We start from the raw sequence: 72,089 nt of genomic DNA, 5'->3' as shown, positions 1-72,089 counted from the left end.
TATAGCACGTTCCATTGTGTTTAGACAACTACTCAGCCTAAAGAAATCGTGTTAATAAAAAATGTATAAACAAATAGCCAACACTGCCTAAACAGCTTTCTCTGCACCTGTGACAATTCATTTTAGGCCCATATTTATATATTTTCTTCCTTGTGGTTGTTAGATTCAGGCAACCGTAGTATCCACAGCTGGACTGAAATAATAGCACATAGCATGACGGTACTTGCCGTTATACAATCTTTGTCCCCTGGTTAACACAAGAAAAAAAGCTATGCAACTCTACCTGGCTCTATGTGAAAAAGTAATTGCCCCCTTAGTTACTAAATCAAATATTTAACCAAAGGTAATTGATAATTGGGTTCCATTTCACACCCAAACATGATTACTGCTAGCCCGGTTGAATCTTAAATCTAATAGAACCTGTCCTGCAAAAGTGTGGCAGGCTAAAAGTTCTCAAAAAGTAGCACATTGTCCCGCGATCTACTCTTCTCTAATGGAGAAAACCTGGAAAAGTGATGAACATTCCTAGGAGTGGAAGACCTACCAAAATTAATCAAAGAGAGCATTGAAGAACCCATGCCAACAAGTAAAGAACTGAAGGTTTGACTTGCTTCGGTTTAGCTCAGTGTTCACGATTCCTCAATGGAAAGCGCAAAATTGGCATCCATGGGAGAGTTGCAAGGCGAAAACCACTAGTGACCAAAAAAGACACAAAGGCTTATGTTTACCAAAACATACTCTGAATAGCAAGGCACATTGGGTGGGGACCTCGTGGAAGGGGTGAAGTCTCTACTGGCTGAATCATGCTTTGCCCCCTCGACCTCTGCGGCTTCTTTAAAGTCTGAGCATTAGATGGCACTGACACATTCAGTGTCTTGCTGTTTGGAGGGCAAAAATTTTACTGACAACCTGACTGGGCACACATATAGCACTAACAAGTTGTTTGGGGACAAATATACACTAACAAGTTGTTTGGGCACAAATATGGCGTTGACAAGCTGTTTGGGCGCCAAGATGTCACTGACAAGCTGTTTGGGCACAAAGATGTAACTGACAAGCTGTTTGGGCACAAAGATGTCACTGACAAGCTGTGGGGAAAAGATGGCACTGTGGGAAGTGGGTGATATGTTACTTGGGGACATTGGGGGGTCAAAATAAGTGAAGTGGTTGTCATAGAAAATGGCTCTGGTTAAAATTCTAGTTTGTTAAGGGGAGGCATTAACAATATAATCACACATACCCATTTGCACCCAGCCTTCAGTGACCCTAGACTGAAAATATTCTTTGCACTGGTGGAGTCAAAAGTGTATCTTTTTGGGCAACATGAGTCCAGTTACATCTGGCATAAAGCTTACACAGCATTCCACAATAAGAACATCATACTAGCAGTCAAACACAAGATGAATTATGTTCTCTATCAGAAAATCCTGAAGGAGAATGTCCAGCCATCAGTTCATAACCTAAAACTCAAGCACAGTTTATGCAGCAGGACAATGATCCAAAGCACACAAGCAGGTCCGCCTCTGAATGGCTGAAAATAAACCAAATGAGTGTTTTGGAGTGACTGAGTCAAAGTCCTGACTTGAATCAGATTGAGATGTTGTGGCATGACCTTAAAAAGGCAGTTAAAGCTTGAAACCCTCAATTTAAAACAACTCTGCCCAAAATTCCTCCACAGCGATGTAAAAGACTCAATGCCGCAAACCTTCGATTTCAGTTGTTGCCACCAAAGGTGGCACAACCAGTTATTAGGCTTAGGGGGCAAAGATCTTCTCTTCTTTGTCTCAGATCCACAGCAGCTCTTATGAGCAGGGAAGACCAGGTTTCCAGTGCTGCCAAGTACCGTATTTGCTCGATTATAAGACGAGGTTTTTTCAGAGCAAATGCTCTGAAAAATACCCCTCGTCTTCTAATCGGGGTCGTCTTCTAATCAGACCTCAAATAGAGGTCTGATTAGGAGACTAAGATCCAGATCCCCCGCACCGCTGCAGGGGACCTGGATCCTCCTGTCTCATCCCCGACCCCCCCCCATCATACACACACTTACCGGTGCTTCCTGCTGTGTTGCCGGGCAGCGGGTTGACGTCTACGCGATCCGCGTAGACAACGTCCGCTGCAGCCGGAAGAAGGTGTGGCTAGCAGCGGGGGGTTGTCTGCGTCCGTCGCATAGACCTTCCCCGACTGTCAGAGATCAGAGTTCCCTCTGATCTCTGACAGCCGGGGAAAGCATACGCGACGGACGCATACAAACCCCCGCTGCTAGCCACACCTCCTTCCGGCTGCAGCAGAAGGCGACGTCAACCCGCTGCCCCGGCTGGAAGCACCGGTAAGAGAGGGGGAGAGCGGGGGAAGGGGGGTGAGAGAGGGGGGGGAGAGAGAGAGAGTGTGTGTGTGTGTGTGTGTTAGTTAAATGGGGGTATAGGGTGTGTGTGTGTGTTAAATGGGGGCATAGGGCATTTCTGGAGTGGCGTTAAGGGGGCATTTAATAGAGCACTCTGCCTCCTGAAATGCCTTATACCTCCCTATATGCCACTCTGCCCCATAATATGCCTTTTAACCCCCTAAATGGCAGAGTGGCATATAGGGGTATAAGGCATTTCTGGAGGCAGAGTGCTCTATACAATGCCTTTTAACTCCCTTAATGCCACTCTGCCTCCTGAAATGCCTTATACCTCCCTATATGCCACTCTGCCCCATAATATGCCTTTTAACCCCCTAAATGCCAGAATGGGATATAGGGGTATAAGGCATTTCTGGAGGCAGAGTGGCACATAGGGGGTCAAAAGGCATACCATGGGGCACAGTGGCATATAGAGGGTTAAAAGGCATATCATGGGCCACAGTGCCATATTGGAGTAGCAAGCCTGGGGCAGATGTGCGTAACTGGGGGACAGGTTGGAAAATACAAGAAATAAAAACAAAAAAAATCTTTTTCTCAATCATAGCTTTTATTAAAAAAAATAGTTTACATGAATTAACATTTACTGGTAAAACTTTTTTCCTTTGGGGTCGTCTTATATTCAGGCTTTTTCTTTTTTTCCTAAGTTAATATTCAGATTTTGGGGGGTCGTCTTATAATCAGGGTCGTCTTATAATCGAGCAAATACGGTATATGGTTTTTGGTACTGTTTGTGTATGAGTAGGAGTGTGTATATGTGAGCATGGATGTGTACCTGTAAGTGTGTGTGAGAGGTTGATGCAGTCGCCCATGTTAATCCAGAGTTCACAAGCAGCACAGTATATGGCAATGGAGCAGCTCAGGCTTCAACAGATCACTTAAATCTACTACAAGATTGGAGGCTTAGGGCCCCCACTACTTCAGAGCCCTGGAGCAATTGCTCTCCGTGCCCCTTGGTTAATCTGGCCCTAGGTGTGCACATTATATTTCTTAAGTACGAGCAAATATATGAGTAGATCACTTTATAATAATGAAATAAATTAACCACCCAAATGTCACCCAAATGTCCTTCTGTAAATCCTCATTTAGATCCTGACCAAAAAAATCACATGAAAATTGTTAGGATAAAGCTGCTAAGCAGGCTAAGCACATACACATGATCACATCAACAAGCCTCATGCACAATGGATTTTGCACAACGTATTTGTAAATGTTGAAGCGGATTTGAATTGTCATGGATCCTAAATTTACTAATGAACAATATATGTTTATAGAAAATGGTACATCTTTACTGCCCTTAATGTAAAAAATATTATCCTTTGTTGTAAGTATCTTTTGTTCTACCCTATGACATATTCACTAGCAAAAGGTGAGTTTAAAAAAAAATAAGTCTTAATCGTTAAAGGACATGAGTACCAGGAAATGACAAGTACAATAGAAGGTATGTGCATTTGTTTGGGGACTGACCGGACACTCTGGAATTAAAAACACCCACCGAAACAATTATTAACAAAATAGATGAGGTAGAGATTATCAAACTGAACAATTTTTTATGTCTTCATGAGTTTCTTTAAGTTTCTTATGTTCAGGGGGGAATGGCCTACCAGGATACCACTCTAGAGGTCAACCACAGCCTTCGTGTAGCCAATACCCTCAGAGATGAATGGCTGGCCCAGAATAGGTAACCATGAATGCTTCGCAGTGGCCTTGGGTAGCATGTATGAGGCACATGGTAAACTGCTTTGCAAGGCTTGAAGTGATCAGTGCGTTTGAGTTTATGTCAGCATGGCTGAGGATGGTCAGTGTGGCAAAATAAGGTCACTAGTGGATGGTGAATGATGGTCTTGCATTTATTTTGGGGCTGGAACCAGTGGTGTATTTAGCTTCAGTGCTGCCCAAGGCCTAACCCAGGGCAGCGCCACTTGCCACCCATCCCCACTGCTGCTCTTTCTACTGGGAGCCAGGATATGGTGTCATATCCCAGCGCTCTGCTGGAAGGAAACTATGGTGGATTTTGCCAACTCTGGTTGGTTGGGGAGATCAGTGATCTCCCTTTTAAGTGGCCCGTTGGGTTGTGGTGATCAGGCTCCCTGTTATGCCACAGAGGGCCTGCACCTGTACCTGCTGACCTAGGCATGGACCTAGTCTAGAATATGCCATGGGCTGGCCCCACAAATGTGTCCTGTACAACATTGGCATTGAAATTTAGGGTTGGTGTTTAATTATTTCCAAAGTTGGATAAGCCAGGCTTTAATGCTACCAATATGAATGGACATAGCATTTGGTCAAACTGACAACTACATACCACTCTCCATTTTGAAACAGTCAAAGGTGGTTTTTGCAGGGAATGACAAGCTGATGATTTCACAAACAATTTGTAACTGGCAAAATTAAGTGAAAAGGACTTAAATATAGAGAAAGGGGAATTTGGGGATTTTGGATTTGGATCCAAAAAATAGGTATGTCTGGAAACTATGAAGCCTCAAATTAAATAGCAAACACTAATTGAGCTCTCTTATTTCTTAAATGGAAATATTTTAATTTAAGTTTCAATTTAAACTTCACTGGGAAAAACATTCCGTGCAACAAGAGATCACAGAAGAGCCCCACGTTCTTTGTGGTCATTTTTCATTTAATATAAATCTGTGACTGTAAAATGCATATTTAAGATCCCAATTTCACTTTTACACAGCTGGAAAACTATTAGCTCGCCATTCCCAAATGATGTTTACATCCATCTGTTTCCTATATAGAATTTCATGGAATGGTTTGTGTTTTCAGTACAGGAGTTTTATGGGCAGACAGTCATAGCGGTACACGTTTACGATACATACCTGGCAAGGGTCCTTCGAATACAAAAACACTGGGTGCTTGCCCAAAACTATTAACACTTTGTACAATGGATTGGTTCATAAACACCAAAATGACACCCACATCCATTATGTTATATCATTATTAATAATAGTTGGTGGTTATACAGTTATATTCATTTCACAGCAGTTGGTATTTATGGTACATATATATATATATATATATATATATGTGTGTGTGTGTGTGTGTGTGTGTGTGTGTGTGTGTGTGTGTGTGTGTGTGTGTGTGTGTGTGTGTGTGTGTGTGATTCCACATACTTACCAATCATTCTGAGCTGCTGTTATTCATCATGGTATATAGAAGGGACACCAGGGAGTTATTTGACAATAAACCACAACTTTGCTTGTCCCTCATATGTTAGGGATGTGTTAAAACATGGTCAATAATTTGTAGGAACTCTAAATGCTCTAAAAATCCCCTGGGCTACAGCTTTTATTTGCAGTCAGATTTGTAGGTCAGCTGACACATTTACTCTGGTACGAAAGAACTGAATGTATATGATGTTATGTAATATGAGGTGCATGCGAGTTCACGTCTGTTTACCTCAGCGCTTGCATTTTCCTTACTTCAACAAAATTTGACAAGTCAATTATGTTGATTGATGTCTTGCTTCGCCTTCATAACAGTGAGATTACTCTATAAAGTGGCAGTGGGCGCCATTGCACCTCTGGCACACACAGTTACGCTAGAGTTAGCGATATACATTTTTATATGAACTCTTAGCGAATCATTTTGAATTGTTTTAATTTTGCAGGCATTTCTAATTACGTTTGCTGTTTAAGCAAGGTTATTTTATGAAGTGTTTTTAACATTTTTAATCTATTTATATGAGATTACACCACTGTGGTACAATCAAATTACACCTGAAGTTGCCCACACCCCACTCAACCACAGGGTTTCACTGAGAGCACAATACATGCTTCTGAACACATACGCACCACCACGCAAGAGAAGCATTGGCCAAATGCATCTACTGCAAGGCATACTAAAAAAAAAAATAAAGATGGCACTCGGCTAACATATGCTTTAAAGTGTATATAGAAGCTAGCACTCCCAAAAATCAGGATATTGCAACTGTTTGTCATTTTGGCCAACATCTTTATTGTTTTGGGAACACCGTGATATACTTAGGCCATCAAACATTGTGAGCATTTTAAAAAGTGTACCATTAGGAGGGGGGAAAAGAGATTTTAATCCAAAAAAAGACTTAGGTGGTATTCTGCATTGTTCTCCTCCATCCTGCCATTATGGCTTTCTCTAATGCCAAACTCTGCTTTCAGCTCCAGGGGAGAGACAGAACGTACTATGAAGGAGTTTGAAATGAATCCTGAAGAGCACAGGCAGCCAGTAAAGAGACTGGCAGAGTGGAAAGGTGTTAGTAAAGCGATAGGAAAGGAAGACAAGTGTTGCAGCAGTGTTCATGGTAGATTGTATAGAGGTGAGATAGGTAAGAGGGAGACCAGCTAAGACAGGGTTACAATAGTCAAGGCGGGAGATAACGAGGGCATGGACAAGAGCCTTGGTGGCATCTTGTGTTAGGAAGGGATGAATGCTTGTGATGTATTTAAGATGGAGACGCCAGGTTTTTTTTTAGATTAATGTGGGGAGTTAACAAGAGCGTCAAGGGTGACACCAAGGCATCAAGTGTCAGAGGATGGGGAGATGAGTACACCATTAACATTAAGAAAAACAAATGAGGGAATGTTAGCATTGGAGGGAGGGGATATGAGGACTTGGTTTTTAGGAGAAGTTTTAGGAAATGTGCAAACATCCAGGTGGAGACAGATGCAAGGCAGTTAGTTATATGATCTAAGACAAAGTGAAAGAGATCGGGAGAGGAGAGGTAGATTTGGGTAGTCTTCAGCATACAGTTGGTATTACTTTGTATTATATTTAATTTTCATTATTGCTTGACTGAATGCAAATAATATTTATCCATCATGTCTAGAACCGATACGATTCTCAACTCTGATATAAAACATTTCGCTAGTTTAAGAGCTTAAAGTGTATGAAATGTTCTTTACAGCCAGATTCAGTATGACAGCTGGTTACAGCTGTATTAGCTTTCCTGCACTGTGTAAATCCAGAAAACAAAAGTGAGTGGTTTACAATTACACTTATGTGGGAATAGAGTAGAGAGACCTTATTTTGTTTATCCAAAGCATTTAGCCTAGGAAGTGTAAATATGTTGGTCATGTCAGATCAAATGTTCTAGAGAAGAGTTTTATTTCTAGAAATCCATTAGCGTCATTGAGGAGTAATGTACTATAAAGAGGATATCAAATAAAATAACTTGTTTCTGAGTGAGAACAGGGTGGTATTTTACAAACCAATTGAACATAGTTATGTGATCGGTTATAATCAAAGAAATATGGAGTGTGATAAAGATAACATCAAGGAACACCAAATGTCCCATGTTACAACAGAAAGGTTAATGCATTGCTTACTTCTTAGTGACATCAGAGGAGGTTAGGATCTTAAGAATCATATGCTGATTACAAAGTTTGTTGTTGTGATGGATGTTCTTTAATATAAGTTGTACTTTTCGCTGGACGTTGACCAACTTGAATGAAGACATGCAAAACATGTATTCATATCTCAATATGTTCAAAACACAAAACAAATACCAATGTTTGTCATTTCAATTTTGTTAACCTTGGCCGAATCAAAAATCAGAATGTCTTGGCATGAAGTTGCATAATGAGGCTGCCACCAAATGACTGAGAGATACCCAAGCCCAACACCATGCTCATTCACACACTTAAAAAATACAACTTAAGTAAGGGTCACCTCTTTCTTTCTTCCTAAATACCTTGATGTAAAGAATATATTAAACTCAGAGACCGTAGGTTTCCCACATCCCATATTTAGTGTAGGAGATATAATCAAATGCCTGGGTAGATTGTCTCTAACTATTTAGAACCTCTCCACAAAATCCATGCTTGACAGGTTTTGGAAGCTGGGTATAAATATGCATATATTATCATTAGGTTGGGAAGGGCTTTTATTTTTTTCAAGTTAATAAGAAACCTTGTGATGTTAAAAAGCAATTATCTTGAGTAATTAGAATTGACCTAGAATAACCCATGTGATAAGTCAGCAGGTCTGCTTGAACATGTATCAGTGGGAGTGTATTTACTTTTACCATCTGCCCAGTGCAGTAACATTTAACTTCTTTTTGCCTTGGAAACAGCAGGGAAAGTTACATTGGGGGGAGGTAGCATTTGCAATTAAAACTGATCTAATTGACAATTTACAGCCATCTGGAAAGTTTGCCTTTAGCTAAACTGCTGAAAAAAGCCTGTTAAACACTTACCTTTTGTTGGGTTGGTGAAAACCCCTGAGGACACCACAGCGATGTCAACAGAAGGCGTTCAACAAACCTTTACAAATGCTATATCATTTTTAGACTGTCATTTACAGGTAATGCATCATAACATTAGATGGTACAATGGATGATATGTTGAATACACAAATAATATATTTAAATGAGACGGATCAGAACAACAGTTACACTGGTGAACGTCTGCAGACTTTGGCTCATGCTAAATACTTTTTAATAGTCATGGATGGATGTTTGAAATGTTTAGACCCCAACAGCCTATAGTGCAAAGTTAATTTGCTGGAGCTATATAACATGTGGGGAGGTGTGTGGTGGTTGAGTTAGTTCGGAGGAGGGCGTTAAGGGAACTCACCTCTGTAATGGGTATTCTGTGTTACTGTTCAGTTACGCCTCTGATGTTGGGTTCCTGGCGCTGCTCCTGGAGCACTGTGACATCCATCTGTGGCAGCATCCCAGTGGGTTATGTTGTCAGGCATCTGGGGCTTTGTTCTATGAATGGTCACCAAGAATTCATGTTTGTGACTGATTCAGTAAAGTTGTTTGCCAACATTGTTACTGACTAATTTGAACCTTAACTAAACCTATGATCGTCTGGTTTGGGCCTGCAGTGGGTTTAAACTTTTTTGCTCTCCTCTTCTGGATTGCTTACTCAGATTGCAGACCATCACTAGGTTTCTGACTGTGTCCAGTTTTAAACACCCTTGGTACCTTGTTTTGGTTTGTTCTACATCTCTCTGCATCTCTGACATCTACTCTGCACCCACACAGGCAGGTAGTTTTGGCTACCTGCTGCTGCCTCAGCCTCTTTCCTTTCCCTTGTGCTTGTCTCCCTCTGAATCTGTATCCTAACCAGCTACCTACCTTTTACCTGTAGCGGGTTCTGTCTATTGCGACCTCCCAGCAGTGGACAGTAGGTTCTCATCAGCCTCCAGTATGGTAGGCTTCACAGAGGGTGAAGTGTTAAGGATAATGGACAAAGATAAGATAAGAAACTGGTAGCATCCAATATGATCCTTACTCTTCCACCAATAATTGGTTCATACCTAAGCTAGCTTTGGGTGAACTTGCAATGTCGCACAAACACGTAATTGTGTGTGCAGGTATATCATCATTGTGTCATGCATGCATGGCATCTGCCTTTGACCTCATTCGTATCTACAGCTGTTCCCTGGCCCATTTAAACCCAAACCTCTACTTTTACTTTACCCTTTGGACATCTTTATCTTATACGAGTATATTTCTCCCACTCTCCTCTATTCTAGCCTGTATCTTAGAAGTCACTTAATTTCAAGGGAATCTAGGTGTCTAGTGCTTCAGAAAAGGAGTAACGATCTATTTCCTTTTTTCTGCTAATCTTCAGTTAGGATGACACTTGTTCAAACAAACAATTACAACATATAACAGGTGTGTCTCCATGCATGAACAAGGCAATACACAAATGCATCTCATTATAAGTAACAACAAATCATATACGGTAAATCAAAAACTACATATTTTGTGTGTTTTATGTATATTTTATAACTGGCAACAATTAGGAAAAGTTCAGTGCTGAGAAGACAACTTCTTTTAAATGGTAAAGTCTTTTATTTCAAAGCATAATTATCTGTATAATTACTGTACTTCACGTTGCCAAGCCCCTGGTTATGATTTTACCGTTTATTAACTTAATATTTTGTGTTAATCAGACAACGGAATTTGCAGTGGGTTTTTTTCTTATTCGTGGAATAATGACATGTAGCCTTGCCAACATTTTTACTCATGACAAAAACAATCTTATAGATAGGAGGGATTCAGGTATTTATGACGATCTGGAAGACTGATTAGACTTCTCTAATAAATAACTAGGGATACAAGTCCATCTAATACAGAAACAGCTACAATCTCTAAGTCTTTGCTTTGGTAAGAACGCTGACTACAGAGAAGGGAGGAGTATATACTAGTAAAGGAAATCCGATCTCTATTCTGATTATGTGGTGTAACTTACATAAATATTAGTGTAACTAACAAGACTTCAATCAGTGACGTAGTCAGGATTCATTATTGTGCTTTTGAATCACAGAAACTTTGATAAATGGGCCTTATTGTGTTTTCTAGAAGAAACAGCATTAGAAAAATATGCAAGTTCCAGCAAGAGACACTGAAAAAACAAAATGTATTTTTTGCTGTAAAAACTGTGATTGATGTCATAGGCTGTTGACATGTATGAAACTATGAGTCACCTGGCTGAAATGTTTGATGGTATCATTTTTGTGTGTGATCTTCCAGGACTCACAAATGTCTATATCTTTCTGTGGAACACCTAATATGACAGAAGCCAAATAAGCTATGCACTGTCCAGCAGTAACAGTAAAAAAAATAATGCAATATAAAAATGTAATTTTTTTTTTTACATCATCATGTGTAAAGACATTATGCCATTCATTAGTCTAACTGTATTATAATGTTATATTTATATAGCGCCAACAATGTATGCAGCGCTTAATACAATACATATATTCAAGGGGTATGACAAGACGAGAATTGACAGACCGATATATTAGGTGGAGAGAGCAATGGGTATCAGCATGTCACTGAACAAAAGTCAGTTCTGCCAATATAACACTATATGACTCCATGGATTCCAAATTACTACATCTACCCCTGATTCAAATTAAATTTTTTGAGTGCATATATATATATATATATATATATATATATATATATATATATATATATATGCATGTTAGTTGATGTGATCAATATCCAAATCCAATCACATACAAAGCAGACCGCTCACAACAGCAGCAAGTAAATCACATTAAACCAATTAAATGATAAGATAAACTGATAAATGGGTGGTGCAAAAACAGGACCTGTATATCCACAGGGTATTAGTAAAGAATAAAATCCTTGTGCCATTGGTGTAATAAGTCTGTGAAAGGTAGAGTTATGTGAATAACTAATAGATAGCTAGATAGTTATCCAAGTTGATCCCAAGAAGTGGACACTGCCACATGTGATTGTAAGGGATATGCACCAAACAACAAATAAACCAGCTTTAACATAAACTCTTTTCATATAAATAAATAAAAACACTGACAACTTTGTATTGGATAAACAGGCCGTGGTCTTTTATTTAGCTTACAATGTATCAATAATAAATTACTTACATCAACAGAAACTTTATAACCATAAAGCACTCTTGGCCCAAGCTCCAGAGTGCAACCATACTTAACTACTTAAAGACCATCTGGCCTAAAGCCAGGACAGTCAAATACAACCGGTTCACCCTCTTTTCTCATTCATTTTCTTTTTTTTTTTTTACAAAAAGGGCAACCTTAACCCCAATTAAAGCCATGACAAAACTTTTTTTAGTGCCTTAGAAAAAGTTCCACCATCTTCGTACCCTTGGCTCTCTCGATATGCTGCTGCTCACCAGACACTACAAAGAGGTCAGTGCAGACAGCTAGCAGTTCGCCGCAGGTGTGACAGAAACGCACCTCAACAGGTTCTATTTATAGGGTGAAGTCCCGCCCCTTTGCGCAGCGCGAGGCACCCGCGAGCACAGCACGAGACACACTCTACCTCAGAGCAGGCAAAAGCGCGGTTAACTAAGTGGCTCGAGACACCCTCAAGCGCTAAAAGCACGGCAAACTAAGGGGCGCGAGCACAGCTAGCATCTTCTCTTTTTTTTTTATGTAACTTCTGACCTAACCTGTTATATAACCTGACCTCTACATGACCCCTCTATCCCCACAACCACATCCCCCCCCCCCCCCGACTGCTAAATAGAGTCAGGGCTATTCATAAAGAAACAAATAAATGTCCCATGGGCATGGGCTAAAATATTTGATCTGTTGCCTGTCTTGTTACATTAACATCATTAAAAAATCATGATTTTCATTGTGAATCCTAATACTGTGATAATTGAACCTGGCCTTACGTGTTGAAGTATGATGCAGATAGACAGAGAAAGAGAGACAATGTATGTAAATTAAACTACTTGATTTTAGCATGCAGATGGCACACCAAGCAACAGTTCTCCAAAATATTAATAAAAATAACAATAAAGATTGTGGTTATGTTGCAAAATTGCATTAGTTATTCTGTGCATGTTTTCCGCAAAGAAGAGGTAAAAGAAAGAAATTGCAGAAGTACTCTTGAGATTTGGAAGGATAAACAACACCTTACATGTGATGCAATACCTTAGGGTATTTGGTCACGCACGACGTGCCCAACACATAATGTTTAATGCTGTAGGAAATTACAGATTCACAGTAATGATTTAGAACTATTCTTTTATAATTAACACAGACGTTTATAATAATCATCTTTTAAAGGGACATTCCAGTCATCATATGCACTTTAATGTATATACCGTATTTGCTCGATTATAAGACGAGGTTTTTTTTCAGAGCAAATACATTTACCGGTAGTGAGTTTTAAATACAGAAAATAAAGAAAACTATTGCCATGTTCTAAAGTACATAGGGGACAGTGTCTGTGTCATTTTGTTTCATCAGACTAAACATAATTTTCGATTGTGTCACAGAACCATATTCTCCACACCCTTTGAAGTTTTCCATTTTAAATGTCCAGCCAAGGCATCAATTAAGTGACTTTAGATCTGAATCTTGTATAAATACCCACATGTTGTTTTTTGTATCCAGAAATAATATTTGTAGAGCAGATTTAATCTATATTCAGCATATTGTTGGATCATGTAAACCTGGCCTAAGAACACATTCCAGAAAAAAGTCAAGTAAACGGTTTAGGTTCATGACGTCATCAGTTTTATTGCTTTTGTAAGTCTGGTGTTCTGTGGGAAATATTTTGACTTATGAGATTTAGATGGCTTTCAAATCATTCAGAATACATATGCTTTTAGTCTTAAGTAATGATAAACATATCTGATTTTTTTTTCTTTCAATGGTTAAAATACCTGTGGTCGACCTTACATTTTTTATGCTATGAAGCAATTTTGTTATGTAAACACAATGCTGATAAGGAATAAGAGAACAGAAAACGTCTAAAACATAATAAAATATAATTTGCTAAATGTTTTTTTCATAATTGCTCTTTCTCTTATTCCATGTTAATGTCCAACTGGCATTCTCCCTTTTCTATAAAATAATCATATGCCTGCTGGTAGATAAATGTTAATATTAAAATGTTGTATAATTTTACATAACTATCTCGAAAGAAAACCCCACCAAAGCTTGAATATACTGTATGTAACTGTATGGATATGTGTGTGTATATGTATATATATATATATATATATATATATATATATATACAGATACACTCATCAGGGAAATCCTGTGTATTTTTTTCTTGCAAGCTTTCAATATTTCCTGATATTAAAAGTACCGGTAGGTTATTTTTTACATTGTAAAAACAAGTGAAGCTGATCCAGGGCAGTCTTTCCTGGGGGGCCCATAGCAGCCGCCCCTTGTTCACAGGGGTTGCATGTATGAATGACTTTGTGTGAAAGAATGAATGAATATGTGTGAATGAGTATTTGTAAATGACTTTGCACACAGCACACAGTAATATGGCTTTAGGAAACGGTGAAGGCTTTCTCTAAAAAGAAATGAGGAGCCCTGCTCCTTTTTGACTGTTGCCGTCATGAGTTCCATCTTCTGTTTCCTTGTGGAGTCTTGGACCAGCTGTCTCCAAACCTCTTCATCATAGAACTCTGTTGTTTTAAATGGAAACTCCTGCCAGTTACTTTATTTACTAGTATCAGATTAAAAATATATTTTTATATAGTATAATGTTTACAGGCAGCGGCATAATTGACATTTCTATGTGTTCTAGCTCTACTATCACATCTAATAGACAAATACTTTGACTCTTTATCATATTGCCTGTGGTAATCAATACGTCGGCTAATTGTTAATCAACCCTGGTGGACACTCTGAGTAATAAAAGTCTATGGAGGAAGAGACTTCATTTACAAAATATCACATAACTAACAATAACGGCAGCCTCTAGGTCTGCAGATAAAGGAAGTTTATTGGAGATAAGACTAGGTTTTTTAATGCTGGCTTATATCACTGTAAATTGCACAGAATGTTATGTACATTTGAAAAATATTTTTTTTCAAAGGGATTTGGTTATCGACTGTATCTGTGGATACCATGGAGTTTAATCACTAAATAGTCTATTGTCTCTCACCACAACTCACTCTTCAATACAGTAATTTATGAACACTCTTCATGGGACAAAGGTATTCAAAGATAAATAAAGAGTTAATTCCCAATAATGTCAGGAAAAAATAACTAAAAATATAACCTAGGGTAATAAGGCTATTTAAAAAAATATATACATTCATAACAGCAGAAATAAGTTTTCAGTGACTAGTTTAGCTAAAGTTGTTATCTCTTTAAGCAGTTAAACCTAGTTTATAATATAATAGAAGAAAGAAGGCATGTGAGCCTTACATTAAATCCTTTTTTGGATGCATCAAACTTCAAATACTCTTTACATTTTAACATCCCCAAGAGACATAGAACACATATGGGTATGGTCGTCCAACTGCACATCTGGTAGATCAATGTACTCCTGGGGGAGTTTCCATGGGTTTATTGCCTGTTTTTTGATAATGCTGAATATTATAAAGCTGGTATGTGAAAGTAATACATTCCAGTACTTATAGCCTTTATATTGTATTGGCATTCTTCCTGATCAAATGCTTGGTAACCGACTTGTCTATCAAAATAGCAACATTCACTCCTTATGTAACAGTAAATGTAACATGTAACTGGAACAGTTCACTTATGGTATTGCGAGATATCGGCATGGTCGTCTAAACAGCATAGTAAGCCCTGAGGAAAGCAATGCACTGGAGCCCCTACACCTACATGATGTACACATATATACACATACACTGCCCTTACAAATGCCTTCCCATATACACACATATACACATACCCTGTCCTTACAAACGCCTGCCCATATACATGCATATAGACACATCCACTGCTCGTGCACACACTGAACAATGTGCAAATGCGCCTATGGTCAAGGTGAATGGACCAGCAGTTCCATTATATATAAAAATATATATGTATATATCATTGAAGTATATATATACATACCGGTATATATTTTTTCACTTTATACTTTCCTCAATTATCTTTATATTTATTCCTTTTTTATTGTTTTTTTGGGGTCACTGGGATTCTTTATATATATATATATATATATATAGATAGATAGATAGATAGATAGATAGATAGATAGATAGATAGATAGATAAAAACATATATTCTTTTCAGGCCCCTTGTTTGACTCTGATAATATCATAATTGCATAATCTCCCTCTTTAGTGTAGAGGTAAATTAGATTTCAAAAGTAACTTGGCATCATGATGTAAGCATTTGCTTTCAGAAAAAGCAGATCATCTTAACCTATAGACTACTAAATTTAAATTTATTATGGGCTATTCAATAATGAAGTAAAGTGTATAATTATCCTAATGGCTGCTTTAAATTGTATGGGAAACCAATACATCAAGTTTTAAATCACTTTTAATAATAATAATCTGCTAATTGTGACTCTAAAAAAGTGGTAATTAATGCGAAAGTTAATGTAAAATCCCTTATTAAAAAGCCTTATTACATCACCAGTAAAGGCTCCGCTGTGCCATTCAGATGTATGTCTATTGTCTGCCTATCCCTTTGTTGTTGTAGGACCAGCCACACTGAATACGATATTTAGCGAACACGTAGCTCATTAAATGTATATCTTAAACACTATTCAAATGCAAGTACAGAATGCTTCTTGTGGTGTCACCATGTTTTGTAAACATGAGGGTAATTCGTGAGACGTATGTTAAAATGGTCCCTTGTATCCCTTGGTCCAGGTCACTTATAAAGCCGTAAACTAAATACACCTGAAGCAGCACATGAAATAAGCCAGTGAGATGTTTAATGCAGAATAACATAAAGCAGAATATTGTTTATCCAGCTGTAGAATAAACTTTCCATTTAACATTATTTTTAAAATATGTTTCTAGTTTTACTTTAATATGTTATGTACATGTTTGGAAATAACAGTAACACTAAAGAAACAAACTGAAGTACCACCTGGATTTTCAAATTAATTCTGTATTGAAGTATTTATAGACTGGGCAAGATGCAAAGTACTAATCAGTGGCGCTCATTTAGTGAATTAAATCCATATGTTTTTTAGCTTACTGGAAAAGGGATGATAAAAAAGAAAACAGTGGGTTATATAGTTCCACTACATATATTGCTCAAGATCATATGGCTTCACAGCACAGGCTGATAAGTCAGATGTAAGTCACCATTAGTTTCTCTCATGGGAGGATCTAATGAAATAGAAACCAGCACAATTTAAAGAGTCGTGGGATTCTACTTCCATCTCTGCTTTATAGATCACTGTTGAAGCCTCATTTGGAATACTCTCTCCTATTTGGGATACTATGACTTCAGAAAGACAAATATAATCTAGAGAAAATTAAAAGTAAGCCCACTAAAATGCTATATGGTCTTACTAACAAAACACACAAGGGAGAACTACACTGTATGACCAAAAGTAACTGGACACCCCTCGTAATTATTGAGTTTAAAGTGTTTCAGGCACTTCCATTGCTAACAGGTGTATAAAATGAAGCACATATGCAAGTAATCTCATTAGACAAATATGGACAGTAGAATGGGTCTTACTGAAGAGCTCAGTGACTTTAACTGTTCAAATTCCCACAGGGACACACCAAAATCTTGTGGAAGGCCTTTCTAGAAGAGTGGGGGCTGTTATAGCCATAAATGGAGGGCCAACTCTGTGGTTTTGGAATAGGATGTCCAACAAGATCATATAGGTGTGATGGTCAGGTGTCCACATACTTTTGGTCGTACAATTTATGTACACTCTACAATAGCAAAGGAAGAGGGGAGACATCATGAAGACATTCAACTATGTCAATAAATTAAATAAAGTTCAAGATGAGAACATGTTTTAATAATATTAATATTTACTGCTTTATGAATACAATATTCTTGTATTCTTTTTTCCTCTCTTGTTCTTCTGTATCTCCTTCAAAAAAAAAATAGTTAAAACTATGAAACCTCTTCTTATAGTGCTGGCTCCAAAAAATACCTGTACTTCAAATATTTGCTGGAATCACGTTAATGAACTAAGTGATTTGCAGTATGAGGAAACCAAAAAAACAGAACATGTAAGTTAATTCTGAGCCTAATTATTTCCTAAGATTTTTTTTCCTTTGGAAGGTCATTAGTGACATAATCTCTTTGGCTGAGCTCTTAGTTGAACATATTGTTTAAAATATTTGGAACTATTAAACAGTCTTTCGTTGACCTGGAATTCTGCAAATTAATATGAACTGTTACAACTTTAAAAGAATAACGTTTAAAAGGATCTGCTTATGTCATTACGTTATTACATATATATATAGCGATGTAATGTTACACTTTATTAGCTGTGGTCTCCGTTGTTAGAGAAAATCTGCCAGTCTGGAAAATCCTTAATATCCTTTACAGAATATTTTATAAATGCATGAATATAATTTAACATGCATACACTATTTACAATATCCCAATTTTCAATTACATATTGAAGTTCTGTATATTGTGTTTGTGTTTGATATTTTGTTGCTTTTAAACAAAGTGGAGATAGAGAGGGAAATGGCCTTTAACGCTAAACAGCCTCTAGCAACACACATACACTAAAACAAATGTGAACATTTAAAATGTAATAATAAACTGTCATGTAGCGGCACTATTATATTATCAGTGTTCCTAATCTGCTTCATCTCTCTGAACCTTAAGCAGGCGTGGGCCTCCAAACAATGCAAGGAGCAACAGTGAGCTCCATGACAACTTTATTATTTTTTGCACCTATGAATTCCCAGTTAACCTAGGCAATTTTCTTTTGCTGTGTGATAAAATGTTGCAAATGTCTAGTGAATTGTCCACTGGCAATAGACAAAAGCAGGAAATATGTACAGGAGTTTAAATCAATGTCGTACCAGGAAAGGCTGATCCTCAAACAAATAGCACCCCAGGCAAGAAACCCCTTTTGCTGCCACACACATGCACAAAGCCTGTCTTTTTTATACATATAGAATGCCAGTATATGCATAGATCCCCATGCATTGTGAAGGCTTACCTTGTGTCCCTGTCAAGCACCAGCTTCTTCACATTGAGGACAATTTCTTGGATGACAGCTCCCTGATTCACCTAGGACCAGGGGCGTAACTAGAAACCACTGGGCCGTAATTCCCCCCCCGGTCCCCCCAAGTTCAACAGCTAGTCTGTGCCTTCTTTGCCCCTTGCAACAAAAACATAAAACATATGTAAACACACAAATTACACACACTTATTCATACTCACTGACACACCGTCCACCTCAAATGCAATCAAATGCATAGTGCTTTAAATTCTCTTTCTCATTATAGTAAAGGCATAAATAGGGTTGCCACCTTTTCCTCAAAAGAAAAATACTGGCCATAGTTGTGGGTTGCTGTAGGCAGGGCTACAAAAGGGTGGGGTCATAAAGGGTGGAGCTAGTGCTAAGAGAAATAATCTCAGTAACAGGGCCCTACCCTGGTCACAAGCCAAACTTGGCTATAGCGGCGGCCATATTGCTACACCCACAGCTGGCAAGGTTTAGTGAGAGGCTTCAGTTTAAGTGAGTGAGCTGTAAAAAAGTGCAGTCTACAGACCTCTACCGTGTCGACCATGGCTCCAGCGCTTAATATTCATTAAGCCCTATGTCTTTTCTGGAACTAAGCTGCTTACGTTAAGAGGCAGGGAAACGCTTTCATATGTCCCATTGAGCTTGCAATTGTCATCTTGCCAAAAAATACCTGCTTTTGCATTGCCGTTTTTTTACTTACACCGGCACCGACTTCAAAGCGTTGATTGCCGACTGGGCCGGCAAAATATTGGCCGGCTGGCAACCCTAGGTATTAAATGATCGTGATTTTCATAGTAAAACATAACAAAGTGATAAGTTACTTCTTCTTTTTTCATAAATGTTATTTATTATTAATATTAGTATCTTTTATTTATATAGCACCAACAAGTATACAGTGCTTCTTATAATACATACATTCAAATGTTATGACAAAACTAGAACTGACAGACTAAGCCATACTGATACATTAGGTAAACAGGATCCTGCTGTCAAACTCACAATCTAGAAGATTTATGCTATCAGTTTCATACAAATCTTGACTGCCAATTTATTTTAATTGAAACTACATATTAAAAACTGGAGCTTTTAGTTCGATTTTAAATCTAAGCCAAGAAAATATTTTTTTTTTTGTTTCCTGATCTTGAGTTGTTGCTTTAATGGATTCTTTCTGTGCCAACTTCACACCATGGGGAGGTGTTCATATGCAGCTCTAGAGCTGCAGCTTCTCCTCAAGATAGGACATTTTTAATTTTTCACAGCTTTACTGGATGCATATTAAGCACATTAATCTGTATTATTTGTCCTTGTAACCCAAATAGGCGAAACGTAGATTTAAATAACCAGTCTTTTAGTGCTACTTGTGATGGGATAGCACTGTGTAATGGTTTAAATGACCACATTTATTTGTTATTGCAACAATTAGATAGCTTGACTTCTTATGTGTTATAGCTTTTATCTGCAATTTAATGCATTGCTTTATTTTCTGGCTCAATAGTTTTATACATACTGTACATTTTAATTTGAACGTTGCTCTCCTTTGCTGGTGTCATTGTGCCAACCTTCTGTTCAGTTTTAGTGTGCCTTGGGCAAAGGGTCATAACGCCAACAGAAAAATATCCTCTGATTAAATCAAATGTCTTTTTAGTACATATCGGGGGGGGCTTACCTAGCTCCAAGCTTAGGTTCCAGCCATCATAGGCACTGTACTGCATATGTTAGCTTTCCCTTGCAAATGCATGGAGGTATTCATCAGAAATTCCCCCTATACATACCACATACTCATATTTCACGTTCCCTAAACAAACACTTTTTTACATATCTATAGTTGACCCAATATTTCTAGAGGATGGCTAGCAAAATTTAGCACAGGGGCAAGTCTAGACAGGTGGCTCAATGAGCCAATGTCTTGTCCAACTTATGGCAATTTGACTATATACTGTATAAAAGGTTAGCACTGAATTGCTCATTGAGCGTACGTCTGTTGAATGGTGTCCACAAAGTTTTGAATTTACCACTTTTACTGTTTAATAATGTAAATCGTGAAACACATACCTTGTTTATAAAGGTGGTCAGATGAACTACTTAATAATATTCACAATATAAAAACTGGAGGGGGGTGTTTGGTGCTAAAAGCAGAGCAATTAGCAGGAACATTCAATTGCTTGTTGTGGTGACTGTACCTCTTTTGCATTTCCTTTACAAACCGTCGATGCTATTCATCACATTGAAAATGAGCTCTCATTCTTTAAATGTTTACCTCTTTGTAATTCAAAACCACCAAGACCAATAATAATAATTTAAAAAAACTTAAAAATAAACACTTAAATGGAACAACTAGTGACATCACCATGATATAATCAGGAGTTCCCCTTTGTTGTAAGAAGGATCCTTGGGGGTCTAGGGATCTATAAAAAGTACAAAATAAAATTAAAAAGAATAAACAAATAAAATACAGCCCTACACGCTTTATAACTGGTCCTTAAAATCCAAGGACACGCAGAGATGTATTTACCTTCCGTGCTGCCCTATGCCCGACGTAGGACAGAGCGCCGTGCTGCTCCTCCGCGGTTGGCGTCTTCCCTGCATTAAACGCGTCGGCACGGCCTCTATAATGTAAATGGGCTGGTTGTGGAAAGATCTCCCCTTTAACTGGCCCATTGAGCAGAAGGACACTAGGGGGCCTGATCGCCTAAGAGCGCGATCTGCGAGGCAATGATTATTATTTATTGTTTTATATAGCGCCATCAAACTCCATAGTGCTGTACAATGAGTAGACAGGACATAACAAGTAGTATGTAACATAACAAATTGACTAACAGAGACAACAGGTGAGGAGGGCCCTGCTCAAACGAGCTTACAATCAATGATACGTCACCAAGAACAAGTTCTGTGTTTAGGTATCTATCTAGCTAATAGAGTGAAAGTTCATGATCATGATCAGGATCCTCTATTTCTTCTGTACTCGTATGTCTTAATGTGCATTAATGTTTTTATATATGCTTGTATATTGTCAGTTTTAACATTGTTGTTCATTGTCACTGTCCATCTATTGTAATAGCGCTACAGAAACTGCTGGTGCTGTATAAATGTAATATAATATTTACAGGCACTTGCAGCTGTGAATATATGTGAATTGGAACATTTGGAGAGCCCTTCCCTTTTTCAGAAGTTTCAGGCAACCCCCACGCTTTGCTTTCCATACAACTGTAACCTGATCTGTTCTCAGGAGTCAAGACTTACCCTACATTCTCTTTCCGCCCTCCATGTATTTATTAACATAAAAAGAAATGGAGACAATCCCATGAAAGATGTTGGAGGCAGATATCAGAGTGCAATACTCTAACAGAAGGGATGGCAACAAAGAAAAACGGAAGTGGTAGTCAAAGGCATATAAAACAACCAAAGGAAAGTAAATATGTATTTTACATCAGTTCAATATGGCTTTAGAAATGTCATACCCAATAAACCCGCTATGCAAAACCTTTTAAAGTGAACCTATTTTCCATAGATTGAGATCTTTTTTCTGTCACTACATTTACTCAAATGTCATTAGTTTCTAATGCACAAGTTGCTGTATTTGCATTTAAACAGACAGGCGCCTGTCTTTTTGGATAGCAGGACATGCCATTGACCAGTATCAGAATTGTTCAGCCCTTTAATGCTTTTCCTATAAATAAAAAAAAGAATCAGAATAATATCATTGTCGCAATGTATTTATTATTGGGCCCAACTTTCCAACACTCAAGAACATCTCTTGACATTTGGAATGGTCAGAGGCACTGTTGTCTTTTAGGGGTTGTAGTTAGAGGTATTGCCCGGTGTCAGGCTTTACCAAGAATGTTTTGGGACCTGCTGCTTATGTGACTAAATAACTCTGCAAGAATTATTATGCTACTTACAGTATTTACACAACTCAATCGGGTCTGTTCAATAAATGAACAGCTGTCAGGAGAGATGTGGTTTCAACTCCTGGACTTCACCATTCATGATGAAGGTCCAGCCCCAGTGAGCTCCAGCCGCATAAAGAGCTTAGATAGCCCTTTAATTATACATTATGCAGGGCCATCTCAAACCTTTTCCCTGGATAAATCTTCCAATGTTTTGTATAATGAATAGTAAAGCCAAAAAGTTGACACCTCAACTCTCTGGCGAATTCTCCCTTTAATGAGTAGACCCCAGGGACACTTAGACATGCTCAAGTATTTGCCAACCATGTCATCATTTCTCCCAGTTGTGCAAAATAGTCTGTGAAACACACAAAAAAAGCTTCCTTGGGGCCACTGATGCTGAATAATCTTTCACTGGAAAGAACTCAGTCTTCTCACTGCAGATACCGTATATAACAATTATTGACTGTGGGAAGTTTTGGTTGTTGCAGAAATGCAGTCCTTAAAACTGATTTAGTAATGTTTGAAATATAGTCTAAAAATAAAATAAACATATAATAAATAACAAATATAATAAATAAAAAATAAATATAATAAATAGAATATATAATAAAATAAATAATAAAATATAAATAAAGTATATAATAAAATAAATAAATAAAAATATATAATAAAATAAAAATATCATAAAACAAATATTTGTTTTCTTTACCCTTAAGGTTAAACTGTTGCAATTAAACAAAAAAAGGGCTGTGTAACAAATAAGACTCCACAACATTACAAAAGGAGGGATGGAGAGAGCACTGGGGTAAAGAAATGTTTACATAGAAGGGAGGGATGAAACGTGTGATAATAAAGAACTGAAAAGCCAGAGGAGGGCACTTGGAGCCCAGGGAGGGAGGGACGGACAAATGTGACAAAGACTACGGTTGGAGTGTGGGTATGGCTGGGAGGGAGAGCACTCAATAGGAAAAGGAAGGAGGGATGAGTAGATGGAGGAGGAGGATGCTGGCTGAGAGCAGGAGGTGGGGGATAAGCTGTTAGACGGGGGATCCTTGGAGAGCAGCTTCACCTCGGTGTAACGCGCTCGCAGATCCGGGGACAGGTGACTTTGTTTTTTTCCTTCACGGCTCGCATTCATGTGTGATTACAGCCAGGAATCCGAGGCCCTGGGAATTCACTAAGCGATGGGTACTTGAGTCGGGATTTTGGTATTCCAATATAAACTACGCGTATCGGAGAACGTGCCTCATAGCCAGGGGATCGGGTGCCCCCCCCCCGCCACTGGATCCCCGGCAGATCGACACGCGAAACAGATCACCGATCGCGAAGAGGATATTACAAAAGCTTGCTTTGCAGAATGGAGCCGGTTACAAAGTGGACACCAACTCAAGTAGTTGAGTGGATGAAAGGTAAGGGGTTGCTATCTCGGTGCGTTTCTTACCCCAGAAGTGTCAGATGGGACGAGTGCTGAAAGGGTTAAGGGTGCGAGTCATTTAGCAAGTCCCGGGTCCCTAAACGTCTCCGGTAAAGGAGCTTATTGTAGCCACCGCCGCCTCCGGGCGAGAATGTATCCCGTATCTCTCATGTAATATAGCAACACATCTAACCGGATCCGTGCTGGGCCCGGGCTATTTACTAAACTTTCTCTGGGCATCTGATCCCACTGCTACCCCTGTGTCTCCTACACAACTATATAAACTGCCACGACTGTTGTTTCCAATGCCTATACTTGTTGATTGTTTGTTGTTGTTTTTTCTACTACTATGATCCATCCCAGTAAGTCTGCCCTCTCTCAGCATACATTCCTCTGTCTCCTATGATCGGTTGCCTTTTGTTCATGTCCCAGTGAACCCTTTCCAACCCATCACTCCCCCCCCATCCACTAACTTTCTCACACTCTCTCTCCTAAATCCTATTTGCCCTGGGTGAATAAGCTGAGCGTGTTTGTAGAGCACAGTGGGGGTGGCAGAAGAGGGCAGAAGCCTCCCATTAGAGTCTGTGACCTGGCTGGTTGTAGTGGGAAGAGAGAGGCAGATCACCCTGAGAAAGTCAAAGTTCTTATATAGCTCCAACAGATTCAGCAGCGCAGTACAAAGAGTCTAACAACACATGTATAGAAGATAATCCTAAAACTCATTTTTGTGAATGGTGTTTGTTGGTAGCTCTTTGGGGCTCTAGCCAGATAAAGAAGTATTTTGGAGCTTCTTCCAAGAATTTTAGTCTTGGTTCTGAAAATCACCGGTTGTTATTTTAATCACTGCTAATGGTTACGCTTTATCCTCTTTAACACTTCTTACCACCCCTGCTGTGAGGCTGAAACCCTCGGTGAGGTTAGGTCCGGAAATGTACCTGCTTGGAGGCCTTTCTGTCCCAACCTGTCTGCTAAGGCCTCTCTCGCCACCCTGTTTATTCCTTTGTAAATATGGCATACATTAGCAGTTTAATATTTATTGATTAACCAACCATTCTGTAAATTGGAGGGACTTGGTATCATCTAGATTTTTTTTCCACGCTTTTTATTATTTATTGTTTTATATAGCACTATCATATTCTGTAGCACTGTACAATGGATAGATGGGACATAACAAGTAGTATGTAACATAACAAGATGACACACAGAAACAACAGGTGACGGGGGCCCTGCTCTAACAGGCTTACAATCTAGAGCTTGAACTTTTATTTCTGCCGCTCTTCTCTGCCAGTTCCAATGTTACCTTGTGGGTTAAACCCACACCTGATGTTTATTACCGAGACCCCAGAGAAACTGCATCCATTCAGTCTTTCAGTCAGTCCATGAATAACCAAATAGTAAATTGTTTGCATTTGACAATATGACTTACTAGACTTACATGGCATGAATATTAAATTAATTAACATGAGCCAGATAAAACGGCTTTCCATTTTTTTTATTGCAGTACATTTTACCTGTATTACTGATAGATGTTTTACTTATTTTTTAATACATATTAACTTTAAATAAATATTTATTATTAAATATATAGGGGGAGCTAATGACAAAGCACAGGTCTATCTATCTATTTTTTTCTGGATTTTCCATGTTCATACTTTACTATGTTGATTATTTTGAAAAGACATTTGATCCTTTCAGAAAACATTACACTTTACTGCGTGAATCATGCAAAGAGGCCATAATTATGTGGTTTCCCATTACTTGACTTATGTCAACCAATTTTCTAAATCAAGTTGGGCTTTGTTGGAATTGGGAAGGAGAACTAATCCAATCCACACTGGAAAGTTTTGTCAATGGAAAATGGCATCACATCAGACCATGCTGTGATGAGCAGATAAGACTATAATCATCTGTCCCCTCACCTCGTGAGACCCCCTCACCCACTGGCCGGCATTCTACATTTTAGATAGTGTAGTCACCTATACTTGGACAATCATCACTGTAAATGTTTATTTTATATCCCCATAGTCTTAAGTTAAGGTTGTTTTCATTGAGCATGCCAAAATACCATCTTTATACAGAACAGTTGGCGTCTTCGCCATTGTTGCGTATAGTCTTATTTATGATGCCCTCACCCGCACTGATCATGAGATGCCACCTTACTTGATCATGCATGTGATTTACCACTTATGACTCTTTGAACCTTTTTTGGTTATATAAAGAATCATCTATCATTTCTGTATGATGGAGCTGTGCGTTGTACCGGATGGTTCAAAGATATGTATAGCACACACTCATTCCGGATTGCGTATTGTGGTAGTGGATGTTTATACGGTTTGCTATTTTAATTGCTGACCACAAAATAAAAAATAAAAAAACCCTTTAATATAAATAGATGCTGCTTTTGCATTAGTGCTGTTCATTGTCCTCATGTAGCCCCTGGCCTCAACTTTCCGTCTATTTTAAGAACTTTATGTACCGAAAGAAAAAAAAAGTTTTGAAACAGAGCAGATATTGTTGTGTGGAATGAGGCATGATGTCAAAAAGGCATTTTCCAACTTGTGAAATGTCATCTAATGAAAAGTAAGAATGCGCAGAATAAATAATTTGTGTCGCACGCACGGGTTGTGTAGTCAATGCGCTATCTCCGTTTGGAAAACTGATTAGGGAAAACTAGGTTGAAATGTTGAACGTGCATATACAGGAAAGAACAAATTTACCGTGAAGCCAGTGAATGCTGACATTCCTGGAGCAAGCTGCCAACCTATAAAATGCTTCACTGGCCTCTAACAGTGCAAGGTTTTCTCTAGGCAGCCAGCTAAGTATTATTGATGTGATGTTTTTCTAAGGAATAATAGCAGTGTCCTCGCCGACATCTTTCCAAGAGCTATTTTTTTTTCTCCTAAAAATGGTATGAATGTTTAAATGTATACGATTCCCATTCCCTGCTGAATACTCCTGATACACAAGAAGCAATATGTGTGTTATAAACCCGCCTTGTTTGTAGACCATGGGAGTAGCCAACGTCACTTCCTGTTCTTGGGATTTCGCAGGATTACTCCTAATTACCTACCTATAATTTACACCTCGCCCTTTAAATGACTCCTCTCCTTCGGTGGAAGGGTGGAATAGGGAAAAAAGGAGAATAAATATTTTTTTTTTCCACCTTTTGCCCCAAATCATAGCTGTAGTCTGTTTTAACGCAAAGATCTTTAGAACAGTTGCCAAGCCTGAATATAAAAAGCAAAACCTATACGTAGTTTTATTAAATATATTTAGTTATTATAAAAGCCGTAAAGGTGACATTTGTACTTTAAGTCTATTGGTCCAGTTTCTCTTTGGCTGTAGCGACTTATGACATCATGATGCACCATAGTTGGCCTGTGACTTCATATTTATAACCTGCACAGTACTTTGTAAAATGATTTACTTTATAGGTGAGCGTAGTTTAACTGCATGCAGTACGGTGACTAGAATCAAATGAACAAAAGTTTTAGTGTTGGTGAACTGTTAAAACTTTACAATGAGACTTTCGGTTACACAAACACATTGTGTCCTGTTTGGATTAAGTGATTTATGTTCTTTCTTGTATATAGAGAATTATAGTGACGTTTGTATGTAAAGTATAAATAATATTTTAATATACGATGTTTTTTTCTTTCGGTGTCCCAAATATCTGTTTTCTGTCTACTGTGCCTCTGTTTTGAACATAAAAGATAAGAATCACCAATCCATATCCCCAAAAGTTTCTCTAAATCCAAATGCCATTATTTAAATGTATGCTTTTCCTATTACATACAGTCAAATGCCAGCTGAACTACATGACATCAGTAGCATGTTCTTTTCATTATGGCTGCACTTGGGATGTCGTAGTAGATGGACAGAAATTGTGTCACAGTTGACAATGTTGTTAATACAATGTTCTTGCTGATTTTTCCGTATATTAGCAGTTTGTACTAGATCTTCTTTTTACACTATTGCTATAGTATTTAAAATGACGACAGGATTTGACAGGAAAGACTAAAGAGGTGGTGCAAGTCTATTGTTTTGCTCAATTTAATTGATGTCTCTGAAGCCAAAATTTGTTATTCTTCTGGCTTTCCGTAATCCAACTTTGCCCAACTTTTTATTAGATGGGGCATAGCATTTCAATTCATTGCAGTGTATATATAAATAGTTCTAGTGATGAACCCTGTAGAGAGCATAGGCAGAAACTTAATAAGGAAAAGATCTCCTCTTAGCCACATATTGTTCATGGGTTTTATGCTTACCAACATTACAGCTGCTGAGACAGGAACGCATGCAAGTGACATCATGTGCCCACAATATGTGGGTGGTCATGTAACATTAAGGGCATTTCTCCCAGGGAATACCTTATCAACCTCTTTTAATGCTAGTCAATTGCCTGCAAAACCCAGGAAATGAGCACTGGTTGTTGGGACTGCCCTGGTAAATTTGAGACTGTTGGCATCTGTCAGGGGTCAAAAAGGTGTCTAACAATACCTCAATCTAAAAAAAAGTGTTTTGTAGCATATTTCCTGATGGTTGCCCAACCTACACTTTTGCTAGCCTGAACCTAGGGAAAATAGATGACTACAATCAGTGATACAAGTCAGGTAAACATACTATAGGCAAACGTTTTCCCTATAGCACCAAATGCTGGGTTTCCGAGTTGGTCGACCAACTTTGCTAATAATTACCATATGTTATTTTCATTCTTTCCCACACCAGAAAGCTCATTTTCTACATACAGATCAGGATGGTTTCCATCATATTGTTTCCCACAAACAGGCTTGTGCCCCAAATGGAAACATATCTTATGTATCCACTGATTTTATTTACATTTTTGGCTTCACACTAAGCCTAGTGTTGGTTATTGCAACAACGAAGTTGGTTTGTGCCACTATGGGCGATCTAGGCCTCACACATTTTAGGAATTCTCTATTTGTACAGTTGTCATATTGGCCTTAATAGGCTGTACACACAAGCTCAAAACTGACTTTCCAAGGTCAGACTGCGAGCATATATATGCATTAGGGGACCTTTTCTGGGGTGACCGCTGGTGCCCCTTGGACCATGTGCCCCAAGTAGCTGCCTGACTTACCTGGCACTAGGACTGGTCCTTGAGGAGTAAGATTGTCAGTGATAACTTATGAAAGACCATTCTTTTTTGGTAAAATATATCCCAAAGATATATATCTTGCTTGTAGCAAGAATACATTTCTAATTTAGGCCAGTGAAGACACCAGATAAGAAAGGATTTCAGGGAGACAGGGCCAGTGAAGCCAACATCCTTTACAGTTACCCAAAATTGTATGTATTATATGTAGTTTAATGTCGTAGAAGGATAGAACGCACAATTTGGTGGTGGCAATTATCAGGTGATTCATTAAAGTTTGTTATCTTTAAGGGCATAACATTCTGGCCAAAAGTTCTATTGAAAAGAATAATGGACGTTGCAGCCCATGTCACGCCTAATAAAGCCTGATGAATCATCTTCACATATGTGTCAAAACTTGTAGAGTAGTGATACATGAAAGAGGCTTTTGTTATACAGTTGTTATTGGGAAAATATTAATGACTTGTCAATTTTGACCTGTCTGGCCCATTTGTTGGCACCATTTGTTGGGTACTTGGACTTTAAAATGAATTCATTTAAAAGCTTGTAAAATATAGAACTTGTTCAACTGATCAAGCTCTTTAGACCAATCAGAAAAAAAAAATTAAAATTTATATTTTCCTCCCTGGAAAAACATAGAGAAATTCAACAGACTTCCTACCCATGCATCCACCCCCCATTCCCTGCCTCAGCTCCTTAGCTTGCAGGAGATGTGTACATATGCACATGTATACTGCTTGCCACTGAGCATTTGTGCTATACTTAATAACGGCGAGCTCTAGTATTGGCTGATATTAACTATAGCATAGCACAAAAACTGGGCCATGGAGGGTCAACAGTCAAATAACGCATACTAAAGTACTTACAGTGGTAACCCCCTATTATTTGCCCATAAATACCAAACCATGATATCAAACCTTTTTATTCTGAATGTCCATATAGGAAGATGAAAGTAAAAATGATTTTATTTTTAACACTACTGTTTATCATAGCAAATAAGAAAAAAAAATCGTAGGGCCACACCGTCCAGCGATACATCGCTTGATCGTTGAAGACATTGTAAAGATCAGGCAGCATGAGGTTACTATACTATGAACACATTTGACACAGTTGATCTATGTGTTTTAGTGTCCGACATGTACATCCTTTTCATTCAGTTACTGGTTTACAGCTTCTCATTCGCAACAGATGGCAAATTAGTGACAGCTGATTTAGATACATGCTTTTGGTTGTTTTTTTTATAATGTGTGGTCATTCCATGACTAGAAGAAAATCTTCAGGCACATCATGCAAAGTATGTGTTCAATTGGTAGTTGAGGAAATCAGAGTTTCTCTAGTTGGAATATGGTCACTATAGTTGTTAATACTCTTACATTTTTTTCTCTCATTAAAACTATGCTGGTTATTACTTTTATTTCTAGAGCACCAGTAGATGATAAATGGCTGGGGGGAGAGCAAATGAATTCTGCAGATTCATTCATGCATTAAAGTTTATATGATGGCTGGAGTGTCCCTTTAATACATGTTAAGATATACTGATACAGAAGGAGAATAAGGGCCCTGCTGTTGCGCGCTTACATTCTGTTAGGAATACTATTCAGTAGTAGTATTAGTTTTATGTTTGTGTGTTTAGTATTTTTGTACATGGTTGCATTTTGTTAACTTAGTTTTGTTCCTATGCCAATTCTTATGTTTGCTATAGACAAGAAATTTTTAAAAAAATGTTCTCGATCTTGGGAAAGTTAAAAACCTAAAAATCCCTGCTTTGTAATGGCTATTTTTTTTAGAATGTACTGTTGATTAGTGGGTAATTTTGCTTAAGAAGGGGTATTATGCTAACTGGGTAAACTGAAGCAATTACGTTACATGTCTGTTCTGTAATCCTGGGAACAGCCACAAGTAATATAATTCTCATTTAGCTCTAACATTTTTGACATTTTGCAAACATTCCCATGTGTTTCACAGCTGTATTCCTTAAATCAATTTCTCTGTGCCATGATACTGTTTTTTACCTGCCCTGTGACCTTATAGTCAGGGTAGCTGGTCTAACATTTGTGTTTAGTATATTTACATATTAGAATATGTGTCTGTTATGTATTATAGATAATGGTAATTATGTATACATACATACATTCATTCATACGCACACACCCATATTCATCAAAAGCTGTATGCAGCTTTTTCATCCATATTCAAAAGCCATCTCTGCTTTGTGTGCATTGGTTACGTTGTTTGGTTAACAAATGTCCTGTTGTGGCTGAGTAAGCAAAAGGCTAAGACAACCAGTAGAACAACTGTGCAAACCTTTTTTCTTTATTTGCATAATCAGCAAAAAAGTTCTTTTGCAGTGCTAATTTAATTAGCTGCCCATACTGGTTTCCATGTGGTGTCACAAAATATATTTATATATATATATATATATATATCATGGACTTCAATGCTATTATGCTTTAGCTCAGATTAGGCTTAGTCTAATGGAATGTATAAAAATATATATATATATATAATGTGTGTGTATATAAGGACCTGTTAATTGCAGCTTCTGTGACCTCATCTATTTTGCGGTGTTAAGCTAGGCCGCAGCCTTCATTTTTATGATTATCCACTAAACTGTAGCATATGTTTTAATAGTAATGGAAATATGTGTTAATGTTCAAAATGATCCACGGATGTCGCAGTATTGTGATTAAGCCACTTCTTTGGTTATACTAAAATTGATTTGTATATGTGGTAGTGTTAAAGCTACTGTTCCACCTACTCTACACTACTTGTAGAAATTGTAACAATGGAGCGAGATGAACATTACTTAGGAAATTATCCCTAATACCCACGCTCACTCATGCCTTTTTAGTTTTGTTACATAAATTTAGTAAGTGATGAGTAGCATTTATGAACAAGCAAGACATTGTGTAAAAACATTGCATTAAAAACACTATGTCTTTACTGGCAAGACACATATTTTGTATGGATATGCATGTAACTGTCTGGACTTGCCCAGACACTGCAGGTGTTCTTTTTTTTCCCGTCTAGTTATACCTCAGGTACTTCAAAAACTAAAAATTTACTAAGGTTATGTTGAAACAAGAATAGCCAGGTGTCTGTTGTTTACCAATAGATGTTAATGAATATGGGTACAAAGTTATGCAATATGCATACATCAAACATGTCAAAGAAGCGCACTTCTGAATTTTTAACATTAATTTTTAGAAACTGGTGGAACAAGTACTGTGTTTGGCCACTGGGGAAAACCCCCCAGCTTTCCCATTTGTCTGACCAAAAGTGACTGGTAATGTCATATTGCCTTTCAGCTAGAACCAGCTTCTTCACTGGTATGGTTTCAGTTCACACAAAAATTGTGGTAAATTTCCTTTTTTTTACCCTCTTTTATTTTTAGCTACGAAATTGAATATATTGATCAGAACATGAATACAAACAAAAAAAACTTTAGTACACAGTATTTAATACACAAAGAATACTTATTTTATGTATTGTTCACACTTAACAAACTATCACCTATTTCATCCTTCTGGAGTTGAAGTTCACAGTTCTAGAATTGTATTTTAAATTGATATAGTTCACTAATTTCTAGTCACTAGTTTTGCCATTTTTCAAGACAGGTCTAATTTGTCACGTCCCTATAATATGTGGGATGTATCAAATCACAGGATCTAATCAATTATTTATTTCCCTTTATACATCCAAGGAACGACTTTGCCAACTGTACTTGACATCAGCTGGCTGCAAGCATTAACGCCATTACATTTAAACCGCTCGTGGGAAAACAATTGTTTTTGGTTATGAGACATGTTTCTACCGGTCTTACTTAACACTTTATGAAAAGGGCATGTCACTGATATATCTGTTTTTCAAGTTGTGTGTAAGTTAGCTGGGCGTGTGGAATATACCTGTGGGAAGGACCAGCTACATGGTGGGAACCTAGACACTAGTTCATCACCGTGTGAACTGTACCTGTCACTTGATTAATGGGGACACATTTGCATCTGACTGATGACATGGAAATATATTTACATTATCTATATATATATATATATATATATATATATAGCTTTTCACATGTTTAATTTCTTACTTTCAACTGTTTACCTTATCCTATGGGTACCAAACGTCTTTAAATCCACAGCCTACACCATATATGAAAAGCTAAACTATTTCATATAAAATATGCACTACACTGTATACCTATATATAGGTAGATAGGTATATAAATTCTAGTAGTCAATTTCATGGACCAGTAAAGGCGTGGACTAGTAAATAAGGGCCAAGATTAGTAGAACAAGTAGAATAAACACTGATGAGCATCTTATAATCAAAATAATTCATAAATATGTTAGGACATTAAATTGATATTAAGAAAATAATGGATGATAAGAGATGTTATGTTGCTGCTCTTACCTGTACATTGATACAGTAGGAATGCATTCTTCTAGTACAGTATAGATAGGCAGTGGATTGTACTTCTTTCAAGTTTAACCTCAGAAAAAAGTTCCAAAACATGTAACTACCAAGCATCTGTTAGTGCTTAAGATAATTGTAATAATAACCATCAAAGCTTTTGATGGTTATTGTTACAGTTTGATGCTCTTCTCCAACTTGACTGTAAAAAAATATCCATATTACATGGTTGTGTGAAATCTCATTTGGGGATAATGTTTTTGTTATTTCTTTTTTTTTTATTTGGATATTTGGTTTACTTTCTAGTTTATTTTTGAGGTTTGCTATGTTGCCCTTTTTTATTTAGTGCAGATGGTTATCTCAGTATTTGTTACTGCATTAGCTTTCTGTTTGAGACGTATTAGCATTTGCTTGTACAAAGGCATGGGAAAATAGTACACAACATCAAAGTAGTTTTATTACATTTTGTGACATCAGTGATTTTTCTCTACTTTAATTAGTATTAATGCAGGCAGAGCAGTTAGACAAGAGATCTCCAGGTAACCACAGTCTTTTTAAGTTCAAAGACAATGCAAATAATGAACATTTGGAAATAATGTCCTCCATGCTGTGGGTGACTTGTTTTTTGGTGTATTGTTTTGTTTGCCTTGTTATTTTCAGAAGGAGACATAACCTTGAATCACCCTGCATTCATTATTTTCCAGTTTTGTTTTGTCTGCCTGTCTTTGACGAGGTGGACAAATAACAGGAGTCAATTGATGTTTACTAGATCTGAAGTTAGGTTTTAATAATACGCTGACCGATAATTAATTTGTAAACTGTATTTGTAACAGGGACCAGGGTTTATTACACCAATAAAATAAAAAGTGTATATGGATATTTTTTCCAGTTCTTGTTTTAATACACATATTATATGTTTTAGTAGAAGGGTAATTACACTCTTTAATTTTGTCATTTTTATATGTATAAAACCAAAGTTTGTTAACAGTAGCTACAATAAAATGTTATTAGAAGACTGTAGATAAACATAATAGTCTAAAGAAGGTTGTCATAACTATTGAATGATTAGCATTAAAAGGCGAGAATGTTGCTCGACTAAAAGGTGTAACAAAATTTATTGAGCCGTTGTCCCTGAAACCAAAGCAATTTCAACCCTTGCTTTGGTGTTTAATATGTTCCCCATACAGTAAAATGGTAGCACTGGTAACCAGTTATCTTTGACATGGTTTCAGTGCTAGAAACCTATTGTTTCAGAGTTTTCAAGCTTGAGACTTCCCGTCTCTGAACAAGTGGAAGAGAGGACCATGCTTTAGGGAACAGATGACTGTCTGTCCTCACTGCACATACATTATGAGTGTCCTACTTGACCCTGGGTTTCCTTAGACAGTTGCATTCCCTTTGAAGTTGCTCCCTGTGCCAGCAAAGCCCAATGCCTCTCAAACTACCCTGTGAAGACCAATATAAAGACTAATGGGTTGTTGTTTTGTGTATTTATTGTGTGCACTTTAATCTTGTGACTATGAGAGATACATACTGGCAACTCAGTGAAACAAATGGAGCCCTTGTACTTTGTTGTATAGACATCCCACCTGTACAATCAAGCATGTGAGAAATACTTCACTGATGGAATCTAACCATGCAGCTAACGGGAAGTTACGGATCACAGATACACGGTGACTGCGGAAAAAAGAACCAATAGAGCAATCTTGCCCTTTTTGAATCATTTTGTTTTTACTTATTAATTCTTTTGCGTTTCCTTTATTGTCCTTGCTTGGACTTTTTTCCACTGGACGTCTGTTTTGGGTATCACATCATGCACTCTTTTTTATTTACTCCCTAAGCATATTTAACAGCCAAGTTCTACTTTTTTTCTTTTAAACTCATTTGTGAAGAAATGCAACATCTCAGTTTATAAGTAACTTCCGCAATGTCTTATTTTAACCTGGACCAAAGTTTTAAGAAAAATAATCTATCTTCCATAGCTCCAGCTGAGAATATAAATGTGTTCACTGGGGCATCTGTTCGTCCCTAGTTTGAAGAGTAAACGTAACCGACAGCTGTACAAAGCCTCCCTGTATTCGCCAAGGTTTAAGCGTATACAATCTTGTGGCAGCAGTTTGACTTTGCCATCTTTGTTAAAGCGAATACTTAAAGACAACTCCCTGGGACAGCTACAACAAAAGATTAGTTATGCCCAGCGCAATAAACCTTGTATTGTAGAGATGAGCAAGTGATATGTATCATGTATATGAACTCCCTTTTTTATGTTTAACAGTTAGTTTGAACGCTCTACAAAAATAGTGATTAAATCATAAATGTTTCACGTGTGTAAAAAATGTGTAAAACGTTGATTGCAACAACATATAAATCTGTGGTGCACAACTCCATCTTCTGAGGGCTGCAAACAGGACATGAATTCTGTATGTCCATAACTGAAGCCCAAGCCCAAGACGGACCCAAAAGTAGATTTCAGACTAAAAAGGCACACAATGACAGCGTAAGATGGGCACATTATTATTATTATTATTTATTGTTTTATATAGCACCATCAAATTCCGTAGCGCTGTACAATGGGTAGACAGGACATAACAAGTAGCATGTAATATAACAAATTGACTAACAGAGACAACAGGTGAGGAGGGCCCCGCTCAAACGAGCTTAGGATGTTATGTTTGTTTTTAGCGCCCAATTAGGACTCATATCTGAAGAGACAGTATCATAATGACAAAAGAAAAGGCAGATAATTCCATTTCTACATATCGTCATGCTGCAAGAGGGATTTTAGGCATTGCAGTAGCTATATAAATGCCACAGTAACTCATTTCCCCCCAGAATGTTTTTTTGAAACAGAGCTTGCCCTTTGGACTTTTGCTAGCACCTGTTTGGACTGAAAAAATGTGTGGCATTGTTAGTTACAGCATCCAAGTATTGGTCAGGCTTTCTTTACCAAAGACACAACATGACACCGAATACAAAGAACCCCCATACGGCCTGGCCTTTTATGAACACCTTTCATCCTGCTTTTATTCCGTCCCCGTTATTTGTGTGGGGCTGCTTTGTGTTTTCTTTGGTTGCTTTATCTATAATGTTTCTATATGTAAGTATGCTGTCTTTGTATTAAATCACATTGTTCTTAAAGGGAAATATCCCTAACAATTACTGTAGAGTTTCCAGTGGCGACTTTTGCTGTTGCTTGAAGAAATTGCTAAATTAGGCTGTTGTGATAATTTTCCGGAGTAGTCGTATATTCGTATTATGTCCTATTTAAAGAGGCACGGGCCATTATTTGGACAGCTTTGATGACAATTGTGGGTTTGTCAAGTGAGCTCATTAGCTGCAGCTGTGATGGGTCTTAACAGGTGGTTCCTTCATTAGCAGATTTGCTTGTTTAAGAAGACCGTGATACTGATTGATCCATGTATTATGTGAAGACGAAACATTTGACTTGAGATATCGTGTCGCAGCTTCAGAGGTTTGGCTGCAATTCAAGGCTGTGTCGTATTGTAATAGCTAATGTGAAAAGGTTTTTTATCCTCCTCTAAACTTAAAAACCTTAAAGTCAGACCAATCAAACGGAGTTCATACATTAAAAAGGGCTTTTGGTCCAAACTTTGAAAAGTGATCAGATTCCCCTAGCAATGAATGGAATGGTGGAATCTACAGAGACATTCCCTCTATGGTGATATGATTGCATTAAAACTTTGCTAACTCCCAATGTATATGTCCATTAAAGCCTTTGCAACTGTGAAAAGCCTCATATAGGATATATTCTCATCACTACCTTAGTTAATAGTTCAATTCTGCTCCATAGTTGGCAGGATTAGGATTGTGTATAACCACAGGGGATTATGAATCAGATGACAATATGCAAAGGCACCCATGAAACACATGATAGTCAATAGAAAAGGCTTTTCTAGCCAAGCAAAATATATCGAGTAATATGAGCCACCTTAACCTCGACAGTAACAAAAGATATGTGATAGGCTACATAATACATTGCCTTTAATATTTAAAGCCATATCCCCCAACATAGGTGTCCTGATTTGGGTACCTGTAATTTTGAGGCATATAAAATATGACATGTGTTGACATCGCTTAGCTCCAAAATGTTTGAGGGACAGTCCCTCTTTTCCAGGATCCCCACTCATCTTTTCTCCACGGATGTCTCTCTTTTGTAGGATCGTAGAATGCTACGTAGAATGCAAGAGTGAATGTCCTACTGCCTTAACCTTTTATTGCCACCCACAATAATGTGAATAGAAACAGCAGAAAAACGAGTTAATAAATTAAGTTTGGAGATACCTTATTACTTTTGATACCTTGTTTGATTACAAAAATAGCTCATCAAAAGCCTTGGTAAAGGCCTGTTACATAGCCACACAACCAAACACCAAAATGTGGGTAATTTCAAATTTTGGGAGATATATCGTTCTTAATCATCAGCTTTCTATAAGAACGCAATGTACTAAACATGAACTATTTCTCTAATGTTCTTTAATTTCTACTTTTAGGCCTTGATGATGCTCTGCAGCCGTATATTCACAATGTGGAGAGAGAAAAGATAAATGGGGAACAGCTACTGCAGATATCTCACCAGGATCTGGAAGAACTTGGAGTCACTCGGATTGGACATCAGGAACTTGTTCTTGAGGCCGTTGATCTTCTCTGTGCCTTGGTAAGCAGTTGGCTAACTCAATTACGGTCTTTTTCTAGTAGTCAAAACCATCATTATGAAGAAAGATGTTCTCCACTGTTTGGTTCACTGTGAAGCAAGGGTTGGAAGAAATTGTCTTTTACATAAAACGTTAGGTGTATCGTTAGGTGTATCGTTTACAAGCTGTCTCGCACCTGTCACTCTCATAAGGAAACAAGTGGCTACACTACACTGTAACTATTTGTGCGGCTGACATAAGAGCGTAGTGTGTGGCCATGTGTATCCTGCAAGCAGCCACATTCATGTGATTGTTCAGAAGATGGCCTTAAAGTGCCAGGGCCAATTTTCACTGTCAGTCTGTTCATGCATGTGTGCGTACATAAATTCACATGTTACGTAGAGTTTATACCATTTAATGTTTTTATTTATGTACAGCTAACCCCGTTATTGACAAAAACCTGTGACTTCCAGTATTCAAAGAATATTGTTATGAGAATCTGAATTGTGTACATGATAGAAACCAGGGGAGCTGTGCCAGAGATATATATATACAATTACATCAGCGAGGATGACTGGAAAGAATGCCTTGTAATTCTGCTCTCATAAGTAGACTGTATTTTGATTATCTTGTTACAGCTTTTTTTTTTTACATTCTTCAGTGTCTTTTTCTTAAAATGGAAAGTTTTGGTCCTCGTTAGACTAGGAAGCAACTTTTCTATTTATAATATAAAAGAATTTCTAGTTTAGGGTTAAAGTTATTATTGGCAATGGTATGCAATGCACTTCAAGGGCCTCCTATAGGAAGAACTGCTCCCAGTGTAATCAAAAGGGCATACCAGTGCAAGATTATGGCCATCGAGGACGAAGTTTAATGTATTTCCAGAATGGCATTGTATCGGAGAGATCAGGGACCCATATCGTTCGTTCCTTGAAAATTGTATTGGTTCATATATATACACTTTGCGTATTTATTATACGTATTTTAGAAATGTGTGGATCCACATAAAACGCCTTTAAGTAAAATGTATAATTATTGCTTCATTGGTAATTGATAGCAAAATCTAATTGACGTGTGCTGTTCTTGTAAGAGGTGAAAAGTAATAATTGCTAAGGGCTGTTTTTGTTATTGTTGATTAGAACCCAATGACACTTAAGTGTAAATAACACATTTGTGTGCAAGGCACTTTTCTGGTGTGAGCTGTGTTTAAATCCCAAGAGTCAAATACGTAAAAAAAACATACAGCTGGGTCCTGAACAGTGGAGCTTACAGTCAAAGTACTTTTAAAACCACTATATTATTATATCGCAAAAATCTTAGGGAAAAGTTTCGACCAATATCCTAAACATACATTTCTTGACTACGAAGAGCGGAAAAAACATAGTCTTTGGAGTCAAGAGGTTTAATATGTTTCCCTGTGTCTGACTTTCCTTGTATGTAGTAAATGACACCTGTCATTACTGCTTTCGTCTTCAGAATTATTTTGGAAGCAAAAATAGGAGGAGAGCCTCAGATCTTTTAATGAATCCCTGCATAAAAAAAAAGACGAAGACTAACATCTTGAATTGTAATCTGAATTATTCATGAATGAGTATTATTTTACACCTGAGAAATGAAAGGCGACACTTGTAACGCAATCGCAAAAACAAAAGTTATGTGAGAAATCCTTTAAGCTTTCTTTCCCCCATTGTCCTACAAGTATTACCAGTAAATGAAACAAAACTGGTTAAATGCCAGCTCCTAAGGCTATATTATGTCTCCTACAATTTCCTACTCATTTCCTTTGAAAAGCAAAGCTTCTGACCTTGGATCCTTTTACTAATATTCTGTGTATGTATGCCCTCCTACACGGATTTACATTAGAATGTTTAATGACAGCAAAGCTTCCATATGTATAGCTTTACATGCCAAGCATGTTAAGTCATTAAAGGAGCAGACTTTTTATTGTAAAAATAAAGTAAGGTTGCGCAATCACCCTTTTACGGTAGCGTCAAGGGGTGCAGAAGGATCAGCATTAATTAGGCTTAAGTAGTCACCATGTAAGATCAGCAGGAGGGGACTTGCCATAGATTTTCCCATAACTAGTATTTGTTTATCAATTAGTGTAATTGTCGATATTTATTTTAAAAGCAACACTTTGTTTATATCTCTGAGATCTATAGCAAGTATATGACTATAGTTAATCTACTGTCTTCTCCCACTGCCCCTGCAAAGCCTGGCAGAACCAAAGGGGAGCCATATCTTGAGAAAAAAGGTGAGGTTAAAGTAGACAAATAGTAAACTCAACAATGGTCAGGTTTCCAATTGTGTACATGTACGGTGGGTTTGTAATATATACATTGCATTTTTAAGTCGAAATGGCTATATTTTATTATTTATTTAATATGTGTTTATGCTTACCTAATTGTAAAACAAAGTGCTTGGAAAAGGGTCAGACCTATGCTAAGCATTCATTAAATATCTTAACTAAGGTGTGGTCAGCCCCTTAGGCAATGAAACTAGTCCATTCCATGGATGTTGTTTTCTATAGAAAATCTAATTTTAAACCTGTACCTGAGGAACTGAATATTCCTTTAAGACTAACATTTTATTTCCCCTGATATTTCTTTAAGGCAGCTTGGTTGATGTGGTATATTAAAGCCATTACCATGTAGTAGATTTGGTGACTAGTGTATTGTTGACTAGGCCAACAGGTCGAGGGTGCGTGTCGCTCTCTTGGATGATTAGGCTTCCTGTAGCACCACTGTTAAGCAGACCGGTTGAAAGAGAGATCACTGATCTCTTCAGCTGACCTGCTAACATTAAACATACCTGGGAACTCTCCGGGTTCCACCTGGAAACTCCGGGTCAAGCGCAGCTTCTCCAGGTCACTGCAGGGAAACTGTGGGTTGCAGGAGCAACGTTTCTGCACACCTTTCTCCCCACCCAATTCTCCATCTAAAATATTGGGTATCCCACTGATGTCAGCGGGACCTTCTACTTGCATGCTGCAAGGGAGGCTTGGGGTGCCTGGATCCAAGGGGGAGCTCTAGGCTATGACACAACATCCCGGGGCTCAGCTGTAAGGAAGACAGAGCAAAGGGGCAGCTGATGATAGATATGCGGCTGATTAGTGCTAATTAGTTGTTACTCGACTCCCTATATCACCTATCCCACTAAAGCATGATGATTTGAAATGTGCTGCATACTTCCTGCCATTGCTAAATAGTGATTATAATGTGACCCTATCCAGAGGCTACATTGAGCTGCCTGTATTATTCAGAATATTTGTCCCGTGACACTGACCTGCAAACTGTGTTATATACATTGTAGGCTTATGCTCTTTAAGTAAGGTCCAGATTCCATAATGTAACGTGAGAAAAATGTTAGCTATTTCATAGTATACATTTTTGCCGTTGTTCATTTATCAGCCTGAAGCTTCTAATTATTATCTAAGGAAGTGCTTACATATAACATAAATAATACCAACCACCAGGAAAAAATGTTCGGCATGATTTCTTAGTCATTCAGCAACTTCTACTATGGGGTGTTTTTTTATTTTTAATAAATACAGTCTCCTAATAGAAGGAAACCATCTTCCTTTCATTGAATCGTGATATATGTTTTGTAGCTCCCAAGTGTTTATTTTTAAAAATTGACTAATAAGGTGGTTGCCCTTATTGGTTTTGATGCAAGTATTGTGCATCTTACACCTAAGAAACTGAACAGTGTGTGTGTATGTAAATATTTTTCAGCTTTTGATTGAATATTTGAATATGTTGAATATTGAATATATTAAGCGGATGACAATTATTAGTATTCTGATCTTGCAGTGGGACAGTGCCCAATGATCTTTGTGGACTCGGTTTACCAAAGGTACAAGACTTTCACTTATGACATCCAAAACCCAATGAACAATGGCATGTTTGCTATAGAACACTTGTATTGTTTGTATGATGTGGTTAAACCACCCATCCTTTCATCTGAGGGGCTCTCTCCACCTAATGTATCGGTTTGTCTTAGTCTGTCAGCTCTCGTCTTGTCATACCCCTGGAATATATGCATTGTATTAAGAGCTGCGTAAACTGTTGGCGCTATATAAATAAAAGATAGTAATAATAATTTGGGGTAATTGCATGAGATGGAACAAATGTTTCCAAATTGTCCTAAAAATGTAGGTCTTTTTGACGTTATGTCTATATTCTTCTAAAACCGTAAACAGACAAATTCATTCATTAACTAACACTAACTGTATATATTTGGACAAGTGTAAAGTAGCATGACACTGACACTGTATGAACCAGAAAACCCAGCAAGGTTTACCTGTCCATCATATTCTACTTGTCAAATGATGGTGTTTATGGTTATAAATTACACAGTCCATTAATTGTCACTTTCAGACAACCTTTAACATCTGTACCTCATAAATCACTTCATACAAACATATAGTTATTTCACATAGAATTTAATTAAGATTATTTTACTTAAAACAACTGCTGGAATAAAGATTTGCTCAACCAAAATAGCTTCAAAGCTGTTCAATAAAACAACTTCTCTAATGCTGCTATATCACCTAGTTCATGACCATTCACATCTTGTTAGGGCTTGAAATCAAGAATACGTCACACAAACGTTGGTACTTCAGTAGAAATTGAGTAGATGCCGATCCCCGAAACAATCAGAAGTAGACTTCTCTTAAAGGATAGCTAGCCTTTTTGTAATCAGTAAGAGAAGGTGTCCATACGTGAGTGTCTGTGACATTATTAAACATCCCCCACAAAGGTTGTTATTATTTATCACCATTGGTGATCAGAGTTATCCATGTCCTGATTCCTTTCCTTGTCTCCTTTTATCTCTGTCAAATATGTATTCCTCTTCTTACTATGTAATACTTTTTTTGCCACACTTGATGCCAGTATGTGCCTTACCTGGGCCACGCCATATATAGGGTCCACGCTATAGGCCAACAGTGTCTCTATGTCTTTTCTGCATGTCATGTAACCTTATCGGTAACAAAGCGGTGAAATTAAAACACATTGCCCAGTGCTCAACCCACCTTTTCTATTACTTAATTGTATTGTTCTGTTTAGAAAACTTGTACCTTTGTAGGAAAATAAAATATTTTTGGAAGCAACTACTTAGCAGCATAATCAGATTTTATCTCCCGTGTGTTCTTCCTATTTTTATTCACCGGGGGGGGGTCGGGTCACAGCTTCTCGTACCTCCTTCCCAACAAATAATTATATTGGGATCCCACCATACACAATAGTGAGAGGTAACATTCCGTGAAGATTAAAGGTCACTTCACCGCTTAGTCCGTTGTTTTTATTTCACAACATTTCTGCTGCCTGGTGTTTCATATCCTGAAGCAGTCCGAATAGTTTGTGTCTCAATAGCCATTTATAGGGTGGGTGGATAGATGGGTGGAGGATGAGCAATCTTAAGGAACTGCACACTATAATTATCAGAACTGCTAAAACCCTTTTTAACGTAATTAAACGTACTTCCCTTTTATTAGTATCTTAGTTTATTGTTTCTTTTTACTACTCCTTAAATGTCTATTGTTTCAGGTTATATCATTATCTTCCTGACAGAAAGGGGCTGGTGAGCAGCCCATGTGAAATATAATATTTATATATATATATATATATATATAAATATATAGAGAGAGAGATAGATAGATAAGTAGATTTCTGATGGGTGTATGTGTATATTTAATGTACGTGCATGGAAGTCTCTTGTTTGTTGAGTGATGTACCATGAGGCAGGCATGGTTAGTGATTGATGTAATTAACTACTTGCTTAACTTAAGCTGGTTAAGTGGAGCCAGTCTGATGACGAGTGGAAAGGAATAGATTATCAACAAGATTTTCAGATGTACTGTATATCAATAACTGAGCACAGTTGGGTTATTCCTTAATGTTGCAACTAGAAAAGAATGAATTTGCAGCACTCAAACGCAGAAGGGCTTCGGAAAGCAGATACCAAGGAAGTAAACGAGTCATATTTCTAAGTGAAACTGCTCGTTTAACAGTAACAGAGAAATCAGCGAAGCAGACATAGTTTACTTTAGTGATCCCTAAATAGATTTGGTGCATTACCGGCCCTTTAACAAATACTTTCTTTGCTTTTCCACTAAGACTGATTGGTCAAATTTATTATTATTTTTTTTACCTGCAGTTATTCCCTTACTGGTACTATATCTTGCCGTCTGCTTTCTCGTTATAGAATACAGTTTACCAGCTCAGGGAAAATTGTTCTTTTAAATGATCCTAGGATTTTCCATGAAAGGAAAAGTACGTCAATCTTTCGCATGGAGGTAACAAAGGATTTGGAGCTAAAAATAAGAATACCCAAACAGATGTAAAAATACTTTTAAGTCTGGGAAAATTCATAAACCTCTGTTTGTTCTGAGGATGCCTGCCATGCGGTCACAGAAATGTAATGATTAACTCAAGTGGAATGTTTAACCTTAATTGCTAGTGCCGTACAATGGAAAGACAAGAAGGTTTTGGTCACAGTGCATTTATAATTTTATAGAAAAATTACAGAAAGAGACTGAGAAAAGGTATTTGCAGTCAGGAATACTGGGAAAAAATAAAAATAATAATTAATATTAAATAATAAAACACGGGAAACACTCAGTGTTCTATAAAATACAAATCGGTTTATAAATATGGTTTCAATAGGCGTAGGAAAGCTTCCTGAACCTGTATAAAATGTGTGTATGTGTACTCAAACCTCACTAGCTCACTTATTCTTACACCTGAATGAAACTGTGAAAGTAAATGAAACACCATTACAGGGGCACGCCAGTGTCCCATTGAGCCCCCTGGGCAATGAGTGCATATGAAAGAACTTTGTAACTTATAAAAAAAAATACAAATATTTGGGTCAACAAAAGTGACAAAAGCCTTCCGATGTGACATCCTGCAACATCCTTGATTGACATAGTTGCCTGTGTTTCTAATTTTAAATTAACCCCTTAATGACAAAGCCCGTACATGTACGGGCTCAAAATGCATTGTTTTCAATGGGTTTAGGGGCCACCCATTGTCCTTAAGGGGTTAAAATAAGCATTTGAAGGGACATTCGCTTTGACAACTTTCAGTATAATTTACAAAAATATAGTCTGAGAAAGTGATAGATTTAAGCCAAAACGAATTTCTTTTCAACACCATTGAATCGTTGCAGCACACCCCTCAACATTTCAGGTATCCAAGTATTGGACACCTTTGTTGGGGGTAGGATAGTGGTTTAGGGCTTGCTGGGGGCAAGGTCTGCTCCTACATTTCCTGACAGGTCATGATCGGCGATTAGAGGATCTCCCCGATTGACCTATGATCCCATCTGCAACAAAGTTGGTACTGTACCACAAAAAACGGGACAGTTGAGAGTTATGTTGCATGCAATGGTCTTTAACCTACTAGCACAGGGCCTTTTCATGGCACAAAGAGCAGGCCTTTTATCACTATTTATTTTCTCATTTGCGGTACAAAGTCCAGTATAAAGATAATTAATTGTTGGGAATCTAGGGTTTCTGTGTCAAAAAGGCCATGTTTATTTCTAGAATGGAATGTAGGTTTTAGCTGACGCGTATATAAATATTGGCTCTGCATTAAAGCTGCCTTTTCAAACACTTTTTTTAATCATAGATACATCCAGGAAGTCTGCTATTTGCCTCGCAGATACAGAGCATTTTTCTCAGTACTTGATACAATTCTTTTCTCAAATAAACAACAAACTTGAGAAATTTTCCAGTTCTCGGGATATCCTCTGTTTTGAAGTATTTACAGATTTACAGCCTCAGTGTCTATGGTGACGTGACGCAGTGCACGGAGCAGAAAGTAATCTAAACAAAGCAATGTTTACCAAAAAAATGAACAGAATTGGCCAGGCATGGTGCAATTCTAAATGTGGAAGGTATTTGAACTCCTCGTTGTGTTGTGTGGTTTGGAGACGTTTCCATATCCCTTACATTGCTAAAGAATCTCAAGATAAACTAAAACAGGATAAGTATAAATTTAGGTCATTCATGTGTTGCTTGCTGAGAAAAAATAGCGCTTCTTGACCTTAATTGCTTGTTCTTGTAGACAAAATAAAACCATTTTGAAAACTTTGCTAAATAGAAGGAGAAACCTATTAGAAGGGGTAATTGATAGAGATACGCATATAGGCTATGGATAGTGCCATGTTAGGACTCTGGAATTATCATAAAATCCAGTGGTAGTGCTGGCTGGAATTGAGTATAGTGTCCATGCACACTGGTAAGCAGGAGATATGTTCAACCGATCTTCTGCAAGCCAAAGAGCTCGGGACAGGGAAAAGGGGGAAATGTATGGGATTAAAGTGGCTGAAGTGTCCCTTTAAAATCTTTTTTGCATCTTTAACACATGCCAGAGTTATTGTTTAGTAGCACGTGCCTCGAGAAGTTCAAGAAGGCCTCGTATATTTTAGAAATTGAATTACTGCTTTCTCAGGGCACACAGCACTAATTGCTTTCTGACAGTGACATAGGTGCATGTTGTATTCGCTGCTCCAAGAGAGATCAATGTGATTTTCACAGTGTCTACTCTTTCTACTGAAAGACAATTTGTCACTTGGCTGATGACTTGCATGCCTACAGCTGGTCAGTTGCTGCTTAGACAGCTCTAGGAGATCAGTGGTTGCTCATGCAGCAAAATTCCAAGCAAATATATTTTTCAAGAGAAAACACGTTTTTCAAGAAACATTAAAGTTTTTAAACAACTAGCTAAGGCAGGGCTTGACAAATTTGTTGTGAATCTAGGCGCCAGCTAAAAAGGTTAGGAGCCAGGATTTTTTTTTAAACTAACAGTTGGTTAGGAGTGATCTGATCATCATCAGCCCACTTACTAAACTCACAGCATTTGACTTGGAAGCACCCTGGACTTTCAGGTCAGTGCTGGTTTTTGTTGGGTTTTTTTTTTATTTATTTTTTTTGATATATATATATATTTTTAACGCTTTCAATGCTGATGTTCCATTGGAGCACGGCATTGACTGATATTTAGTCCCCACAAGCTTGTGGGGACAAATGTTAACCCCTGCAATGCCACGAATGTGTTATACACAATTGTGGCATTGAAGGGGTTAACGCTGCACTGTCGCTCTCATGAAGCGATCAGGCAGCAGGGGAGGGTTGGGGCTGGTCTCCACACTCATGTGGAGACCGAAGAACCCTCTCCCCCTGTCCCTGAAGCTGCCTCTGGCAGCTGAAAACGCTATTGCAGGTTTTCCTGCAATCGCGGTTTCAGCCTACAGAATCACTCTGTGGGAGTGATCTCAGGCTCGGGGGTGGGCTCTGAGTGGCTGTGCTGTCTGCCCAGACTCCTGGGCAGACAGCAGCAGCAGCGCCCCCGCGTGGTGACACGGGGGCATTTTTTTGTGGATGTAAGAGGCTGACAAACACACTATAGACCAGCCATTGCAGGGGGGAGTTTCTGATGACTGCTGTAGGCTTCCATGCCTACAGGAATCATCAAAGGGCTTGTGGGGGCTCGTTTTTGCTGTTGCAGACCACCAGCAGCAGAGCCCCTTACAAAACGGGAATTAACCCCTAAATGCCGCGATCGCGGCATTGAAGGGGTTAACGCTGCACTGTCGCTCTCAGGGAGCGATCAGGCAGCAGGGGGGTGTTGGGGCTGGTCTCCACACTCATGTGGAGACCGAAGAACCCTCTCCCCCCTGGCCCTGAAGCTGCCTCTGACAGCTGAAAACGCTATTGCAGGTTTTCCTGCAATCGCGGTTTCAGCCTACAGAATCACTCTGTGGGAGTGATCTCAGGCTCGGGGGTGGGCTCTGAGTGGCTGTGCTGTCTGCCCAGACTCCTGGGCAGACAGCAGCAGCAGCGCCCCCGCGTGGTGACACGGGGGCATTTTTTTGTGGATGTAAGAGGCTGACAAACACCTAGGCGCCAGGACAAAATTCTGAGTCGCCATGGCGACCTGGCGCCTGGGATTTGTCGAGCCCTGAGCTAAGGCATTTGCAGAATCAAGTGGAAAGGAAATCTGATTCATGCTATTTTTGCAGCTACAGTAATTAGTAGAGGGGGTCTAGTTAAGATCCCTCTTTGGCTGTAGGTCAAATCTAAGCCACTCACTGCTTCCATGGCAGGATCACTGCCTCCAAGCTGCCCCAAAGAAAGCAGCTCGCAGTTATTTAAGCGGCTTTCTCGGAATTCCTGTGGTTTTGTAAAAAAATATATATTTAGACATCTTAAATAAATAAAACTTTAGTGTATCAGTCAGTGAAAAATATTACTTGCATATGGGGCTGAATTGATTAACTAGATAGGTCAATTTGCTATTATTGGCCACCAAATCCTATGTTTCTTGAGGATCATATGAAACTGGTGTGTAAATATTTAAAACTCGCACCTTATCTAATTTGGACAGTGTATTGACTTTTTGTATCTGCATTCTACTGCACAAGTTTACTTACTCATTTTCAAGAACAACTACAATGTCACTATACGTACATATCCTTATAAGTAGGTGGAGGACGTGTATTAATTACAGATTTGTTCTCTAGTCGAGCATGTGTAGTTTCCTTTTTGTGTAAATATTTTTTTAATAAAAAAAAAAAAAAACACATTTTCAGTAGTCTAATCCAAAATGCTAGATCAACAATGATGTACAGAAAAATATACCATGTAACAGTGTGTTAGATTGTTTTTTTATGTCTTTGCTTTAAGTAGAACACTGGTAAATGTATATGCATTGTGATTGCTATTATGCCTGGAAATCTGACACTCTCGCTAAATTTAGAATAAAGTTAAGTTACGCTTTTGTCTAAAACAACAACCATGCCTGCCGACAAAAACATAACTTTTTAGTAAAGTGATGTGTTTAGAATTTTTTTTTATTTATTTCTTTTGTAAATGCATAGGATGGGTCTGGCACACAGAGCATTTTTGTTACCCCAGTCTGTTTTCAAAAGCCATATTTCTAAAGTTTTTTCAAAATTCTGAAAAAATAATTGCCAGCATTGATGAAAGGTATACATAATATATGATAATGATATGTCCTATATCATTTTATAAACAATTTGGTTACAGAATTACAATTTTTTTTGTCCCTTTATTTCTTGGCAGAATTATGGTCTCGAAACGGACAACATGAAGAATCTGGTGTTAAAACTGCGATCAGCTTCTAATAACCTTCAAAATTACGTTGGAAATAGAAGGAGAAGTGCCTCTTATGATGGAAATACTGCCAGCAAGCCTCCCAATGAATTTCTTACCTCTGTCGTAGATCTTATTGGCTCAGCCAAAGCTTTGTTAGCATGGTTGGATAGGTAAGAGAACATTTTTAGCCCTTTTGGGTTTTGTTTTTGAGAAATCTGTAATCCAACTATGTTTCCCATCACCGTTAGTATAACAATGGAAAAATAGTTTACAGAAAAACAAAGACAGAAGAAGGTTTGTTGTCTGTCAAAGAGGCAGTAAAATCTCAAGATGTAATTTTCTATTTTTTATGGCTTTGGGAAGCAATTTTTTTTGCCATGGTCAAGACACTAAGGAGCCAGTAAACCTTAAGAAAATGATAATGAAAACCTTTATAAGGTTTTCACAATAGTTAGTGTTTGTCCTTTAAAGCTGATATAATTGTAGTAAGGAAAGGTAGCTACTCAATTTGGATAAACATATATCTTTAATAGATAGCTGGAGTGTCTCTTTAAGTAAGCAAAATAAGAAATCAGATGAGGTATGTGTGTTGCTTGCATGAAAATTCTCTACTTCTCTATTTGTATAAATAGCCACATTTCACATGCTTTGTCACACTGAAAAACATTATGGAAATTCCCTGGCATGCTCCTTTCTCCTGTCATTGCCCCAAAATTCAATTTATACATTTTTTGGACTTTTTGATAAAATACAGACCTCTGTGCAGTTAAGAAGTTTTGACTTGTATACGCATTCATTTCTCCAGCTTAGATTTAGCTCCTGAAACTGTGAGAGACAGGAAGCTCTTGTATAACAGGCAAAGATGTTCCATGGCCTTACGACCTACGTACAAAATCTATCTGCTTTGCCTGCCAGCATTCACTTTTCAAAGGGTTGGAAGCTGCCTTTGTTCAAACTGAATTCTGTTTGGTTACAGGACACCATTTGCAGGCATTACCGACTTCTCTGCAACAAAGAACAAGATCATTCAGCTGTGCTTGGATCTGACCACCACGGTTCAGCAGGTCAGTGGACGTTTTTTTATGCTTTAAATTCATTTTTTGATTTTGCAAGTCATGAAGAATTGTATAAAAATGAAACACAATCTTATTTTTATAGGGACCTGAATAATAAAAAGTGTGAATTTAAACAAGAAACCATATGTAAAGAAAGTATTTGCTTGATACGAATCCAAGACGTTATTTTGTCAGCTGATATAAATATGCACTTCTTTGGATTAAAATAATTATATTTTCCCAGATTTACACTATATCTTGCTCTTAAAGGTGCTGTTCCACCTACTTTGCTGATTTTAGCATGTTTTATGGTTAAATGCAGCATTAGAAACAATGTTCCTAGAACAAGCTTGCCTCAGGGCATACCCACCTGACGTCGGCCCTGCTCTCCACTACTCCCTACATCTTTTGGTTCTTAGCCTAGCCGTGTAAACACAAGGTTTGCCACAAATAGGTCCTTCCAAATGCCTGCAATAAAATATGGCTTCTTGCTGAGATTGCTAAGTATCTGCAACTTGCCAAAAGCTGTAATATTTTCTGGGCCGTGAAGCAATTGCAGACAAAAGACAGAACTGTTCAATCCTGCTATAGGCATATTCTAAAAAACACATGTTTTGCTTGAAAAATAGATTTTCCACAAGCGAGTTTACAATTGTACTACAATATGCATTGGTTAAATACATTGCATCTGCTTACATCCTTTAAGTAACAATTTATCTTACTACTAGGAGAAGTGATCTCCTTTGATCTTTGCCCCGCAACGAAATGTCACTAAAAGCAGAATATGATGCATTAAAAGAAAGGGCTAAGAATTTAACTTTGTGTAAAAGAAGAACTTATTAAAGATGCAAAGTAGGTTATTTGAAGTTCTTTTGTTACTGTTACTCTAAAATAAGGTTAAGATTTGTCTTTGTAGGCAGTCCTATTAGATCAATGTAAGCTGATGCCATTGGTTGTTATAGTGAAAGGGCTGGAGAGAAAATGGGTTTTGAATTTGTTAGGAATGTCCCCTTGGACTTCTCTAGACCTGGTCACTACCAGAAGCCTTTTTGTGAGATTTACTTGCTGCTTAACACATAGCTACTGTGTGGAGTAATGTTGACTTTAGCAGCATTTAGTCACTGACTAAATCTTTTCATTGCTCCTTTTTTTCCCAAATTTTTGGACTGAGTGGTTCAATGTATTGCCTCCCAAGTGTTTTGAGAGCTGCTATATTACTGAGCCACTTGGGTGGAATAACCCTCCATGGTAAATATTACCAGCAATCCCTTGGTATGGAGGCAGTAAGTAAAACTCTGCACTTGTGGGGAAATAACCTCATATATCTTTTTTTTTTATTTTTTTTTTTTTTACAATGATTCAGTATTCTTACCACAGTTAGTTACTCTCCCTACACCTTTGTGATAAATATTTGCAAATAAAAATGTCTTTGTATATACAGTGTCAAGCATACACACAGGCCAGCCAAGTTTCAGGCGTCTGGGAGTTTCCAGAAACTGGAACAGAGCACTTGCACAACTATGTTAAAGTTAACTAGTCCATATTGTATGTATTTGTTAGATCAACAGACCCCTTTTCCACTAAGAAATTATGTTTTTTCTTTGGCTATGTTTTGCATGGTGGTCCTCATTATAAATGACATGCCTGTCAAAGTTCTCTTTGATTACCTATCTACCAACAACTGCATTAAAATAATGTTTTATAGTACTTTCTTTTCCCTATCTGCTAATGCCCACTTTGACTGTAAATACTTGTGTTCTGAAGTTTCTGACTCATGAAATATAAAAAAGGACTAAGCACAACAGCACACATCCAAGAATACTGTGGTCCGAACAACTGCAAATGGGCTCAAGTAACGCATAAACACAAATCCCAGATATATTATATCACTTTAGATGGGGTAATACAAAATATTTTTTTTCTTTTGCATGTATATGTTTGTTTAAGCTAACTTGTACTGGCAAGCTCTGAATAACTAAACAATTTGAAACCACATTCTTTCAATTACTATTACTATGGTGCCCTACTGACAATCAGCTGTTCAAGCGCTAAGGAATTTAAAGGCAACGTATTACTGATAAAGTTAAAACCCCCTTTTAGTTAGTTTCTATAACCGTTGGTTTGTTGCATTAATTAAGTATGGCAACTACATACTTCGCGTTCGTCTTCATTAATCTACTAATCCCCTGGTCTTTTCCCCCCTCTAGCCTACTTTATCTACGCAGAATTGCAGGGGTTAACGTGAGCAGAAATCCGTAGGTTCGTGCAAGGAGTTAAAGGTCCGTGCGAGCGACTCTATTGGTCGCTTTCAGGGGCCTCCTCTGTCATCAACCAATGAGCAGGGAGACCAATGGTCACCCCAGGCGGAGTTTCACCATCAGGTGCCGTCAACCAATAGAGTCGCTCATATTGACCTTTAACTCCTGCTGTACCAAGTTAACCCAGAATTAACCCCTTAAAAAAAAAAGCAAAAAAAACGAAAAAAAAACAAACAAACACGAAGAATGTACACAAATATTCCTGAACTGAACACAGGAATAGGTGAATATTCGTGGAATACGAAGATTTTTCCCCCCACGAAGACAAACACGAAGAGTTGGCTGGCGCCCAAGTCTAATATATATATGTATGTATGTGTGTGTGTGTATATATATATATATATATACCGTATTTGCTCGATTATAAGACGAGGTTTTTTTCAGAGCAAATGCTCTGAAAAATACCCCTCGTCTTATAATCGGGGTCGTCTTCTAATCAGACCTCAAATAGAGGTCTGATTAGGAGACTAAGATCCAGATCCCCCGCACCGCTGCAGGGGACCTGGATCCTCCTGTCGTCGCCCCCCCACACACACACACACTTACCGGTGCTTCCGGAGGTGAAGTTGGCAGCGGGGGTTTGTATGCGCCCGTCGCAAATACCTTCCCCGACTGTCAGAGATCAGAGTTCAAGAGTTCCTGATCTCCTGCCAACTCCACCTCCTTCCGGCTGCCGCGGAATGAGACGTCAACCCGCTGCCCCGGCAATACAGCAGGAAATTGGAAGCACCGGTAAGTAAGTGTGTGTGTGTGTGTGTGTGTGTGTGTGGCATCTCTGGAATGCCTTACACCCCTATATGCCACTCTGGCACTTAGGGGGTTAAAAGGCATATTATGGGGCAGAGTGGCATATAGGGAGGTATAAGGCATTTCAGGAGGCAGAGTGGCGTTAAGGGGGCATTTAATAGTGCACTCTGCCTCCTGAAATGCCTTATACCTCCCTATATGCCACTCTGCCCCATAATATGCCTTTTAACCCCCTAAATGCCAGAGTGGCATATAGGGGTATAAGGCATTTCTGGAGGCAGAGTGCTCTATATAATGCCTTTTAACTCCCTTAATGCCACTCTGCCTCCTGGAATGCCTTTTACCTCCCTATATGCCACTCTGCCCCATAATATGCATTTTAACCCCCTAAATGCCAGAATGGGATATAGGGGTATAAGGCATTTCTGGAGGCAGAGTGGCACATAGGGGGTCAAAAGGCATACCATGGGGCACAGTGGCATATAGAGGGTTAAAAGGCATATCATGGGCCACAGTGCCATATTGGTGTGGCAAGCCTGGGGGCAGATGTGCGTAACTGGGGGACAGGTTGGAAAATACAAGAAATAAAAATATTTTTCTCAATCATAGCTTTTATTAAAAAAAATAGTTTACATGAATTAACATTTACTGGTAAAACTTTTTTCCTTTAGGGTCGTCTTATATCCAGGCTTTTTCTTTTTTCCTAAATTAATATTCAGATTTTGGGGGGTCGTCTTATAATCAGGGTCGTCTTATAATCGAGCAAATACGGTATATATATATATATATATATATATATATATATATATATATATATATATATATATATCAGTAAGTTTAGAACTGTTAAATACTTTTTATTTCTATTATAATAGCATTTCTCCTTTAAGTGCATGGGATTCTTATTCTAGATCTAGCACACAGTAATGTTGCTTTCTATTTCTGCAAAGTGTTCAGTTGTAGTTTATATGAATTACATTTTATTTTCAACCCTTCTATTAGAGAAATGAGAGAAAGTGGGGGACAGGCATAACATGTTTGAGAAACAACAGTGTTATTTGCTTGCATAGTTTGAATAAACTGTGCCTTTTTGTGTTTGTTTTGGGTTTGATTTGCTTCTGCGGTTTCAATGCTGTTTATCGTTAGATGTTTCATAACCATGGTATCGAAATACTACCCAGACCTCAAAAAATTAATCATTTTGTTGTCCAGCACCTATTGATATATACACCAGCATTCCTTTGGTTGCCTTCACTTTGCATGCGATAAGAACAATGGTTCAGTTCTGTAATTTGCTAAGTAGGTCAGTTTCAGCATTCAAGGTCTTTTCTACTGGTGTACAAACATTGCAGGCTGGAATATTCAGAACATAAATGTTATTTGTGTTTATTTTGCTTACTTTTTTGGATTTTTAACTGCACCATAGCCCTCTGTCTTATTTTACCCACGTTTTCAATAGCGAATCAATTCAACTTTAAAATACTACTTTTTTAGATATCACATTCCGTCTATTAAATACGTACAATGCACAATTATTCAAGGCTTGTATTTAGAGTAGTTTAAACCGTGAATGCATTATGAGATTAAGTGATAATTATAACGTAGAAAACCCTGCAGTATCATGACGTAGAAGTTTCACATGTACAGCTGAGGCTGTAGAGCCCTACTTGTGTTCTGTTAATCTGTAAGTTAAGATGCCACACCAATTCATCAACTTTACTATATATTATGATGACCTAGCCAAGGCAAATGGTTGGTTTGGCTCTGCATAGTTTACTGTTAAAGTAAGTTGAAACCTGCAGCTCCAAACATTTTAGGTGCACAAAACAGGACACCAAGGTAGGTTAGGAGTGTGATTAGAGGCAATCCTGGTACCAGCATCTAATGCATTTCCTTTCCTGAAGTTCCTGAAGACTGTTACATGGCTTTATTAACTTCACTGTATTTCCACAATATCAAAGATGCAAATGTTTTAGATCTTCCCGCTTCTGTTTTACAGGAATCCTCTGTGGCTGAAATGGAAGATGCTGTCTTAAATGTTGTAAGTATTTTTTGTTACTTCTGTCACAATCCGTTAATGCCTCTACTAAGTTTTTGTATTCTGTGCATTCTGTGCATTTTTGAAGTAGCGGAAGTATTTGTCATAGTAGCAATACACATCCAGGTATTTCTAGGGTATAATAAATAGCATCTATTTTTTTGTATAATGGTCACTTAATAGACACTCTGTCAAAATTAAAGACCAAAACATGTAGTTTCAAGCAACGTGAACAAAAAATGATTCTCCCACCCATAGACGCGAAAGCATTAGGAGGACTCAACATGTGTTCTTCCCTGGCACTGACTAAAACTAATGAGAATAATCCTTAATCTGTGCAATGTCAATATGATCATTACATTATTAGAATAATAACACAGATGAATAGGGATAAAAGACCACAGTGTTCATTGACGTATGTGACATTTAATTAAGGTTGATCTAAAATAATAAAATATGTAAAGCAACCTACGAAACATGCTATCTGAGACTTGGTGACTAGGTGGGGTCCCTAGGAGTAATGACATAGATGAAGCCACTGGCATCACATCCGCTGCACAGTGGACATGCGGTTTGCCACTCCAAGGGATCCTTAGTGATTCCTGCATTTAGCTACTGGTGCCAATGTCTCCCAAGTCAGCTGTATTTAGAAGTCTGACTCCTGCCCTATAACCATACCTGGAACCGACTCCTTCCTAATATATACCGCTGTTTTCCAGGAGGGCAGGATATTTTACTTTTCAGAAATTCCAAAACTATTTTGGTAGTAATTATTCAATTTAGAAATGTATTCCTTCACATTTGACAGTCTGTCTGTGAAACTAACCATTGTTTACATAATTAATTTCTAAGCAGTCTCGGATCAGATCTGCCCCATTAAACACTGACATAAAACTGGATATATTTCCCCTGCATTTCAGGAGTTCCTATGTGATGGTCCTATTTATAGTGCACCGTTTTGTAGGCATAAGCTTTATTTCACTTTTGACTTTTGAAACATGACAAGGTGATCTTCAAATCGACTGTCAGCACTTAATCGCGACTACCTGCTTTTCACTTGAGCTGCACCATGCTTATATAGAAGCCTTCCCTTTAAAGGACGTGGGGTTTAGCACAATAGTCTGATTAAATCATTTTCTTGGCCAGAAATTACAGCAGTGTTGCCAAACAAAAGGGATTTCCCATTGACTTTACCGTTAGTGTCTTATAGTTCTTGAGCAGATGCATGCAGGAGGTAAAGTAAAGTGTACTGTTGTGTGTTTATATGTACATATACACTATATGGACAAAAGTATTGGGACACCTGACTATTACACCAACAGGGACTTATATGACATTGCATTCTTAATACATAGACATTAATATGAGTTTGATGTGGAAGAACTTGACTGGCCTACACAGAACCTTGACTTCAACCTATCAAACACCTTTGGGATGAACAGGAATGGAGGTTTGCGAACCAGTCCTTGTCCAACATCCGTGTCTGACCTCACAAATTCTCTACTGGGTGAATGGGCAAAAATTCCCACAAAAACACTGCAAAATCTTGTGAAAATTCATCTTTCCAGAAGAGTGGAAGCTGTTATAACTGCAAAGGGGGGCCAACTTCCATATTACCGTCTATGTAATTAGAAGGCAATGTCATATAAGTCCCAGTTGATGTAGTGCTCAGGTGCCCCAATACTTTTTGTCCATATAGTGTATATTCACATGGTCTAGTTGTAGGTTGGATGTCTGTACCACACCACCTTTTAACAAGAAGAAATAACCATGTTAATTAAGCAACGCCGTAAAAAATAATGTTTGTTTTTGTTATAGTCTAAAGTGCTAAATGGGATATGTGACAAGACAATCAAATTTACCACAGACCCTCTCACAAGTCAGTGTGCCTGCCTGGAAGAGGTTCAGTTAACCAATATTAAACCAGGAGAAGGGCTGGTAAGTAAAGGACAAAAAGTAGATTTATCATAGTTTATTGAGATGTTGTTGCTAATAAAAAAATTATAATAAGTGTTAATCAGATTACATCAGTATTTAATGCTACAAATAATGTATTTGATGCTGATTTAACCTATACATTAAATCCCTTTGTGCGCAATATACTTTTTACTCAATTTTTCCATTACTCATTAGATGTATCCACTCACATCACATTTTTAAAGGGCCTATTGTATATATAACTAAAAATATGAAGTAACTTGGAAAAAATAGGAACCACTGTCCATGGAGACACAACAGCAACTTTTACATGCGATGTTCCATGGCTTTCCAATCTTAGATGTGTGTTCCAAGTGCCAATATATCGCCATGTGTGTTAATCTTATTGTCAGTTTTATTGGTATTATTTACCTCAATGCTACTATTCCATGAGATTTCAAACCGGGTGCCTTCAAAAAAATATTTATATATATTTTTCCTTCTCTTAGGGAATGTATATTAAATCCACATATGATGGGCTACATGTTATTACAGGAACCACAGAAAATGTAAGTATTCCTTTTATCTCTTACTCCAACAAGTCAGCGTCTCTAAATTTAATGTAATGATTTCACATTTAAAAAAACTAACATTACATGCAAACAAATTATGATGTACTACAAAACTGTTCAGTGTCACCTTCATTTAAGATTCACATGACCAAATTCACATATTCACCAACATTGACTGGAATGTAGGTTCAAGAATTAGGGTTGGAATAACCTAGAAACGTGGTGCAGTGGGACGTTTTGGATTGTGAGCCTGTCACAGCTTTCTGAAGTATGCTGTATTTAGATAAAGGTTTATTAGATTAGCCGTTAAACCACAGTCCTATTTACCATGCAAATGTCAACTGCACAGAAACTACTGCCTTGGATAAAGCTGGTTGCCGGAACAAGCCTTTAAATTATTCTGAAAGTATATGTGCCTTGCAATCCAAAGTGCATCGTATGGCTTTTTGATGTGCAATACAATTGTTTGCAAAACAAAATTACAACCTATAATTAATCTTGAATACATTAGTTTCATGTAATGTTAATATATATATATATAGATATATATATATATATATATATATATCTATATAGATATAGATACAGATATATATATATATATATATAGATATATAGATATATAGATATATATATATAGATATATATATTGGTGTGAATAAAATGGCTTCCCTTTTAGACTCTCAGTATGCAGTCACCAAATTCAGTAGTAATAGAAATGCTTAGACTATTCAGGTAGTGTACCTCTTCTTGGCAGACACCAAACCCTGCTTTCAAAAGAACAGTATTGCTTTCATTGCAGTGCTACTTGAAAGAAACTGTTCTTTGCTATTTAAGGTGTCGTACCTCCAGGTATCGATACTTTATCTGAATGTACTTTTCTCACAGACAAGGGAAACCTGTGTCTAATGATACCGTGGCTCCGTATGAATATTTACACACTGTGATCATGTTGTAACCACACCCCATAAAGCCACACAACTAAGCTCTATGGCTTTTCAAAGAAATCTCAATAGCACTACCTTATTGGGTACTGGCTAAATTACTGTTTTCCAGTAAATGCACGCATGGTAATTTAACTTTGGAAGAACAATAAACTAGTAAATGCACACACAACTAATTAATTTTGGAAGAGTAATAAATGCCAATCAATGGCAAATGCAGGATTGTCTTTGAGAACTGGGTGTGGAGTTCAACTGTTTGATCGGGATGACTGATAAAAAAGGACCTTAAATAAATTGGTATATAATCAGAATTCACATATATGGCATGCATACGCACTCTATACATAGTTACGTGCCAACTACAGTACATATGCATATACATACCCGGGAACACTCTGGGTTTGACCTGGAGTCTCTGGGTGAAATACTGCTTCCCCAGGATCTCTGGGTCATAACGGTGTTTGGACATGCCCACTCAGTGCTGACTTCACCTACTCCAAGCCCATCAAAAGCTCTCTGGAATTACCCCAACCTCCATGCACAGTCCTGTGACCCCACAAAGCTGCTCCAAAGAGGGGAGGAAGAGCTCTTGGTAGCCTACACTGGAGAGATCCCAGTTATGGATGTATGGATGTATGGATTTGATGACCATAAACCTGTATGTTTGATTGTGAGTGAACACCTCACTTTAAATAAAGTAACTCATACAATCATTATATATCTTACTGCATTTTTACTGCATAAATATTTATGCTATAGAAACGTTCACAAATATAATGTGTCAACTGTTGCTACATTTGTAACCCTAGTGCGTAGCATTAGCACGCATTTTTAAACATGTACGCATTATAAACGTATATTTACAAGTGAGTGCTATATATAGAGACTTTCAATAAGCACCAAGAGGACATAACCTAGTATGGTGAAACGGATGACGGTCTCCTACTTAACAGTTCTGTGTTTATCAGTCGTGATTCTCTGCTTCCTCATCACCAACGTGTTTTCCCGTCGTCATTGCCATTGAGTCAGGAGCTTACAAGCCAGACAAGCAGGCAATGGAAAGTGCAGTGTGTAAAAATAAATAAATAAAAGATTTGTTGGTTTGTTGGAACGAAGCTCACGAAAGGTTTTTAAGCAAAACCCCTCATTAATGAGGCCTGTGGACAAAAAGGAAAATTCATTCCCAGCCAGTAGAGCACATGCATTTTGATCTGATTACCAGATTGTATGCAAAGAAATGCCCTTTTCTGCTCTGCACTTGTTGTTAGGCCTCAACTAAAGGGTTCGTTGTTATAGCAGCACGGAGGGTGTTTTTTTTTTTCCCACTGCTAATTGTACCAGGCAGTGAATACCGCGTGAGCCGTGACTAGTCGAATCAAAGTAAATATTTTCCCATTTCCGATTCATTAAACATTATACTGGTGAATAAAAAACTGCTTTTTTTATTGTCCAATTAACACAGGTATTGACATATTTAACTCAGAATATACATGTTTTAAAAACAGTGATATTGATTAATATTAAATAGAAATGAATAAAGTTTTAAAGCACCAAATTTATTAAGGAAAAATCCATTGCCAACCTATTTGTTGGCAATGGTTTACTGTATATTATATATGGATATTTAAAGTCATTGACATTGTGGTAACTCCCTACAGACAGAATGGTTTATCTCAATTTGAATGATAATGCATCTTCACAAACAACCATAGGCAGGTCTGGGCAACTCTATTGTTTTGTTTATTCCCTGTTATCATTTTCCGTAGTCTCCAGCTGATTCGTCCCGGAAGATTCATGCAGGCGATGAAGTCATACAAGTTAATAATCAGACAGTGGTAAGATTATTCGTTTAAAAGTACTGTTACTCTTAATCATTGTTACATACAAGCTAAAGCTTATGAGTTTAAACCTGTGTAAGTAAGAAGCACGCAAGTTAAAACAAATGGACAACAGACCGTTTCCAGATCAGATCAGAGATACAAACATTAACCCTTTACAAACAGGACCAATATCGAATAAGAAAACTCACTTGACGTAACCTACAGACTTACGAACATTATTTCTTGGTGACCAAGGTTCACATGCCAAAGAAAGTTAATTTGTATGTGATATTTACAGGTTGGGTGGCAATTAAGGAACCTTGTAGCAAGGCTGAGAGAGAATTCTTGTGAAGTGAAATTAGTTCTGAAAAAGAGACCAACGGGTACTTTTAATTTTACACCAGCACCTTTGAAGAACCTGAGATGGAGACCTCCACTTGTACAGGTACAGTATTTGGGGTTTTTTTCACTCAAGAAAATATATACATGTTTTTTAACAGAAAATTAATCTATTCCATTGATTTGATATTTTCTTATGACTATAGTAGTGCAAAAATGTAATCATTGAGTTTCATACTCAGATATATTATGGTACAGACTTTAAGGAAAGCTATACCCAAATCAACAGAAGTATGAAGGTTACTTTGTATAGCATAAGTATCTGAATTATATAGTTCATATCTCTCTGCACCTATAAATAAATGTTTACGGTGTGGACTTATACCACACTTGCTAGGGTAAATCACATGCTATATTAAACCTGAACAGATGGTTTGTGTGCCATGTTTGACTTCTCAGTATACCTGGGTCATCATTTATGGTGGAAAATATCAGAAGGGTGTAAAATTCAGTCCTCAAGTTACATGATCCGGGGTTTAATGATTTCTCAAATACAGTATAATTTAATAGTATGAAACATGTACATGAGCAGTATGTGTTATGCTGAAAAGTGTTTAAACGTGTGCTAATCTATGCTGTGATATTTACCCAATATCTGGCTTGTCAAGAGGGGAGAAGTGCAACCCTTTATTTTTTGTCTTTAATTGGTGGGCTCTGGTCGATGAGCAGAGTTTGGTGTCTGTCTCAGGCTCAGCAAACTTTAGGACTATTAGGAATTGAGAACAATATATTTTATACACCCCAACAAATGATGTGTTCCCTTTGGAATGTATTGCATTTGCTCAGTACTAAGCTCCTAAGTGTCAGACTTCACCACATTCACCACAGCCTGCTGAAAAAACTTTTTTTTAAAAAAAATTTAAATGATACTAAGCCTTCTTTTTCAATTCTGTTCAGTTTATAAGCTTAAGCACATTAGAACCAGCAAAAAATTGTGTGTAAATTGTAGTAGTAATAATAATAATAATAATAATCTTCTTTTGATTTTAGACAAGTCCTCCACCAACCACAACTCAGTCACCTGAAAGTACATTAGACAATTCACTGAAAAAAGAGAAACCTGCAATCCTGGACCTTTATATCCCACCACCACCTAATGTCCCTTACTCCCCTCGGTAAGTAAAGAGACCTTGAAAGAGGGCATTTGTGTAACTTAGTGCCGTATGGTGTCAAATTCATTGAGTCATGCTAGACTAGATATTTGAAATACCGTCAAATCTATAATCTCATAATAAATATTCTTATTCACCGCGGTACGTTTCGACTATTTTTTTTTTTTTTTACATACTGCCATTAATGTTTATCCTCTGCTGATTTCCTTAACCGTCGTCGTAATTTGTTTTCTCCTAGAAATGAGAAGGGGACTTTTGGATACAGTGGCGCTTACACAGATATACGTCAGTTTCCTGGACCAAAGGGTTCAGAGTCTCCTAACTCTTTCCTTGACCATGAGAGCCGCAGGCGACGTTTTACCATCGCCGACTCTGATCAATTACCTGCATATCCATTAGAAGTAAACGTGCAGCCCGCAAAACTTAGAGATAAAACTCCTATGTATGGTGAGTTTGGCTTTGTATGTTCCTTAGAGAACAGAAATATTATTGTTACTCTGTGGTAACTGCAGACCACTGTTTAGGTTGTAACTCACAATATATTACATCTGAACCTCTGGTTTGTATTTTAACTAACAGCACAGTTTCTGTATTTCCTTAAATAATCTCTAATGTACATAACGCAGATGGTTACTTTAGGGGGGGTAATGGAGTATTACGTTTAATCCACACTTACTCATGCTACTTGCAGATTTTTGATGAGACCAGATGTGTCAAATTTTGTCTCTAACACTTTTTAAATTATTGGTACCTTTAGGCAAGCCACGACCCTTATCAATGCCTGCAGAAGCAAGCTGGATGGTGACTGCCGAAAGCTATTCCAGGCACAGAGTTACAGGAAAGAAAGGTACAGGAAGAAATACATGTCACTTTAAAGTATTTTATGAATGCCGAAAACAAGGAAAGCCCTCACCGAAACGAATGAAAAGCTTTAAAATTTTGTTTTTCCACACTCACTCTCTGTCACCCTTTGTTACGCTCTCTTATGTCTCCCTACCTTTTCTGTCTCTTTTTTCCACAACTCCTTCACGTTCCCAGTGTCTTCATTCTTCTTCAGTGGTCCTCTGCATTAACCTGACCTCCTGGAGCACTTCCACTTCAGGACCTCTCCTCTGATCGGGGGTCGTCTCCATGGTGTGCGCTGAGGCTACGCCCTGATGCGGAAGTGCTCCAGGGGCCAAAATAATGCAGATGGATCTGCTGTGAAAGATGAACGAAACAAAGAATTAAGATGTTGAGAGCAAGAAGCGGGGCTGTGGAGACACTGCGAAGGTGGGGAAAAATTGACAGGGTTATAGAGAGTGACAACAAATCTCATTTCCAAAAAAAAAAGTTGAAAGGACAGGAAACGAAATTGGTTGTCTGAAAACAAATGAACCAGAAATGAAAAATTAATTCGAAACGTTTTGATCCATGTGCACAATTTTTGGTTGTGGGAGAAGAATGAGTGCACAAATAAAGAGTACTTACTATATATTCTTTCTTTCCTGTTTTTTTTTTTAAAGGTGATGAGGCTTTGTCCAGATATTTCAGTAATGAACGAATAGCACCAATTATTGAAGAGAGTGTATCTTCCCGAAATTATTTTGCCAGATCAACAACTGACAGACAGCTGGTGAGAGGTGCAGACTATATAAGAGGTAGCCGTGGTCTTATAAACATGGACCTTCACAACAGCGCCACCATGCCATACCAGGAAGAAGGTGCCAAAAAACACACTACCCACTCCTCTTCAAAGAACACCACAACAGAGCAATCACTGCTGGTCAGCTGGTTTACAAAGCTAAAACTCTTGACTCGTTGACGTTTTTCTTCTATAGACTGTTACCTCTCTGTGCCTTGGTTCCTTCAGTAGCAGTATTATGTGAATTCCACACAGATGCACACGGTACCTCCTGCTTCCTCGACATGGCCGCTCAAGGAGAACATTAGTTCAGATGGACCGGTTTTATGTTAGCTCGTGGCTGTTGAGCATAATGTATCCAAAAATATCTGAGCTGGTAAAGGAAGATGCAGATCACTGATATTGCACCAAGAAAAATGGTTGTTTTCTATGCACATACCTTTTTGTTTTTTTTTTACTTGTTACACCAGTTCTAATCTGTTTAGATATTATGTGCATGTAAATGTTACACACATTTTGTGTATCAGCTATGTAAAACTGCACAAAATAAGTAATTTATTTTCATCTACTTTGTCAGGCTATTTACCAAAGGATCATTTTTATTTAAATGTAATTTTAGGATGTATATTTCAGTTTCTATGTACTTGTGTACTCAAGCTTTCCAATTGATTATCATCATGTTTGATAATGAAACATTTCAGTTGTATTTGTTCTGAAAGTTCTTATATCTGCTTAAATTGTTGTATGGGGAAAAACTCATACCAAGAGTTACAATAGAGATCTTACCTATAGGTTGAATGTACAGGACTAGCAAAAAGTTCTACACTATGTCTGAAACAGTTGTTTTGTGTGTATGTATATATATAAATGTATGCGTGTGTGTGTGTGTGTGTCTATATATATATATATATATCTTTTACCTTGGCTCCAGGTGTTTGCCTTTAGAACTGAACATTAAAAAGCGAGTGAAGTAAACAGATATATTATATGATCATCTATAATTTAAGTCTGATTTGTAAGCCATATATTGCACTAAAAGGTATAAGAAAATGTAATCTCTTCAAGGAATGAAAAGCTGTTTTGCCTTTAACTCCTCACTATGAGGTCTGTTCACCTCTACCTTAAATACCTCTCTTTTCCCACTGTCTTCCACTCAATCTCACATGAGAGTCGAAATGTCAGCAGACCAACTAAGGTTATTGGTCAGTACTGTAGTGAAAAGGTTGCTTGTCTTGTCTGTCCTATTGCTTTGAGAACATAAAAGGGGAACTATCCTCTATGGTTTTATTATGGTTTATGCCGTCAAATATACATGGTATAGCGCTGAATCCAAGCATGTTGTTAGGTTATTCTTTACATAATCTATGATGTTTTTTTGACTATAAGGAAATAACTTGAACCTGTTGACCTTGGCCATAAAGCAGTTGGCACAGTGAGCTGTGAGGGCAGGAGTAGTCATGGTGAGTTCCAGGTTAACTGTATTCTGGCCTAGGGTCTAGGTCCAGGGGGCTACCAGAGCTCAGTAGGCTGGCTGCAAGTGAGATATCTGATCTCCCCTGCCAACCCATTTACACTATGGCAGACTGCTGAACCAACACAACCTCCATATCACTCTACCTAGCACCGTGCTTCCTTAAGAGGCAGAGTACTGGAATATGACATTGTATCCTGGCACTTGTACAAGTTTAAACACATTTCCATTGATTAATCTTAGCAGTAAGGTAAATGTGCCAATTGTGTTTCTTCCTAATTTGACATGCCAGACATTTACAATATTCTGCAATGATGATTAAGCTAGTTAAAGATTCCGGTGTATGTATTATTGATAATACATATCTAGAATTGTTGTAGTTTGATAACTGATTCTTTGAAGTTGCAAGGGTTCATCACACAGCAAGTTACAGCTCTACACGCCATACAAACACAATAGACCATCATGTACCATAAATGTCAACTGTAGAGAACCTATAAGCGTGACCTCTAAAGTGCATAATGTATTTTCATATTTACCCGATTTCCTTAGGCTTCCGATAAACCTTAAGCAGCCTAAGCAAACACAAAATGTATTCCATACACAAAACATGACATGATCATACAGTAATATATATATTTTATATATATATATATATATATATATATACACACGCGTTTCTTTTGTTTAAAGACTGAAAGTTTGAGTATGAGGACCAATTCGGCCAAGGCATTGAACATATTCTGTTTGATATTTCTGAAATTATAAATCCAGGCTACTAAAGAAAGGATCTCAGGGAGCCCTATGGCAATATTCAAGACAATCTTGAAAGTTTTGAAAGCAGAGTTGTTGATAAGTAGATAGATTGGAAGATCAAAAAACCTGTCCTGACATGTAAATGCTTTGAGACTAATGTACTATAGGTCACGTCAGTGGCAGGACTACTGCATTTATCATTTAAAAATGTGTTCTATGCTCTAGCACAGTGCGTATACACAATATACACAAACTAAAAGACTTTTAGGGAAACAAATATGGTAGGACAATGTTAGATGGAACGATACCATAATTTCACGACCATAATCCATATTTAAAGGAGGAGAAAGCTGTCTAGCTGAGCAGAGCATGCATTCAAGGGGAATTATATATATATATCTTCTATTTTTACAGGTTACATACATATTTGAATACAAATGTTTATTTTATTAATCAGTTCTATTGCAGTGATGACTAGTAATTAAAGAAAACTCAATGTTTGAGCTATGGTCTGCGCTTCTAAATATAAAGAAATGTGTGAATGTAAACCAGCATGGCAAACTGTATTGGGAGGTTTAGGACAAAATTGCAATAGAAATGTTCTAGGTAATGCCTAAGGTCTATTTGGCCCAACCTACACAGGCATCTTTTGTTGATCGCATAGGCTAGGACTCTTTTCTGGATATTTGTGACTCGTAGCGCCCTGTAGATGACGGAAGAGTTTTAATTTGACATATGATTCAAAGCTGATTATCTGTCATCTTGCATACGCCAATAATACATTTGGATAAAACATCAAAGATCAAATTATACTTTTTGCAGTGGAAATGTATTCTGTTGCGGTGAAATTGCAACGGTTTCTCACCTAACCCCTATCAGAAGGGGTTGGGGTAACCAATTTGAAATGTGAGTACAACAAAGCTTGCCTGTGTAGCTTAAAATAACATACATCCTGAAAAAGGTCATACCATGTTATTTTTACACAGAATTGGTTGACTGTAATTTCTGGGTTTTTTTATTCTATAAGTATGTTTGAGAATGTTTGTGTTTTTTTTTAAAGTTTGTTTTATTCATCCTAAGGTTATTTTGTGTATTTGATTAAAAAACAAAAAACAAACTTGTAATATTGTTTAAATGCTAATATTCCAGGACTGTTTAAATTTACCAGAACTGCCTTTGTTTAAAACCTGACATTTCAAGTTTTAGGTATGTTATTAAAATTTAAAAAATGTAAAAATTAAAATGATTTACACAAAATGTATACATTAATTGTTGTGTTTATGTTCAAACATGTTCGTTACAGAAGTATGTATTAAGGCTATTAAGTTTTTTTTATGAATCATTAGCCTGCAAGCAAGATTTTTTGTCCATTGTGGATATCCCACTATGGCGGTATACCCCAATGATGATTCCCCTTTTCCATGTTTAGTGTACCCACACATTATATATTGGCTTCTAAGCACAGCTAGGGCTTTCTCTTTAAACTCATTTTCACGTATAATCAATCATTTATTATGAATATGTCACAAAAACAGTTACACTTAAAAATGGAATTTTAGGTCCCGCTGATGTCTTAAACACACACCTGAATACTCAAGACCAACAAACTGCTAAAACTTTGGCTTTTATAGAGGTGGTGACATGTGCTGATGCTCAATTAATCAAGGGCATTTGATGAGCAGGAATTTTAATTCGTATGGAAGTAGTTTTTGACACATTTTTGTTAAGCAAATCATGACACAGTGCCATGCCATTATTAGACCTGCTAAGGAACAGATGATTGTTATAATACCGATATGTAAAACCATAGCATTCAAAGAGGGCATACCTTTTTTTCACACGACTGTATGTTTCCATTGATTATTTTATCCCATGTTTTATTTAAAAAAAAAAAATTTGTTTACATTTTTTGTCTGGAGACCCATTTCTTTGCCTCCTTAGCGGAAACCAAGGGATGGGCTGATCTTCACGCCTAAGAGAAAACCCACTGGGAGTACGAAGTGTATCTTCATGCTTTTACTGGCCAAGCATGTGTAGTGAAGAAAAATGCCCTCACGCAGTACATTAACACGCTTAGCGCCCTGGTGGACCAAACAAGGGGTCTATGTAAATATGTTGGGCTTCAGAAGCGACTCGGCCTTTAGGCCAGAGGATCAACCTTTCCTTCTCTCACAGGTGCTCATTTATTCTTAGGCAAAAGATAGAGAAGTGATTTTTAAATAACCGATGAAAGTATTTAAAGGAAGTATACAATTTTATTATTTACACAATTTATTTTATAAACTGATTTCCTGCTGTTTCTATACATATTATTGTGACTTTTTGGAGGTATATTGAGATACACTCATACCAAGACTTAAGCATTATGAGTTTCTAGTGCCACTTGGATCCCTAAATAGGAGGTATGTGAATTGAAACCTCTTCATATGCACCCACCGAGCTTTCTCCATAAACCTTCTTGTAACCACCTTCCATTTAAAGTAAAAATACACAGCCTTTGTTTTTACATTAGACTATACTGTATATCCTTATACATATGTACTCTACACCCACCACTTTGGGTGTATGGAAAATATGCTAATTAACACATTTAATGATAAAAACACATGATATTTGTCAATGAATTACAGGTAGACATGAAGGAGAATGGAAAGGTGGTGCAAGCATTGTATGCTTTATGGATCCCTGAAAAAAAAGTGCGTGGCTGCGGCTTCTAACTGCCCAGTTTTAGGGAATTAGCCTACTGGTGTTTAAGTGTTTGCTGCCACCTGGTGGCCATATACTCTTACTGCACCCACCATGAATAATAGCGTCTCTAAAGAACAATATATAGTATATGGTGGAATGAAGCAACAATTCTAATAACAGTTGATTTATTCATCCTTCTTCAACCATTCTTTCCTTCTTTCTCAATTAGTGTTCCAACAAATTATAAATTGTTTTTTGAAACCATATTTATCAGAGTAACCCATGCAGGAGCGTAACTAGAGACCACCGGGTCCTGGTGCGAAAAATTCTCAAGGGCCCCCCGACTTCAACAGTTAGTCTGTGCCATCATTGCCCCCAACTAACTGGTCTGTGCGTTCCTTGACCCTCCTTCCAACATACAACATATTTAAACACACTTACACAAATTACACACACTTACTCATACTCTCTAACACACACCCCTCTTTATTTTGTAAGCCCCTGTGTTATATTTGGTTTTATGAGAAAATTCAAATTTATTCGGGCATCAGCTTTCATTATTTTCTCTTTTTTTATGAAATCATTCCTATTTATGTTTTTAACATATTCCAAACTGGTGTTAAGAAGTTTTGGGTATAGTTTCTCTCTAAATCTCGTATTTAGAAGCATAACACAGTTCACACTAACGACCCTCCCACACTAATACCAATGACAATTATGAAAGCTGCTTTGGAAGTTATTATATCCATGGAAATTTGGAGATTGGCTGTATTAACCAATATCCACCTGCTGACAGTGGCGGAACTACCGGGGTTGCAGGGGTCGCGACTGCGACCGGGCCCTGGAGTTCTGCCACTCAAGGGGGCCCAAGCAGGGCCGGACTGGCCCACCGGGATACCAGGAAATCTCCCGGTGGGCCCGCAGATTCGGCCGGCGGAGCGGGATTGGAAGCCACCTCCGGCGCCAGGGGCGGGCTGGGCAGGGAGACAATTGCCCCCCAGGCTGCCCGAAATCTAATCTAAGCGGCCGCTGGGTGCTGATGCGGCTGGCCGGCGCTACTATAATACTTGTTTTTTTAATTTAATATGGCAAGCTGGTCCGGCTTGCCATATTAAATTTTAAAAATTTATTAAAGCAGCACCGGCCGGCGGCATCAGCACCCAGCAGCCGAGTGCGATGGCCGTCTAGTGATGGGAGCAACGTGAAGGGTGAAAGCTCCGCCCCCTCGCACAGACCTTTCACCCCTCATGCTGCTCCCATCACTATGCGGCCATCAGATTGCTGGGAATGTAATCTGAACGGCCGATGCGTGCTGATGCCGCCAGCCGGTTCTGCTTTAATACTTTTTTTCTTTTACTTTATATGGCAAGCCGATCCAGCTTGCCATATTACATTAAAAAAAAAAGTGTTAAAGTAGCTCCAGAGTGGCATATAGGGGTATAAGGCATATCTGGAGGCAGAGTGATATATAGGGGATTAAAAGGCATATCATGGGGCAGAGTGGCATATAGGAGGGTATAAAGCATATCGGGGAGGCAGAGTGGCGTATAGGGGGGGCATAAGGCTTTTCTGGAGGCAGAGTGCCCCATGATATGCCTTTTAACCCCCTTTATGCCACTCTGTCTCCAGAAATGCCTTTTAACCCCTATATACCACTCTGCCTCTATAAATGCCTTTTAACCGCCATATACCACTCTGTCTCTATAAATGCCTTTTAACCCCCTATATGCCACTCTGCCTCCAGAAATGCCTTATACCCCCTTATATGCCACTCTGTCCCATTATATGCCTTTTAACCAGAGTGGCATATAGGGGTATAAGGCATTTCTGGAGGCAGAGAGGCATATAGGGGGGTTAAAAGGCATATCAGGGGGCAGAGTGGCAAGCCTGGGACAGATGTGCATAACTGGGGGAAAATAAAAGGAAATAAAAACAACAACAAAAAAATGTAGATAGAAGGGGGTAGGGATAGGGTAGATAGCCTGAGAAGGGGGGGGAGGGGGTAGATGGTGTGAGAAGAGGGTAGATTGGGTTGGGGGGCCCTTAACAGATTCTCGCACCGGGCCCTGAGGCTTCTAGTTACGCCCCTGCCTGCTGAGTCGGTTAATTTTTTAGCGTGTGCTAAAAAAGCGTTTTGAGTCCCACTGGGAGGAAGGCTATATGTAAATACTAGGTGTTACCTACTAGGATCTGGTCCTGTAGCGGGCAGCAACTCCAGCGTGTACAGCTATACAGGAGCCATTTTCATTGATGATGTACCAGGTACAGCACAGGTCATGTACACCCGTTTTTGGTGACGTACATAGTATGTCATTGGTCGCTAAGGGGTTAAAGTCGATCTATCAACTTCCCAAAGGTTCCAAACTTCAGCATGTATTAATATATGAACATTGCCAGGTTTATATGTAAAAAAATTCAGATTAAAATAACATACTTATATACCACCAGCCACAGGCATCGCTACGGGGGGGGTCAATCCCCACACACACACACTGAACTTGGAACCCCCAGCTGCAGGACCAATCTGCACAGTGCTGTCTAAAGGCATAGGCACTGTCATGGTAACCCCCTGAGGCTGAGGACACATGAGGGCAGATTTGAGTTTGGGAGGGGGCACTGATGGATTTCTGGGGAGACTCCTTGCCTGCCTGCCCAGTCCCCTCTTATGTCTAAGTCACACTGTGCTCACTGGGGGCACAGGATGACCGGAAAGCTCCATACACCTTCTAGGACCATGGTTAGGACCATGTTTAGGAAGCGCAGAGATGCGCGCTCTTTTGATGGTTACACTATGCAACTAGGCAACTATGCAACTAGGCAACAATTGGTGGTGGTTACCGAGAGGGAGCACATTTGGGAACCCTGGTTTAATTACCCAGCCGCGGCTATGGAACTCTGGCCCAGCTACCGCGCGGACTATTCCCAGGGATGTTTCCAACGCTGCCCCTCAGGGTCCCGAGATCAAGTCACTTTTTGGAACATAACATCCTCGGACCCTGGATTGGTGCCGCTATTTCTTCTGATTGAAGGTCTGTATTCCTGGTGGCTATGGGCAGAATGAAGCAACGTTTGGTGGGTGTACCCAGTCGGGGTACAGGGGGTCCTGTCACAGGCACACTGGGAAACTTCCCAGGGGCCCCTAAAACAGTAGTGTATCTATAGGGAGAGAGGGCGAGCGGTGAGGCCGCCTCCACCGGGCAGGTCTTCAGGGCAGAGCTGAGGTAGGTGCAAGATTGTGA

General features: G+C 38.1%; 1 protein-coding gene across 1 annotated transcript; it reads left to right on the top strand.

Moving 5' to 3' along the window:
• The first annotated feature begins 23,738 nt into the window (after window positions 1–23,738).
• CNKSR3 (CNKSR family member 3) lies at window positions 23,739–64,753 on the top strand. The gene is made up of 13 exons (XM_053461276.1): window positions 23,739–24,078; window positions 38,124–38,287; window positions 49,357–49,559; window positions 50,366–50,453; window positions 55,509–55,550; window positions 57,366–57,485; window positions 57,974–58,033; window positions 60,747–60,815; window positions 61,099–61,245; window positions 62,190–62,314; window positions 62,550–62,758; window positions 63,069–63,158; window positions 63,817–64,753. Exons 1-13 carry the CDS (start codon window positions 24,027–24,029, stop codon window positions 64,113–64,115), a joined length of 1,668 nt encoding a protein of 555 aa, XP_053317251.1. The 5' UTR covers window positions 23,739–24,026; the 3' UTR covers window positions 64,116–64,753.
• Window positions 64,754–72,089: the final 7,336 nt, after the last annotated feature.

This window comes from Spea bombifrons, chromosome 3, assembly GCF_027358695.1.
Source record: "Spea bombifrons isolate aSpeBom1 chromosome 3, aSpeBom1.2.pri, whole genome shotgun sequence".
NCBI lineage: Eukaryota > Metazoa > Chordata > Amphibia > Anura > Pelobatidae > Spea > Spea bombifrons.
Note: the sequence above shows the minus strand (reverse complement) of the source record. Positions and strands in the feature narration are given on the sequence as shown.

Excerpts from the sequence above, each read along its gene's own strand:
- CNKSR3 (XM_053461276.1), top strand. The coding sequence starts at position 24,027 with ATGGAGCCGGTTACAAAGTGGACACCAACTCAAGTAGTTGAGTGGATG. Across the intron at positions 24,079-38,123 it reads AGTAGTTGAGTGGATGAAAG|GCCTTGATGATGCTCTGCAG; the intron begins GTAAGGGGTTGC and ends TTCTACTTTTAG. Across the intron at positions 62,315-62,549 it reads AATGTCCCTTACTCCCCTCG|AAATGAGAAGGGGACTTTTG; the intron begins GTAAGTAAAGAG and ends GTTTTCTCCTAG.